This window comes from Garra rufa, chromosome 4 (genome assembly GCF_049309525.1).
Source record: "Garra rufa chromosome 4, GarRuf1.0, whole genome shotgun sequence".
Classification (NCBI taxonomy): Eukaryota; Metazoa; Chordata; class Actinopteri; order Cypriniformes; family Cyprinidae; genus Garra; species Garra rufa.
The window spans coordinates 49634385-49703838 of record NC_133364.1 but is presented as its reverse complement, the minus strand read 5'-3'; the positions used below and the strand labels follow the sequence as shown (position 1 = coordinate 49703838).

The 69454-nt window shown below is 38.5% G+C and overlaps 3 protein-coding genes across 3 annotated transcripts; all 3 read right to left on the bottom strand.

Annotated features, from left to right (window-relative positions):
* Positions 1-8069: 8069 nt before the first annotated feature.
* Positions 8070-11400, bottom strand: LOC141334118 (uncharacterized). The gene is made up of 3 exons (XM_073839262.1): positions 11316-11400; positions 8629-8971; positions 8070-8544 (listed from the first exon to the last, which is right to left on the bottom strand). The coding sequence occupies exons 1-3, from the start codon at positions 11398-11400 to the stop codon at positions 8070-8072; spliced, it is 903 nt and encodes a 300-aa protein (XP_073695363.1).
* Positions 11401-26466: 15066 nt separating this feature from the next.
* On the bottom strand, positions 26467-27589 carry LOC141332985 (uncharacterized). The gene has a single exon (XM_073837940.1). The coding sequence runs from the start codon at positions 27478-27480 to the stop codon at positions 26467-26469; it is 1014 nt and encodes a 337-aa protein (XP_073694041.1). The 5' UTR covers positions 27481-27589.
* A 13906-nt stretch (positions 27590-41495) lies between these two features.
* LOC141334109 (zona pellucida sperm-binding protein 4-like) lies at positions 41496-43247 on the bottom strand. The gene is made up of 8 exons (XM_073839253.1): positions 42938-43247; positions 42675-42862; positions 42504-42601; positions 42274-42431; positions 42013-42205; positions 41793-41940; positions 41644-41716; positions 41496-41569 (listed from the first exon to the last, which is right to left on the bottom strand). The coding sequence occupies exons 1-8, from the start codon at positions 43194-43196 to the stop codon at positions 41496-41498; spliced, it is 1191 nt and encodes a 396-aa protein (XP_073695354.1). The 5' UTR covers positions 43197-43247.
* Between the last annotated feature and the right edge of the window lie 26207 nt (positions 43248-69454).

Below are 69454 nucleotides of genomic sequence, written 5' to 3'. Positions count from 1 at the left end.
AGGCAAGGCTGTCCAAGCTCCCCCCTGCTCTTTGCACTCGCTATCGAACCATTAGCCATCGCCATACGCTCTAACACCTCCATAGCAGGAATTAAATTTGGCACAAATGAACATAAACTTTCTCTGTATGCAGATGATCTCTTATTATATATAACTGATCCACAAGCATCGGTCCTTCCTCTGTTGAAATGCCTCAAAGAATATAGTGCAGTCTCAGGATATACATTAAATTACGGTAAAAGTGAGATTTTACCACTGAATATACAGGACAATAATATTAGAGCACTCACTGGCCCATTAAAATGGTGCAGCATTGGTTTCAAATATTTGGGTATACAAATTGGTAAATCAAATGAGCATATATTTAAACATAATTATATAAAGCTATTGGAACAAACTAAACTTAACCTTCAAAGATGGATTGATCTTCCTCTGTCTCTCATAGGAAGAATTAATACTATTAAAATGAGCATTTTACCCAAGTTTACGTACTTATTTCAATGTCTTCCGATTAATGTTCCCAAAAGTTTTTTCAAAGAACTTAACAAGCTTTTAACTCCTTTTATATGGCAAAGAAAAAACCCCAGGGTCAAACTCATCTCTCTACAGGCTCCATATTCAAGGGGAGGACTCAACTTACCAAATTTTAGGAATTATTACCTTGCTTCTCAGTACAGATCGATTTGGATCTGGCTGCATGCAGAGAACAGTGAAGTTAGATGGGTCCCAATAGAACAACATGAGATGAAATCTATGGCTTTAAAGGATATTCCATTCATAGGCACAAAAAAATGTTTAACTGCACTCACAAATAACTTAATAATATTGAATACATTTGCTGCTTGGCAAGAATCTCATTCACTTCTCGACACAAATATTTCTTTTCTTAGAAGAGCACCTTTGTGGGGTAATCCCAACCTCTCACACCATCTAGCTGACTCAATGTTACGGGGTTGGAAGGAAAGAGAAATCCACACAGTGGCTGACTTATACATTGAGGATACTCTTGCTAACTTCCAACAACTAAATGAAAAATTCAACCTTCCCAAAGAAAGTTTCTTCAAATTCCTACAAATTAGAGACTGGGTTAAGGAGAAATCCAAAGAAACATTCCCATATATCCCGAAAGAAACTCCTCTTGAATTCCACCTATGTAGTAATTTACACAGATCAACAAAAGGAATAATATCTTCTATATATGGTATCATCAATGGAAAGTTACCGATTTATGATAAAACATATACAAAAGGGAAATGGGAGAAAGACCTAGACTGTACTTATGAGGAGGCAGATTGGTGTCATCTATTGGAACAAGCACAGACTGTACTAACCTCCACAAAACACAGGCAAATTCAATTTAATATATTCCATAGGACATACTACACTCCGTACAGGTTACATAAAATTGACAGCAACATTTCTTCCAAATGTCAGAGATGTAAAATGATTGATGGTGACCTTATACACATGCTATGGAGTTGCCCAATGATAGAAGAATTATGGAAACGTGTCATTGACTTAACATCAAGGGTAATAGGAAGTCAAATTGAAAAGGACCCAAAACTATGGATCCTGGGGGATACAAGCTCTATTAATGTGAACTACTACAAAAAATACTTTATTTTACTGGCGAGCACAGCAGTTAAAAAATGTATTCTGATCAATTGGAAATCTGAAAATTCACCGCTAGTAAAACATTGGATTAATGAGCTTGTATCTTACTGCACACCCGAAAAAATATTGTATAATGTGAGAGGGAAGCATGCAGCCTTTAGAGAAATCTGGGGCCCTTTCATGGACATTTTGCCTTCTCTAGACTTGACTGTCCATGCTGATATGAGCCCTCCTGGATCGGCTTCAAATTAGCCCTCTGCAGATCTATGTTGTATAACTTCCTCATTGATGCATTTATTGTGAATAATGTGTAGGTTTAAGTATGTGAGTATACAGATGGATATGTATAAACTGTATAGACTACTTAGATATATAAATGAAAAGAAACTGACAACCATACAAGGGAAGAGGGTGGGGGGTGGGACGGGAAATGTTTGTGTAATATTTGTTTTTGTTTAGTTTTGATTTTGTTTATTTTATTTATTTTCTGATGTTCAAAATTTGAAAATGTTCATTCTTTGTACTTAGGATGTAAGTAATGTAACAAACTGTAGATCCTTTGTACACTCTATTTACATCTTGTAATTAATTATGTTAATAAAAACAAATCTTTAAAAAAAAAAAAAAACATATCAATGTATTTCTTAAACTCTTGACCATTTGCAATTAGACTCCTCGCATTCCACTGTAGTATGGTCAATAACATTACAAAGATCCAACACATGCCTGAGAAGACTGTGTCTCTTCAGTAAGGGAGTCTCTTATTGTCTCCCATTGCAGCCCTTTAACATCTAGATATTTTTCTGCAGATTTAACAATTATTTTAATCCTTTCATTCCTGCTTTTTGTCTGTGCAGAACAATTTATTATTTCTGCCATAAACATTACAAAATCATTCTTTTTCACTATCAAAGTATCCTCCTTTAGTTTATTACATTCTTGACATTTCTTTCCTTGATTCATTTCTTTTCTGCTCATTTCTGGTTGCTTGGCCACTGTCCCATTCTCTGAAACCTTCTTTGCAGCTTCTGCATAACTGATTCCCTGAACAACCTTGATACGTTGCACTTCGGCCTGCCTCTTACTAACCTCACATCCTCTGTAAGCGGAGCTGTGTTCCCCTCCACAATTACAACACTTCAACTTTGTACCCTCCTTGCACTTTCCATACTCATGTTCTCCACTGCATTTTCCACATCTCTGCTTTCCCTTACACACCGCCGCTACATGTCCGTATCGCTGACATTTAAAGCATCTGATTGGAGGGGGAATATACAACCTTACATTATAGCACATAAAGCCAATGTACACTTTTTCTGGAAGTTTCTCCTGATCAAAATTGATCATGACCGAAAGGCTATCCTGTATATTACCATTTCTGTTCACTTTTAGATGTCTGACTTCATTTACTCTAGCATTTGTAATGTTTCTCTTCACGTCATCAACCGATATGTTTACCGGAATCCCTGTAATGACTCCTTTTGAAAATTTCTTGTAAAACTTGGAACATTCCACTTTCTTTCTATTGATTATGTTCATTTTGATTGCTTTCCCTTGCTGTTTCTCATCCTTACACACAATCATCAGGGCTCCATTTCTTAGTACTTTAGCACTCTTTATTTCTCCAATTTCCTTATTTAGCGATTTTGTTAGTTGTATTAGATTCATACCTCCAAACGAACCCCCTTCATCCACAAGTTTTGCAAAAATTACATACTCCTCCCTCCGTTTCTCCTCCGTAGTTGATCCTCTGTCTGAATCACTTTCATCAGTTTTATTTTTCCTTTTCTTTTTCCGTTTGTTATTCCTAACCGACTCCCAGCTTTCATATATCCCGCCACCTACTTCCATCTCTCCTGATTCATTTCCTGATCCGTCACTTCCTTCCACACGCTCCTGTCCATTCACAGTCCAGCTGTTGCCAACCACCCTGGGAATCGACATCCTCCTCCCTTTCTCGAGATCGCCATTTGGTCCATTCACTGATGCAGGAGCGCGGAGTAGCCCTATGACGTCACACCACCAGATCAAAATAAAAGTCCTGTTCACGCGCTTCTGTGTTTATAATCTAAAAAGTGCATTGATATTTACAGGGAAACACATTTAAATAATAATACGTATGTCAGTGGTATTCAGAGTTTTATTCTTGGTGAAAAAGATAATAAAATATATAAAGAAAAGAGAAAAAAAATATTTACAAATTGTGATATTTATAATTTAAATTATTTATTTATGTATTATTATATTTTTCTTTCATTTATTCCTTCATGTATTTATGACAACATTTATGTCTACAATTGTTTATTTCTATGTTCACTTAACATATACTTAATTTCGTATTTACAGTATTTATGCATCATGTCGACATTTATTTATTTCCAGATTTATTTACTATGACATTTATTTAGACCTTTTTTGTCAGCAAGGGAGAAGCTCTGAGGCCACAGTAGCACCTTGTGGTGTGACCAACCAAAAAACTTTTTCGGTATAAAAAGTGCCAAGATGGTGGCTGTGTAGTTGCAACTTTTCAGTCTCTCACAAACTTACATGCAAAGCCTCATCTTATTTGATCTTCCTTACTTTCCTGCATTACTAATACAAATATACATATGAATGATTCTGTAATGATTTTAAGTTTGAGTTGAGAATATTTACTCTATTTTAGCTTGTTAGAACAAAATGTGTCTCATGGCCAGCTGAGCGTAGACTGAAAACTAACCTTAACATGTTGCCGAAAGAAAACACAAGAAAAATTGAAGGAATGACTGAAAATGTAAAGCATGTGAATGATTGTGCTAAACTCACATTCGAAGAGGATTCGAGCATGGGTTATTTACCACTTCCAGAACAACCCCCTTTAAAAAGTTTGCTGGTGTCTACCCAATTGTCCGTTATATTGGAGGAACTCAAGAGGGTAAGAAACCTCTTTGCAAAGATGTCCTTTTACATTACCTAGAAAATGCATATTATATACTATATTTTGTCCTACAAATGTGTTTAAGTACAGAAAAAATCTGTATTTATCAAATGTGTGGTTGCGGTTCTTATGCAAACCAGTAAGTAATCATTGATAAATCCCACATGTTCTTAAGCATGCTTGTTCACGTTCATGGTCATTTGCTTTCAGAAATTTCTCCAATGAACAATATATGGTGACAACACCTCCCTTTATAAATCACATGAGTGTATACATCCTCATAATGAAGAAAGTGGTTACAACTAAGAAACCATTCTGTGCTCACATTAAACAGATCAGCGCACTCTTTGAAAATCTGTTCTCTGCACAGCGCATTTTTTGCGAATCTTCCAGCAAAGTGAGATCAGCCGTAACACTACAGCTACATTTCAAATGACTTCCCAGCAGTTGTTTATAGCTTTTCACACTAATTGTGCAAATATCTAGCTTGAAATATGAAATTATTTAAATTATTTTTGTTGTATCACCATTCTACCACTAGATTCTCTTCATAAGCATGCTCATTGTTGAGTGTTGATCTGATATTTACGCACATTCCCGCACAAGTGTGCAAACTTGGTGGCCAACTTGATGATTGGTGATTGACAGCAAGGGTTTTGCTACCAAGTACTATCATGTTTTCTAAAGGGGTCAAATAATTTCACTCATAAAAATGCAAATCAATTTATAACTTTTTTTAAATGCATTTTTGTTATTTTGTCTCTCGTTTGTTTAAATAAACCTACCATTAAAATTGTAGACTGATCAATTCTTTGTCAGTGGGAAAATGTACAAAATCAGCAGGGGATCATATATATGTATATGAATGGTACAGAAGAGAGGATGGATGAGGATTATTCTTGTGACAGAAACAGTAACGATGCAGATGAATATGTAAATGATAATGAGACGGCCACTGGAAACTAGAGGAAAACAAGGTCCAAAGAAATTTGCTGTGACCATAAAAATAAGAACCTGGAACATGCTGGCTCAACTCAGTTACAAAAGCCCATGGACTGATATCTTAGCAGATATCTTATAGCAGCCATATCACCCTGTAGCCCAAGATTGGTCACCCACTGAAGCTAAGCAGGGCTGAGCCTGGTCAGTACCTGGATGGGAGACCTCCTGGGAAAACTAGGTTGCTGCTGGAAGAGGTGCTAGTGAGGCCAGCAGGGGGTGCTCACCCTGTGGTCTGTGTGGGTCCTAGCACCCCAGTATAGTGACGGGGACACTATACTGCCAAAAAGCACCGTCTTTCGGATGAGACGTTAAACCGAGGTCCTGACTCTCTGTGGTCATTAAAAATCCCAGGATGTCTTTCGAAAAGAGTAGAGGTGTGACCTCGGCATCCTGGCCAAATTTACCCATTGGCCTCTGACCATCATGGCCCCCGAATCATCCCCATATTCCGATTGGCTTCATCACTCTGTCTCCTCTCCACCAGTAAGCTGGTGTGGGCGTTCTGGCGCACTATGGCTGCCGTCGCATCATCCAGGTGGATGCTGCACACTGGTGGTGGATGAGGAGATACCCCTGACACTGTAAGCGCTTTGAGTGTCTAGAAAAGCGCTATATAAATGTAATGAATTATTATTATTATTATCTTTTATAAAGCATTTGCTGTGTGCTTTCATTCAAGTATCAGCATGTGAAACGTAGGAAAGTCGTAAACAAAAGGCACCTTATTTCAGGGCACTTGCTGTACCTTCGATGACTGCTGAGAAAAACACACATTTACAATTTACACAAAGCCCAAACCATTCCAGAAGCATATTGATATCCATGTTGTGCGATTGGGTGATGTGACCCACAAGGATGAAGAATTTAAATTCAGAAATGCCACATGCAGGCTATATTCAACACTTACCCATTTGGTGTCCACTTGTACACAGATTTTAGTCTACAAATTCTGGCAGCACATCCTTCGTTCTCCCTGGAAAAGTAAAAGATAAGCCACCCCTTCCTGTGTCCGAGTTGATATCAACTTAGCACTCCATACCGACTCTCACATTCTGGCAGATGGAAACACTGAGATTTTGAAGATTTGAAGATTTTAATATGAAAAGGTTCGAGGACCTTCTGCGGGATTCAGAGGGCATTGATGGACAAGATTTTGCTCAACAGACAACACTGTCCAGTTGGTGTCAAAGACAAAAAGAGGCCTAACAATGTTGGCAAAAGGCGAGAACATCATCCAGATGACATGTAAACACTGTCACGTGAGAGAAGCTGTTATGCATTGTAGGGAATGTTTGCCCACTGAGTGGTTTTGTGCAGAGTGTGATCAGTTGGTACATAAACACCACACTCTACACAGTAGGCAAACCACCATATATGGCTTTTTAAAATACATTCCTCCAATAGAGTTTGTGAAACTCCATGATGACGAGCACATCATCTGTGAACAAGGTTGGTGTCTCTTTTCAGCTGATTGGCTTTTTTTGTGCCTAAAAAACAATATTATAGACTTATGCATTATGTTTTCCTAGTAATTGCTCATGATCCAAACATTTATTAAAGGTCCCATATTGTACACATTTCTGGAGGTTTATTTTAGTTGTTGATGTCCTTAAGAACCTTTGCTTTGACTATAAAAACCAAGCTGTGAGCCTGCCTCTCATCTCTTTGCTCACAAACTCAAGCTGTGTGTAAACCAGATCATTCTCTACAGAGAAATAAACACTAGACAAAGACAAAAAACTGTTTGGTTTTACGAGTTTATTTCTCATTTGGCTCACAAAAATCCAAGACACCAGCTTCAATAATCAGCTTTAGCTTTGTTATTAAATCAAATGAGAAAGAGCTCAGGTGAGAACACAATACTCTGTAGTCACCTGTAAGCATTTGGCTTCTATTACATTTCCTCCTATATTCCCATGTTCACACTTACTGAGACCCCAATTATTACTCCACATACCAATATTTTATTACCTATTTGATTGCAACTTATGCCGAGTTCAGACTGCACAATTTTCAAGGTAGTCACGTCACTGCTGTGTTCACACTGCTTGATGAATCGGTGACAGGGGGTTTCACACTGCATGACTTTACAATAGAAAGAATTGCTTCCGATTTGCCTGTGATTTCAGGCATTTGTCTGCAATTTCTCAAAACCTGTCAGTGAGTCAAAATCTGGGCTAAAATCGTGCAGAATGAACTTGGCATTAGTATCATTGCTTACATGCCATTTTAATTTTTGTCACTTTATTCCTCTGCTCTTTATTATTACATATTATCATCAATGCTCCATCTTCCATTACTTTTGCACACTTGATCTCATCTGTTGTTTCAACTGCTTGTTAATGCAATTACACTTTTGTCTTGTTTCTGTGAGTCTTTCCACAGTGATGGGACAGTAAATACTTCTCTCTGGTGTTATTACATGACTCATATCACACTGATAACATAAAAATACAGATCTCTCATGTGTGAAGCCTCATGTGGTATTTAAGTTTTGCTTATACCTGAAACTCTTTCCGCAGTGACCACATATAAATTACTTCTCTCCAGAGTGAACTCTCATGTGTCTGTTAAGGGTACCTTTTTGGTTAAAACAGTTTCCACATTGCTGGCAGGTGAAAGGCTTCTCTCCTGTGTGAACTCTTATGTGCTTTTCTAAGTGTTGTTTATGATTAAACCTCTTTCCGCACTGAGGGCATGTGTAGGGTTGCTCTCCAGAGTGAATTCTCATGTGGTCTTCAAATTGTTGTTTTCGACAAAAACTCTTTCCACACTCAGAGCATGAGTAGGGTTTCTCTCTGTGAGTTCTCATGTGGACTTTAAAGTTTTCATGTTGTTCAAAACTCATTCCGCACTGATCACACGTGAAAGACTGATCTCCATTGTGAATTCTTATGTGTCTTGTAAAGCTTCCTTTTTGAGTGAAACTTACTCCACACTGTTGGCAGGTGTAGGGCTTCTCTCCAGAGTGAACACTCATGTGTCTGTCAAGGTTTCCTTTTTGGTTGAAACTTCTTCCACATTGTTTGCAGGTGAAAGGCTTCTCTCCAGTGTGAATTCGTAAGTGGTCTTCAAAGCAGTGTTTATAGTTAAACCTCTTCCCGCACTGAGGGCAGGTGTATGGCTTCTCTCCAGTGTGAATTCTAACATGTCTTTTAAGACTTGCTCTAAGACTGAAACACTTTCCACATTGTTGGCAGCCATAAGGCTTCTCTCCTGTGTGAACTCTCATGTGTCTTTTAATGCTTTCTCTTCGATTGAAACACTTTCCACACTGGTGACAGGTGAAATAACTTCTTCCTGTCTTTCGAGTCATTGTTCTTGAGGGAGTCGTTTTAGTCTGTGAACAACTAACAGATTTTTCTCCTTTTGTGAAATCATGATCTTTCTCTTCTATTTCATTCAGTACTTGACTCTCCTCTTTCAGTGCCATCAGGTCTAAGATGAAAAAAGACAAGTAAAAGTTATATAACAAGTAATGACTTTACAATAGGTAGAATCACCGACAACTACACGCGAGAAGTGACATGGAAACAACGCGAGGTCAGGCGTGCAAATTCTCACTTGAAACTGGGATTATTATTTAAAAAATTGTAGCCCGCAAGAAGCTTGTAATACAAATTGCATGTGAACTCATCTGCAGCGAAAAGAAAAGAAGCCGAAGCTATGCTTGTTGATATTGTGGTCTATATATTCGTAACTCCTCCCCCAACTTCCCGTTGGCCTGGATGTTGCTGTCTCATTGGCTGTAGGTAATCGCCGATTTGATTTTCAGTCAGATCACCTTTCGCACGGCATGATTTTGAATCGGTGACAGGTCCAGATATTTAGCATGTCAAATATCTCACGGGTGTCGGCGACACGTCGGCGATTCTCTCAGATCGCGTCTTTGATAGTTCACACTATGTGATTGTCACTCGCGTGAACGAGCACCGATTTGCCTGTGATTTCGGGCATTTGTCGACAATTTCTCAAAAACTTGTCGGCGAGTCAAAATCAGGGCTAAAATCATGCAGTCTGAACTCGGCATTAGTTAACACACCTGATTCTGATAATCAGCTTGTTAGAATTGAGCTCAGTGCATGAACTGTGTTTGAATCGAAAACGAGGCTTTGAGGGATAGCAGTCCAGCAGCGCCCACTGATGTGTATCGGGATGTATATTGTTTGGTCATAAAAATAAAGAGAAAATATAATTTCACTAATTTCCACAGGACAAAGAACTTCAGAAAATGTGTTTTATTAAAGTTCGACGGGACATAGGACCTAACTTTCAGGTAACAATATTGCATTTATTTAAGAAAATGACTGTGGAAACTACACTAGCCAGTTGTCTAATTGCTAAATTATAACGTGAGCATGTTTATCTTGGTAAACGTTTACGCAGAGCTAAAATTTTATGTTTTACTACAATAACTAAACTAAATATCTCCATTTTGTATTGATTACAAAGAACAGAGTGTGCTCAACATTTTACTTAGGATCGTTTTTCAAAAACACTGACTGGAATTAGGAAGCTTAAGGAGGGTTCAGCTCCGTCTGTGTTTACCTGGAATCAAAGACCTCACGAAAAGAAAACCTTGCGATCGTAAATGAAAAAGATATTATTTTTAATGATGTTTTAAAGATTAACATGCTTAATAGCTTGTGTTAAGAGCCTGCAGTTAGATCGTAAGCCTCTTTCAGACATGTTAAGTCATACAAAAAACAGTGGGTAGAAAGTTTATTTTTATGCAAAGCGATCAAAAGATAGCATTTATTTATTAGTTTGCGTGTAGTGTTTGAGGTCAACCCCTTTTAAAATCGCAAAATGATATTCAGAACATTATTTTTTGTTTCGGTTTTGCTCTAGACAAGGAAAATGTCATGTTTATCGTAATTTCATAATAAAGGTCGGGAAGACGCTTATGACCTAGCTGCAGGCTCTTAACACAAACCATTAAGCATTTTAATCAATATAACATCATTTGAAAAAATCTGTGCAAGCGTTAAAAGGAAGATAAACATCCTCACGTTAGAAATCAGCAGTCTTTCCACAGTCGTTTTCTTAAATAATTGCAATATTGTTGCCTGAATGTAAGGTTATATGTCCTGTGGAACAATCCACGTTTTCTGGAGCTCTTTGTTTTGTGGAAAAATGTAAAATGACCTATTATTTTACGGTCATACGATCTACATCCCGATACAATTCGCCACAGTGGGCGCTGCTGGACTGCTATCCCTCACAGCCTCGTTTTCGATTCAAAATGGCGGTGGGCTGAATAAGGCGTATTGACATGTTCCCTACTCTCTGAGCACTAGAAATCTGTCAAAGTTTAGTTCATTTCAGAACATTCATTCACAAATTTGCACTATGCCACCGCTTGCAGGATCTTCACACACATTTAATGTTTAATGCTTTAATGACCTTTAAATAAAACATATACGCTTGCTTCAAACTGGAATAGAACAAATATCATACGTGATAAGAGATACACACAGAATATGCAGCGGTGTGGTCGAGGACTGCTGTACTAAGCAGCTGTAAGAGGTGTTGCATGTAATTTGTGAGGTTGATGAATGATGTATTTATATACCCTAATTAGGCCTTAACATTTAAATATTAAATGAGACACAATTCTTCAAATGCTGTTTTTGAAATAAGAGTAAAAAATGGGCTTTAGAAAAACTTTAAGAAAAAAAGGAAGCTGAAATCTGCAGGAAGGCAGACAGTGTAGAAAAACACCAGCCAAAGGCAAATTAATTGAGAATAGGATAGTTCAGCTTTGAGAATGAAAACCAACCTGTTTGTTCCTCAGTATCTTCATGTTTGACTCTGAAGGTTTCTTCAATCTTCATGTCTTCACTCTCCTCTTTAATAAACGCCATCTTGATAATAGTGTGTCACATGGATCTCAGTTGATTCAACAGGAGTTTTTATTATTTATTTTTTTTTTGTGGAAACTTTGTCCTGTTTTAGATGAGAACAACTGTGAAAACAGAAAAAAGTAATCCCTGGCTGTGTCTCAATCAGCTCTAGTTCAGTAGTCAGTGCACTAGTAAGGGAGACAGAGTCTTAATGGACTTAAATGATCTGATTAGACAAACACTCATAACTTTAACTTACTATTCAGTTTTGTTTAACATTTAATCGATTACACTCTTTAAAAATTGCTATTGTATTATAAGATTGTCATTACAACAAAAACATTTGCAGTAGTTTGTCAAAGTTGTCATTACTGCATGTTTGAGTTTGTTCTCGATGTATTGACGCTGTTTCGAGCAGCAGGTCTCTCAGCGAGCGGCGATTCGAAACACTGAATCATTTTGTGAATCAATCGATTCAATTGACTCAGAGTTTGTAATTCGTGTTTCTGATCTGAATCACTAACTGAGAGAAACCAGAAACTGTGTGGGTGCACTTTACTCACTCAAAATGACGTTATTAGATAAAATATTACAATGTTACATTCAAAAATGATTACGTTTACATTGTTTGTAAGCCATATAAAATAGACTGAACGATTTGTATGAATTTAAACATAGACTACAAACCTTTCTTCAGCTGAAACAGATGCAGGAGAGCGGCGCAGCCTTATGACGTCACACCACCAGAACAAAATAAAAGTCCTGTTCACGCGCTTCTGTGTCTATAATCCGAGAAGTTCATAGGTATTTACGAAAAGGAAACACATTCGAATAATAAATTATGTCAGTAGTATTCAAAATTTTATTCTTGGTGAAAAACATATTGAAATGTGTATAAAGAAATGAGAAAATATTATTTTACAATTATTTACAAATTGTAATATTTATAATTTTATTTACTTATTTATTTATTATAACTTTTCCAAATTTAATTCATTCATGTATTTATGACAACATCTATGTCCACAAGTGTTTCTTTTCAAATTTATTTAACATTTACTTAATTTCATATTTGTTTATGAATTATGTCGACATTTATTTATTTAGACCTTTCTTAGTCAGTAAGGGGGAAGCTCTGGAGAAGGTGTGGTCGACTAAAAAGCAATTTTTTTTTTCATCCAAAACACTAAAATTGTGGCTGTATAGTTGCAACTTTTCTGTCTCACAGATTTTCATCCAAAACTTAACCTTTTTGATCTTTCTTAATTTTATGCATTACACTCTAAAAAGTGCTGGGTTAAAAAATAACCCAACCATAACCCAGCCGCTGGTTAACTATGGGACAGAACATGTGTTGGGTTGTCTTGACCCAAGTGCTGGGTTAAACCATTTGACCCAAAATGCTGGGTTGTTTATTTGACCCAACCAGTGGGTCAAATTAACTGTGTTGCTGGGTTAAACACAACCTAAACATTGGGTTATTTGTTGTCTTATTGCCTTGCTACCTTTATATTTACCAATAATAATATATAAATCACAAAAGAATGTAAAATTATTATTGTTTTTCTGTAATACAGCTACACAACACAAAAAAATGCATCCGTAAATGTCATTTTAATGAGTTTTCATATTTATTTTTAATACAATTTTCAAATAGGTGCAGCTGTCACACATTTTGTCCAACCTTTACAGACACAAATAACGGTTTTAGTAGATCAGTTTCTTTTAAACATAAAACTGTAAACTAGGCACAATATATTCCTATTCTTTATGTCAACATTGCAGCAGCAGAACACTCAATAATGAATTATTACCACATTAGAATCATTCCAAACATTGTGCCATTAAACTAAGCCAAACAAAGAGTCCTCCAGACAATACTTACAATTTAAAACATGTTATAAGTGGCCAAAAAAAAAAAAAAAAAAACTGTTGCCCTCAAAAACTTCACACATGAAGACTTATGTCCATCAATATGATATACTGCAAGCTGGAGAAATTCCCAGGCAACAAGTCCGCTTCAATGGCATGGCCTGGAACAATGGCGAAGGTCTAGAAATGTCGTTGTCTCATCCCAAGGCTCAAATCCACCATGTTGGTCCCCACCTGTTAATTATACAGCATTTAGTCTTGCAACATAACTAACATTTTAAGTTAAGTGTATTTTATGAACATAAACACAGAGGCATGAAATAAATGCTCATTTTACTTCTCAACTTTTCATACAGTTGTGGCCAAAATTATTAGAACATTAGTATTTTCACCAGCTAAAAATGGTTTTAAGTCAGTGATTTCTCTTTTGCTGTAGTGTGTCAGTAGGAAATATCGGTTTACATTTCCAAACATTCATTTTGCCGTTAATTGTGATAATCCAGTGACATTTTTGTTTGCACAACAGCCAGTGCTCCACACAGGATCTGTTCTCATCATCATCCAGAAGAACTGTGACAGCGTCTCCAAGATGCTCCAAGAGACCTACCTGCAAAGCTACAGTACTGTTAAAAGTTTTAAGCACTTGTCTAAAAATGTCATAAAATGAGGATGCTGTCAAAAATAATGTCATAAATAAATGTTATTTATCAATTAACCTTGATTAACTAAATTAAATCAACATTTGGTTTGACCATCCTTTTGCGTTTAAAGCAGCTTTTGCCCTACACTAGGTGCACTTACACATAGTTTTTCAGGTAGCTTTGCAGGTAGGTCTCTTGAAGCATCTTGGAGACATTATCACAGTTCTTCTGGATTTAGTCTGTCTCAGTTTGTTTTGTTTCTTCATGTCATTCCAGACAGACTGGATGATGATGAGATCAGATCTCTGTGGAGGATTGGCTGTTGTCAAACAAAAACCTCACTGGATTATCACAATTAAAGGCAAAATGAATGTTTGGAAATGTAAGCTGATATTTCCTACTGACACACTACAGCAAAAGATAACAAACACTGACTTAAAATCATTTTTTAGCTGGTGAAAATGCTACTGTTATAATAATTTTGGCCACCACTGTGTTTATATATATATATATATATATATATATATATATATATATATATATACACACACCCTTATTAGAGCAGAAAACGTAAAACAAAACTTACAGGTTGTACGTCAATGAATGGCCTCCGGGATTCCGTGGTTGTGGGTCTGAAGACCTTTTCTCCAGAGTGGGCAGGACTTTGAAACCACTTTCCCCTTTAGCATCTAAACCATAGGAATAATATGCAAACTGTGAAACATATTTTATAATCAAAACAACAAACTGAAACACTTTCATATGAAGATTTCTTCATTCCTTTAAATAATGCAAATTAATTCCCAGCCTCATTCAACTACTGCCGGTTAAGTTTAGGTATGGGGTCAGATTCAGGGATTTAGAATATGCTCATGCAGAATAAGGCATCAGTATGATCTTCATAAGTACTAATTAACAGCCAATATACAAGCTAATAAGCAACTAGTTAAGTGTTACTGTACCATTGTATTTACCAGTTGATGTGTGTCAAATACAGTTGCATATTGTTTTTATAGATTGACATATTATAAGAAAAAGCTTACCTTAAGTCATGTCACCCAGGAATGTCCCTTGCTGAGCACTCGCAAGAATTAGGTCTGCAACTGTAGCCCAGTCTTCAAAAAGTCTGCCTCTGGATAAAGCTTCCTAAAGTCTTTTGAAATCCGATCAAATCTGAAAAACAAATGTGGTTCAATAAGTTAAAGGTTTATACTGGTCTCCTAGTTTGTAATGCAACACAGGCATTCACTAAAATAGAGGAAGAGTAAGGGGCCGTTCACATGCCGCGCCTAAAAACGCGTGAAAACGCAAGACGCGTCGCTTTCTCATTCTTTCCAAAACGCAGCTTGCTCTCCCATGGCGTCTGCCGTTGCTAAGCAACCATGCCCCGCGCCTGGAAAAAACGAGCTTCCAATATGAGCGTATATTGGCTACATCTACATTTGAAATAACGAACTTCAGTGCGCAAAAAACGCGACATGTGAACGGCCACATACACCACGAGAGATTAAGTCTAACTTTACATACTGTAGCTAGGACAACATTACATTTAAGTAATAAACAATAGTACATACCAGTCATATTGTGGTTTAACATTATTAAAGTAAGGGACATAGCGTTTTAGCTAATGCAGATACCTCAAGGAAAAAATCGCGAAAATGCTCAACATAAAACATATGGATCTTTCGTTGGATTCGGCACGTCGCAGACATTTACTTGAAAAAATATGCCCTTAAAAGATCAATTTTTGTATGAAATTATCTAATTTTGACAAAACATTACAAAGCCATACAGTATGCAGACAGTAACGGAACTTACCCCCGTATTTCTGACCTACTCTTTCCATAAGGCGTTAAAATAAAGGCCATATGTATACTGTAATTTATACAAACACCACACACACACACACACACACACACACACACACACACACACACTTTATATAACAATAAAGCGATTGTTGAGGCAAAAAAGTACATCGCTGCTTAAGTTACAACGTTCGTCATTCACGGAATAAAATGCCAACCCCGCACAGCGACATATCAAATATTGCATTAAACAGTGAAATCAGTGTGCTCTAAAACAGTGGTTCTCAATCCTGATCCTGGGGGACCCCTGCTCTGCACATTTTGCATGTCTCCCGTATTTAACACACCTGATTGAGATCAGCTCATTAGAAGAGAGATCCATGAACTGAACTAACAAGCTGAAGATCTCAATCAGGTGTGTTAAATAAGAGAGACATGCAAAATGTGCAGAGCAGGGGTCCCCCAGGACCAGGATTGAGAACCACTGCTCTAAAACACAACTTATTAAAAATAAAGGTAAATAATTATATAATCATATTATTAATTTACCTTATAATCCTGCTTGCTGCGAGGTGCGTGACGCCTGGCGAGGAGACGAGTGAAGAATCCAGAATGTTCGATGAAGTGAAAAAAATAAACAAACCGGTTGGGTCAAAATAACCCAACCCAGGTGTTCATAGTGAAAGAACCCCTTATAGTCCATTTGACCCAGCATGATCAACCCAACTGTGTGTTTACAGTGCCTCAAACAACCCAGAATTTTGACCCAGCACAATTAACCCAGCAATGTGTTTACAAAAATAACCCAGCACTTTTTAGAGTGTACATTCCCCACAAATGTAATTTACTAGCAACAGGACAGGTCACCACTTCCCTGGAGTTCAGGACAAAACCTGATGAAAGAGCTGCTGGAGGAGTATGGCACAACCCAGAGCCATACAGAGAGAGAGTTGCGACAACTCCGTTGACGCCACTGGACCATTTTTTTACAGCAGTGGCGGATAGTGGAGATGCTCAATAGTACCCGGAAGTTCGCGCTAATAATATCAGCGCTGTAGAGATGCAGCAGAAGAGATCGCTGTGATCAACTTTTAAACGGTAAGACATTTACAAAACAAAACTGTACACCACTGATCATCAACTGGCGGCCCGCTAAGCCGTTCAATCCGGCCCGCGACTGGATTCCAAAATTGTGAGGATCAAAAAGAAAATAGTGGTCCACACTATTAAAGCAACTAAAAATAACAACAGACTCAGACAGACTATGCGGTGTTAAGTATTTATTGTTTCAAACTGGTTTAAAAAAAAAAAACGAACGCATAACTTTTCCTCATGCCCTTACTTAACATTTGTTTTTTTTTGTTTTTTTTCTAAGTCTCAACAACATGCTTGAAACTAGCAGACTCCTCGGGACTAAAAAAAAAAGGAGGAAAAACAATCTGGCACAACTTAAAATAGCATGGTACATAAATAACCTGGTACCAGAACAAAACAGGCAACAAATAATGTTCGCACATCAAATGAAATGTTAAGTGGGCTTGAATTCAAATCACAATGCTGAAACGGGCTACTCACAGTGCTTAATCAATGGCTAAAGTTACATTTCCTCTCTGACACCATCTTTTTCACATCAGGCTTGGCCGCTGTCAGACTTATGCGCAAACAGTCCTCCAAAGACTGGGTTGACAGTCGGTCCAGTTGAAAGTGGAACCGAACATGGTGAGCACATACATAGCCAGCGTTTTCAATGTGTCATATGTCTCGGGACAAGATAGCCAAAATGCGCCCAGGCTTTCAGCACCACGGAGAGCCGCCTTCATGTCACCTGCAGCCTGAATTTCAGCCAGCTGGCTCTGAATGGCCGCCTAGTCTAATGGCAGCATTTTCACTGCGTTTGTGGAGAATTCTGCGCTTGGGCTGATGGTGAATGGGTCACCCACAAATCCAATGACATCCCTGGAAATGAAAAAGTCATTGAATCTAGCAGAAAAGTTGTCTTTTAATTGTGTGATGAATGTCTTCATCTTGTCTGTTACGTTGCCTTCTCCCACCGTCTTCAGTGTGTTGAAGTGCAGCAGCCTCCCTGACAACAAATCTGCGTGGAACAGATCGAGTTTGTTCCCAAAGGCATCAAGTTTTTCCACCAAATCCACCACAGATTTTCCTTTTCCTTGCATCTGGAGATTAAGTGTATTCAAATGGGAGAAGATGTCTGTTAAAAATGAAACGTTGCACACGTAATATGTGTCTTGCATGATGCGGAGATGGTCAGCTGCCGCTTTGGATTTACTTTGTTTTAAAAAATTTCAACAGTTCAACAAAGCACTCCAGTGCTTTGCCCTTACTAAGCCAGCGCACGTCATTGTGGAGTAACAGGTCATCATGAGAAGCCTGGGATTCAAGCACAAATTCGCGGAACAGGCGGTGCTGCGTGCTTGAAGTTCCTCTGATGTGGTTGATAATTTTCATCGTTTTCTCCATCACCTCTTTGAGCTCTCCACTTAGCTTTGCGTACAGCACGCTCTGATGAATGATACAGTGGAGTGCGTTAGTTTTAGGAGCAACAGTCTTTATTCTGCTCACCAGACCTTTGTTTTTTCCAATCATGGCAGGTGCACCATCTGTCACTGTCAGGTTGATTTTATCCAGGGGCAATCCATGGCTTTTAAAAAAATCCTCCAGTTTTCCAAAGATGATGGCAGCAGTGGTGTTGTCCTCCAGCGGAAGCAATGCCAGCAGCTCTTCTCGGAAATCTTTGCCATCAAAGTATCTGACAAAAACGCACAACTGTGAGATATCGGTGTTGTCAGTGGACTCATCAATAGCTAGCGAAAAGTATTTGGCTTCCTTAACCCCGTCAATGACAGCTTTCTGCACTTGCTCTGCCAAAACGTGCACACGACGTGCATTAGTTGAGGCAGATAGAGGTACTTGTTTGACAGATGCAATAATTCTGTCCATTGATTTGTCGGGGGCAAGTTCCTCCAGAACGGTGATCATGCACTCCTTTAAAACCTCACTTTCCATGAAAGGCCGGTTATGTCTGCAAAGCACCCAAGCAGCTTGCAGGGATGCACACGTCACTCTCTCTTGATCAGTTAAAGTTCAATTAATAATGCCACTTGCACGGGAGTAGGCAGATTTCAATGTGGCGATTTTTCTCTGACGGGCCTCTGACTGCTCAGGATATGAAACCTTGAAATTAGAATGTTTTGTGTTGTGGTGACGGCACAGATTGTACTCTTTTGCAACAGTTTCGCTGCAATTTAGGCATACTGGTGACGCATTTCGGAAGGTCGGCATGATAAATGCGTACTTTTCAGTCCAGTCATCATTGAAGGACCTGTTTTCTACATCAACTTTGCGTTTCATGGTCTTTGAGAGTGCCATTTTACCTCTGTTAAGAGACCCTTTCTTGTCACTTCCTCCGTGTTTGTTTTTCAAGTGCTCTATAAATAAAGTTGACTTAGCCTAATTGAGTTGAGGCAAAATATCTATCACTCCTAGTGGTTGACTGTGGTATAGGTGATGGGAGCCTGAATCAAATGCCTTTAGTTTTGTAATGAAATGGAAAAAGTACAAACATTAAACATAATGTTAAGCCAAAATTAGATTTTTATTTGATTTTCTTCTTGGGGGTCCGGCCCCAAAACTATATTTGCCCTCTGACAAATATAGTTGATGACCCCTGCTGTATACTATCAGCACAGCTAATCAATTTAACTTGTGCATTAAAACAGATTTTTATTACATTATTTCTCATTTAATTAGTAGATTTACGGGATTGTTATGCATTCTGTTCGTGCAGTTTCATCCATCATACTTAATAGTTCTGGATTTATTGCATTGAATGCTGATTGACCTAAGTGAGAATGAAAATTTTAAAACCGGCGAGCTATTTTGGTTTCAGAATCATGCTAGGCTATATATATATATATATATATATATATATATATATATATATATATATATATATATATATATACTACAGTGTGAAGGATCAGTGATGCCACAGGACTGAATTGTGATGAAGCATCACTAAACCATTTCTCCTGTTATTCTCCTTCTCTATCCTGCTTTCAGAACAAGAACCACCTGAAGTAAAACGGTGCCAGCTCTAAATCTAAATCGATTTCTGTAAATATATGCATAACAAAACTCAACATACATAAAATATATGATTTAATGTGTCAAAATGTTTTAAGTTTTTTCAATTTGAATATACTACAAATATATTTTTACATATTAAAAATTGAGGGGTGCACAAGAATCAAAAACATTAACCAAGATTCATTTTCACTTAATCTTTATTTGGAATTAATTTTAAAAAGACGACAAACTTAACACTTACAATAAGATTACTAAAACGACAATAAACATTAAGATGTGATTGCACTTGATTAACATACAAACTGTAAGAACACACGCACATATAGAAATAATTATATTTATATACAGAGGCTGAATTACTTGGCAAAAGACCACGATGTCGTTTATCAAGCAAACACGGACTTTTACCATGGTAACTTTAGCCTTAAATATGTTAACAAGGCAGGTACGGATCGCTAACCACATTAATCCTCAAATATAAGCGTTTTTTATCTTTTAAAACCAACACTATTACAACTACACATATATATACTACGTATACATGTATACATTATTTAATAAATAATGTCAATAAATTATTTTTTGTCAACTAAATACCAAAAATCGCTGTTCTGTCCCTCTAACTCAATGTATTCCAATTGCCCGCTATTAACTTCCTGGAACTATTTGAGGGCTGCGTGAATCACAGTGACCACCCAAAGTGTGCCGGTCTTCTTTGGACACTCCTCTGAGGTTATCAGCGAGGCATTTTCCTGCTGAAGTCCCACAGACCACCGCCCAAGGCAACAGGACCAGGCGGCACTGCAAGGTCTGCCTCTCCAGCTCTCGGAAGGTAAAAGAGAGGAGGCTCACAAAGTACATGTGTGTGCCATGCAACACTCCGTTATGTGCCACTCCATGTTTTGAGGAGTACCACACTCTAAAAAATTACTGAAAAACAAAAACAACAGCAAAACAGAAAAACAAATTAATATCAGTTTTAATAATACATGTAAATGATTATAATTCTTAATTTTTTAACAATTGAATGTATTTATATTAGTCATTCTTGTACAAATATATGCACTGATATTGTTTTTACTACATTTGTAAATAATGTTTAATTTATCAATCATTCTAACTACACTTACATTTAGTTTACAACAAATTGAATACTTATGTCAATTAGTTTTTTTAAATACAAACTGTTTTCTTCTTATGTTTATAGTTTACACATGAATAAAAATGGTCACAATTTCATGCATTGTGCGTTTCTCTTTTCAGTATTTGTAATACATATTAATAAAATATATTATGCTTATTATTAACAAAGCAAAGCAACCCCATAGCGTATATTTGTCATCGTACACTCTTTCCCTTTATGTGGACGCGTTTGAGAAGCTAATGGTGAATAGCTAAAATAACTTGTATTATGCTTCATGCTTCAGGTTGGGGGGGGGGGGGGGAGCACCACTTTACATGTGGAATGAGAATAAATTCAATATATCCATAAGTCTTTAGGGATATACGAGGAAAACAGTGGACTTCTGACACCAGCCGTACTCCCGCTCACCTGAAGCCTTTATGTTAAGACACGTGAGGAAACAGCCTCTACGTGAAGGTTATAAAACCTGGCGAAGGTATTCGATGTCGCCCAGCCCGCAGCTCTACAGATATCTGCTAGTGACGCGCCATGAGCCAACGCATAGGATGAGGCAACACTCCGTGTGGAGTGGGCACGAACACCTAAGGGGCATGACAGTCCCTGATACAAGTATGACAGGGAGATGGCATCTACCACCCAGTGAGCCAACCTCTGTTTGGAGACAGCATTTCCTGTCTGCTGACCTCCGAAGCAAATAAAGAGCTACTTGGTGCGTCTGAAGTGCCCAGTGCGGTCTACATATATGCATAAAGCACGGACTGGAAACAACATCGCAGAAGCTGGGTCTGCCTCCTCCAGGGGCAGAGCTTGCAGGTTCACCATCTGATCACGGAAAGGTGTGGTGGGAACCTTGAGCACATAGCCGGGCCAGGGTCTCAGGATCACGTGTGAATCACCGGGCCCGAATTCTAGGCATGTTTCGCTGACAGAGAAAGCTTGTAGGTCCCCTATCCTCTTGATGGAAGCCAGGGCCGTCAGGAGTGCTGTCTTAATTTACAGAAATTTCAGCTCAACTGAGGCGAGTGGCTCGAATGGGGCGTCCCGCAGGCCCTGAAGGGCGACGGAGAGGTCCCAAGAGGGTATGAGGTGCGGTCTGGGAGGATTAATCCTCCTGGCACCTCTGAGGAACCTCACGACCAGTGGGTGCTTACCTAGGGATGTTCCATCTACTGCATCGTGGTACGCTGCGACAGCAGCGACATACACTTTGAGAGTCGAAGGGGACATCCTGCGCTCCAACTTCTCCTGTAGAAAGGAAAGCAGTACTGAAATCGTGCATCTCTGTGGCTCTGCGAGAGGAGCACCAGTCAGCAAACAGGCCCCATCTCAGTGCGTAAGCCTGCCTGGTAGAGGGAGCTCGGGACTTAGTGATAGTTTTATCACGGCCTGAGGAAGTTACTAAGACGTAAGTCCGGGTGGGCCACTTCCGTGGCGCAACCAACAAGACTTACTCCTCATCCTCCCTGGGCTTTCACAGTGTCTGTGCAAGGAGGCTCGCTGGGGGAAAGGCGTACTTGAGCCCCGGAGGTCAGCTGTGTGTCAGTGCCACTTTGAGAAGAGGCAGCTGGCAATGGGAGGAATCGGGAAGGGCGAGCAGATGTGGTTGGGCCTTCCCGATATAGCGCCAAACTAGCTGCAACGTCATGGGGTGGAGTCGCCATTCTGCAGGGTGGGTGGACTGCCGTGAGAGCCGATAGGCTGCACGGTTGAGTTTCCCTGGCTTCATGTGAATGGCAAGTAGCAAAATCTGCCACGTTAGACTCCGTGGGAGCAGATGGTCGACGAGCTGTAAGCGCCCGTTGCACACGGCATCTCAACCCGTGGTAGTCCACGGGCTGACTAGTCGGCAACACTGCGGGAAAACGCCAGTCCGGAGTGAGCCGAGATGCCATGCCTATCATGGGACTCGATCGTGCTGAAGCGGTCTCACATGAAACAAGCTTAGCGGCAGTGCGGCTAGAGCTGTCATGTACCCCAGGAGCCTCTGAGTTTTGAGAGGGACCGCTGTGTTGTGCCTGAATAAACTCAGGCACTACAGCAATGACTGCGCGCTCTTGGTAGTAAGGCGGGCTGTCTTGTGGACCGAGTCGGGCTCCTGACCAAGAAAAGAGATCCTCTGGACTAGGCAGAGTTTGCTCTTCCCTCAGTTGGCCTGAAGGACCAGATGGCAGGGGTGCCGAAGCACCAGGTCCCCGGATTCGCACAACGGAACTCGCGAGTGGGCTGGAAAGCACCAGTCGATGAGACGGTTGGAGACGCGAATCCCTGTCTGCCGAAGGGGGGGACGGGGAGCCCCCGTGGCCTAAAGAAGACGGGGAGGAGGGGACTGGCCAAATGGAAGCACCTTGCACTGAAGCGCTCGACCCCAGGGAACAGACAGCAGAAGCGGTGTGTGCCCGGGAAAAATCGAGACGCGGCAGTGGGTGCCCTTCAGGCAGATGGCTGCAACCCAGCCCTGGAGATGGAAGCATACTCGTATGTGTCTGTGCCGACAGCCTGAGAAGGGACCGGGACAGAACTCCATCCAGGAAGGGTGTTAACCCACCACTGTTTCTGGGCACGTTGAAGTAGGGACTGTAAGACCCTGACCTCATCCCGACTGGAGGGACAGGCTGGATCGCGTCCTTCGCCAGTAGGATCGCGACCTCTGCAGGCAGGACAGAGGCACACATGCCTGAATGAACAAAAGTGTAAAGGGTACCTCTGAACCTGGGCGGATGCCTGGTGAGCTGAAACGCAAAGCCGGGCCGTACCATCCATATCAACCACCGTAGTGGTATCAAGAGAACGTTGACCGACGTGACCATGGTGGGGCAGCCTAGGGGGAGACAGAGAAGGAGACTGAACCCAGAAGGATGTACGTCTTGGAGAAGAGTCTAACTGCACTAAGCAACGCTTACCTTTTTCCCTGGTTCCCGCACTGGCGACAGAGGGCTCCGAGTGTGGTTCCGAGGAGTGTAAGTGCTGCTCAGGAAGGAAACTCGGGGCCGAGGCCCCAGAGGTGAGAAAACTAGCTCTTTTTGAGAAAATGTTGGTACCGTCGACCGAAGTACACAGTGGCTCCTGGCCCTCCACCAGGAGCGGGAACGTTGATGTCATCGTTCCCTGAAGAGCAGTCTCTATCACCTCCAGGTTGCCCGCGTCAGAGACGTTTCGCAGCTTTCTTGCGGGTGTTTCGGGCCGGTCCCTGTGCCTCGGGCGGCGCCACTCGGCGACGGGCAGGTGGAGGCTGAGCCACCGGCGGTGGGATGGAAGCTTTGCGGCGGGGCAAGATGAGTTTGATCGCCTCCGTCTGCCTTTGTACTGCCGAGAACTGCTGGGCAAAGTCCTCGACAGTGTCGCCGAATAGGCCACTCTGGGAGATAGGATTGTCGAGAAAGCGTGCCTTGTCGCTGTCTGCCATCTGGGCCAGAGTGAGCCATGGGTGTCGCTCCTGGACCACAGCCGTGGACATCACCTGACCAAGGGCCCACGCCGTGACCTTCGTCGGTGGCAGCGCGGAGTTCCTGCATAACACCTTGATCAGGACCACCCTTGTGCAGCTGTTTTAATGCCTGGGCTTGATAGACCTGAAGGGTCGCCATAGCGTGCACGGCCGAGGCAGCCTGGCCAGCGGCGTGAAAAACGCGGCCCGCAAGGGCGGACGAGTGCTCACACGCCCTGGACAGGAGATGCGGCCGATCCTGCCAGGTGGCAGCGCCCCGTGGGCAGAGATGCACCACCACTGCGCGATCGACTCGTATCCCCTGGCCGCCCCGCCATCAAGGGTGGCAAGGGAGAGGAGCTGGGCAGCGGGCGAGATGAAAAGGGTGCCCGCCACATTTTAACCAGCTCCTTGTGCACCTCCGGGAAGAATGGCACCGGGGGAGGGCGTGGCGGTGCCGCCCCCAGGAACCAGTCGTCCAGCCTCGAGGGATCGACCAGAGGCTCAGTAGGAACCTCAAGGCCGATCCCCCAGAAAGAAATTGCTCTTTTAGTCCCGGTCTGCCCAGGGAGGAAACCGCGGCACCACTGTGCATTCAATGGGGCTTGCTCGCTGGAGAGCAGGAGGCTTTGTTGAGGCCGTGAAAACGGCCGCCCGCAGGATCCCGCTGCCGGCTGCCAAGAAATTCGCTCTCTTAGATTGCCCTTTCAGTTGGCAGCGCACCAGCAGGGAAGAGCAGCAGGAACTCAGGATTCTTTGAAAAATTTTAACCCGTTGAGAAGGTCAGTAGGCTCTAGGAGAAAGGCTCCGAAAAGCGAAAGTCTGAATGAGTGTGTGCGCCGCCATCTTATATACCCGTATGTACGGGGGAGTGGCTTGGCACGCAAATACCACTTGCCAATGTTCCTTGGCCTTTTTGATAAGGCTCGGAGATGATTGGTCTCAAGCGAGATCCTAATGTATTAATGTTAACTTTACAAATGCATCATCATATGGGTACGAATTTATATTCTATATACATCATTTCTTTGATGGACATGCATTTGTGATTCTAGAGAGCAGTGCACAAATTAGGGATGGGCGATACCACAATTTTTGAATGCGATATGATCCCGATGCTTTTTGTTAAAAAATTTTACGATACCACTTATTATTTTAAATGTTAATTTGATTTTTCAAAATAATGTTAATAAAAAAAGATCATTACATGTAAAGACACATTACATACACATACTGGCCATTATTAGAAAATTTGACAAATAAGTCAAACGTTTAAACCACCTTCTTACAAAAATATTGTTTAAACAGACATCTTAATAAAATAAACAAACTAGATGTCGCATATTTTTGCAGAATTCTTCCGCTGGTAAAGCCAAGGTTCATTATACAATGGTGCAGGTGTAAAACAGGCTTTAGTCGTCTTAGTCCGAGGTACGTTCCTCTCATGAACGAAGATCCCCGGTGTAGATGTTGGCCTCAACCCGAGAGGTATAGTGTCCTCAACCCGAGAGGTTTCCAACAAAGTTTTCTGTTTGCATAACTATGAGTGTTTCTCAAGTAGCCCCTGTTTCTGTGTCTCAAGATATGAAAGTTCATCCTCAATTGAGCGTACCTCAAGGTCTCTCTTTTCGATTGAGCAAAACTCTGTCCCGCAGTATTTCCACGTGTCCGCCACCATATTGAGATGGTGGTTTAGAAGAGAGCGCAAAATACTTGGCTGAACTCAGAACAGCAGACAAACATACTACTGCTACTATCTCTGCCATAAAGACACTGGTTTGTTAGGATGTTACTGTGAATTCAGCCTTTGGTCAGAATGTGGTTGACAACAGTTACTAGTGTAGGACTGATCTTGACTAAACCAACGTCATTCATCGCGAGCCTCAAGCCGGAGTGGTTGAATATTTCAGTGAGTGTGAATGAGAGTTGAAGGGAAGATCACTGGTGAAAATCCACTTCACTTTCAGTCAGTCAGATCTATCGTATAAATTCAGAACCAGCCTTGATTTTACATTACATAGCATGTATGACATACATGTGTGTATCTACAAATGTGATGGTTGAAATGACTCCTTTTTCTAAACTTTGTCAATCTGAGGCAACTGGCAATTTCTTCCTAGAATGAGTTTCCAAATGATGTTTCATGCTGTTTTGATGTGTGAAACTTTTCTCACACTGAAGACACTTGAAAAGCTTCTCTCCAGTGTGAACTCTCAGGTGACCCTTTAGGTTTGCTTTATGTGTGAAACCCTTACCACACTGAGAGCAAGTGAAGGGCTTTTCTCCAGTGTGACTATTCATGTGGACATTTAGGTGACTTTTCCATGTAAAACACTTTCCACACTGAGGACATATGAACGGCTTCTTTTCAATGTGAATTTTCATGTGAGCATTACATTGTTTTTTCTGTGTAAAACACTTTCCACATTTAGAGCAAGTGAAGGGCTTCTCTCCAGTGTGAATTCTCATGTGAACGTTAAAGTGACTTTTCCACTTAAAAGACTTTCCACACTGAGGACATATGAATGGCTTCTTTTCAGTGTGAATTTTCATGTGGGCATTAAAGCTATCTTGTCGACTGAACGTTCGTCCACACTGTTGGCAGGTGTATGATCTCTCTCCAGTGTGAATTCTCAAGTGAGTTCTTAGGTTTGCTTCAATCGTGAAACTCCTCCCACACAGTTCGCAGGTGAAAGGCTTCTCTCCAGTGTGAACACTCATGTGGGCATTAAGTTGTTTTATCTGTGTAAAACACCTTCCACACTGAGAACAGGTGAAAGGCTTCTCTCCAGTGTGAATTCTCATGTGGGAATTAAATTGTTTTATCCGTGTAAAACACTTTCCACACTGAGAGCAAGTGAAGGGGTTTTCTCCAGTGTGAATTGTCATGTGGACATTAAGGTGACTTTTCCATGTGAAACACTTTCCACACTGTTGGCAGGTGTAAGGTCTCTCTCCAGTGTGAATTCTCATGTGAGTTTTTAAATTTGCTTTAATCGTGAAACTCTTTCCACACAGTTGACAGGTGAAAGGCTTCTCTCCAGTGTGAACACTCATGTGGGAATGAAGGTTTGTGCTTTGATCTTTCTTTGGTGTGGACATATTTTCGGTCTGTAAGCAACTAATTGATTTTTCGTGTATTTTGAAATCAGGATGTTCCTCATTTTGATCTTTCTCTTTAGTTGCATTTAGTTCTTGATGCTCCTCTTTCAGTGTCATCAGGTCTGAGGTAAAAAAAAAGAAGATAAAAACAAGTTAACACCAGTTTAAAGGAACACTTCACTTTTTTTGGAAATAGGCTCATTCTCCAACTACGAGTTAATAAGTTGAGTTTTACCATGTTGAAATCCATTCAGCTATTCTCCTTTTCTGGCGATATCACTTTTAGCATACCTTAGCATAGATCATTGAATCCTATGAGACCAATATAGCATTGCGTTCACAGGCGCAGTAATATCATGCAGCGCCTGAAGTTCGGTCACAATTTCATAAAGGCGGTCACATTGGAAGTTACCTAGCTGGGAACTAATTTCAGGCGCTGTGTGATATTACTGCGTCTGCTGTGTCCATATTACGACAGCAAACTTCCTTGACTATTACACCGGAATGGGAGTGTAGTTGTAAGTGCACTGTAAAAAAGTAGGTATTTGAAAACGATGGCGCATGTTTAGTCATGTAATCCATATTGTACCAATAGAAATCTGTGTTTATGCCGGTATTGCGCCTATTATGTGCTATTCACTTTTTGCATTGTTGCCAAAGAGGTGTAAATTTTATACACTCTTCATATCACAATCCTGCAAAGGTGACAGAAAATTTACTCGTGACTGCCATTTGTGACAAAACATGAGGGAAGCTGCATCTGATATCAGACATATAATGGTGATTGAGAGTGAGGTGAATATTTTGGTAAATGTATCGGACTCTGAGTAATGCGAGATCAAACAGAGAGCGCAAGATTCATCATGGCAGCACACAGTCACTGAGAGAGCTGTACTCACTTTATTAACTCTACAAACTGTAGCAATACTGTGGATTATTATTACATACTGAGAACTATAAGAACAAACTAACTGTACACTGGAAAAAAAATTATTTACAGAAGCATACATCGATCAACACTAAAACCGCTGCAAAATGGATAGTAACACTCCAACTAAGAGAAGAACTCCTAAACTAAACAAACAGATAAAAGACTTGCATCCATAAATAACAAACTAGAGTTACAGATTATGCTACAAGATGAAATAAAAGAACTTTGGTCAAGATTGGAATTTGCATACAACCATATTGAAAAACTAGAACAATCCAATAACTGTCTTATTGGACTACTGTCAAAGCACTCAGTGAACAGATGGATGCGGTCATAAAAGAAAACCACATAATGAAAGAAACCATCCTGGATATTCAAACCAGAAGTATGTGTGATAACCTGATTTTCTCCAGATTCCCTGAACACCCTTGGAGTTAAACATGGAGGTGGAAACTTTATGCTTTGGGGGTGTTTTTCTGCTAAGAGAAGAGGACAGGACAACTACACCGCATCAAAGGGATGATGGACGGGGACATGTACCATTAAATCTTGGGTGAGAACAATTGAAAATGGGTCATGGATGGGTATTCCAGCATGTCAATCACCCAAAACACATGACCAAGGCAACAAAGGAGTGGCTCAAGAAGAAGCAGGTTAAGGTTAGGGCTGCATGATATCCCACATGCGATATCCAATGTGCATTTTGTCAGTAAAGCCGTTCTGTTATGCAGCTCATTAAAATGCAAATCAATGTATAACTTTTTGAAATGCGTATTTCTGGATTTTTTTGTTATTCTGTTCAAATAAACCTACCACTGAAATTTCAACATGAAGATACTGAGGATACATTTCTTTGTCAGTGGGCAAACATACAAAATCAGCAGGGGATCAAATAATTATTTTCCCCACTGTCCTAATTTTAACATTTAGGCCATTTAGAAAGCATAGTTTGCTAAACTTTAAAGTCATGTGAGAGACAGAGAGAGATTAGGGCAAAAATAAAGAGACGGTGAAGTTGCAGAAGGTGCAGTTCAGGAGAGGACTTTTAATTATTTTGTGGTAGCGGTAAGTCACTGTCTTAATGAGCAAGGCATCGCGTCACTCATTCATTTATTTAGTCATGAAGCAAATGGCTGTAGTTATGAATGGGTTAATGATCACTGTCTCTGAATCATTTAAAGCTGCAGATTCATTCAGTAACGAAACACTGCTGTTTCTTGTAGACGCACACCAGTTCTGTTGTGGATTACGTTGGAACTATTATTTTTTTGTTATAAAATATAACAATATTGTGTTTAAAATGTAGGCTGCATTTAAAAAGGTGAAAATGTTCACTTATTACCTTTTTGTTTAAAGGGATAGTTCACCCAAAAATGATAATTTGATGTTTATTTGCTGACCCCCAGGGCATCCAAGATGTAGGTGACTTTGTTTCCTCAGCAGAACACAAACGAAGATTTTTAACAAAAACCAGTGCAGTTGTCAATAATGTCAGTCAATGGTTACCAAATCTTTAGAGGAAAGAAAAACATACACAGACAAATCCAAAATACACCCGATGGCTCGTGATGTTACACTGATGTCCTAAGACACGAAACGATCGGTTTTTGTGAGACACTGAATAGTATTTATATCATTTTTTACCTTTGATACACAGCTACGTCCATCTCTCCTGAGCACGAGCTTAGCTTTCGGCTCGTGACATGTGAACGCGCTCTAACGTAGTATACGCAAGCGGCGGAAGTGATCTGTCGCGTGTATACTACACTTATTGTTTACACAGTGCACACAGACTGTGGATATAGCGGCTATTCAAAATGGTAATTACTTGCGCTTATGCTGATTGTTCAAACCGATTTAAAGCTAAAATATTACATTTGCTTGCGTAAACTCATCCGGGACTTTCAACCGATTTCCCCTTCCGGCGTTTGCGTATACTACGCCAGAGCGCATATCTACAGTCTATGGCGCATATACACGGGTAACAAGCCGGATGCAAAGCTGGTGCTCATGACAGATGGACGTGGCTGTGTATCAAACGTAAAAAATTATATAAATACTGTTCAATTTCTCACAAAAACCGATTGTTTCGTGTCTTAGGACATCAGTGTATCGTCACGAGCCGCAGGGTGTAATTTGGATTTGTCTGTGCATGTTTTTGTTTACTTTTAAAGGTTTGGTGCCCATCCACCTCTATTATTTGACTGACAGACTGCACTGGTTTTTGTTAAAAATCTTCGTTTGTGTTCAGCTGAGGAAACAAAGTCATCTACATCTCGGATGCCCTGGGGGTAAGCAAATAAACATCAAATTATCATTTTTGGGTGAACTATATATACTATACTATAACTATATTATATGAAATCAACATTTGCGATCATTTGGATGTTCAAGGAAAATTGCATTCTTGCTCATATTTTGAAACATTAATAATAACTCACAATGCATGTTTCTGTATCAAAGAGTTTCTTAAATCGATCTCTATGTACAGTCTGTCAACATTTGTTCCTCATGCTATTAAGTGCTACAAATCTCCTTTAAAGACACAGTGAACAGCAGCATGATTTGCTAAAGCAGCACTCTGTGGGCATTCAATCATACGTACGCTGCTGGTGTGGATCCAGTCAGTTTTCAAGACAAAATTGAGGTAACAATGTCATTTGACTATTTACTACCATTTTAGTTTTATAGTAAAAGTAGAATTTGGCTTGTCAGAAATACTTGCTTAGTTTTGATGTTACTTACAAAACTTGGGGTTCAGTAAACAAATGCCAAAGCACAGTATTTGTTTGCGAATCCTCCATCACCTCACTTTCAAATGTTTGGAAACGCTCATGTGGATGGAGCATATTGTTTAGGTTATTAATGTTACAATCTTAATTCATGATGTCATAACAAATGCACAGTGTGAAAGCAAGATATAGCGTTAGTGTTTGTCATGTGATCTTAACACTTCTGTTGAATGTCTCCACATTTCTGCACTCCTGTGACATCATTCATGAATACAATTAATTTCAGTTTTGAGAATAAAAACAAACCTGTTTGTTCCTCAGTATCTTCATATTTGACTCTAAATGCCTCTTCAATGTCTTCATTCTCCTCTTTAATGAGCACCATATTTGTTTGTTCCTCAATATCTTCATGTTTCAATGTGAATGTTTCTTCAATCTTCATGTCTTCGCTCTCCTCTTTAATAAACGCCATCTTTATAACAGTGTGTATCTGCTGTTTCTCCAGGAGTTTTTCTGTGTGGTTGAACACTTTGTCCTGTTTAAGATGAGAATAATTAATAGAAAGAAAAATGCATGCAAACTAAATCTCTGTGCGTCTCAATCATCTCCTAGTTCAGTAGTCAGTGCACTAGTTAGACAGAGGTTATAGACTTGATATACAGTATATACAAATTACACAGAACGTTCATATTTAGGCAGGCTATTTTTTTTATTTATATTTGGTATTCAATTATTTATCTTATCTAATATATTACACTTTAATGAAATCATTCTCGGTTGTCATTCACTCATTTGTGTTTGTTGTTGTCGTTTGTAGTCCACGTGCCGCTGAATCGAGTCACTGAATCATTTCACAAATGATTTGATTCAAATGATTCGGATTCTCAGTTTCTCTCATCTCATCTTATCATCACACGATTGATTCATGATATAGAGAGCGAAATGAGACGCACCTTCTCTGTTACTAAAGGCTAACGTTTTATTTAACTAACACTAAATAAAGCATTACAACGTTATATTTAACAATGACAGATTTATTTATTTTACATAGCTTGTAAATGTTTTAATTGATATAACAGTGTGCTTTAGTTTAAAAACTTTAAAACCACAAACCTTTCTTCAGGTGAATCACAACAGATGAGGAGCTCAGCGCATCTTTATGACGTCACATCACCAGACCAAAATAAAAGTCCCTTTTGTTCACTTCTCTCTAGAATCACAAACATATCATAGAAATGTTGTATATCATAGAATTCTGTACCCATATGATGATGCATTGCTAAAGTTATTAACATCGTAAATCTTGGAATACTTTTCTCTAGCTTCTTTTCTCTACTTTTTCCTTCAATGTACATTTTTAACACTATACTTCCTGTTTTTATACCTTGCCATTAAATTCACATAAAACTAGTTAATGCTGCTGTGTAACTGTTACAAAGGGGTTGTGATGGCAAATTTGATCTATCCCTCTTATGATTATTGTAATCAATCTCTGGCAAGTTTGTTTGTTTGTGTATTTATTTATTCCTCTTTTGGAAAGTAATTGAAAAACTAGGGATTTTTTATTTTGCTATTAATGTGGACATAAAGACATATTTGTGGCAGTTTCCATTTACCACGGTAGAAGTTTACAAAACTATGACTACTTCAATTTCTGAGACCCCCATAAATGTGAAAAGGGTCATTTCAGTGTTGAATTTCTGTCATTGATGGCCCATGTTAATGTAGGCAGCTGACCCTATAACAATTGACCTTATTTCAACCAAATTTCAACGATAAAGGACATGTGCTAGCTGGAAATGTATTAACGCTGCTTTATGAGCTCACACTCCAGTTATTTTTTAACATATTTCTATTTGTCTTTTTGTATTTTAATATGTGGTTGGCATTAAAGCTTTCTGCACCTAAACATGACAACTGTGACTTTTAGACAGAATCCTACACTCTCGTGATTTCTTACTATGTTCAGGGGCTCGTTCTTCTTACCTCGCTAACTCAGTTAGCTGGATTTGATTGTTGACGATTTTGCATGATCTTGGATCGTTCAGTTCTTCGAACTTGCTGTCATAGCAACAGGTGCGCAAGCTTAAACCTGCTCGGGACAGTGTTGCCAGATCAGGTTGACGATTTCCAGCCCAAAAGCTCACCAAAACCTGCCCACTTCAACAAAAACCAGCCCAAAATTTAACTGCCAAAATAATGAGAATTTTATTGCCGTGTCAAGGTTGATAAGGACCATTTTTTTTCTCTTTAAAAAATTAATAATGACAAAATAAAATAAAGATAAATCAATTTCACAGGAATGTGGATCAAAACAGTCTGAAAATATGCGTAAAATGTCCAGAAATCTTTTCAAAGTGGAAATTAACCGATGACTTCCCTTGTAAAAACGCATGCATCATTTTCAATGTCCACAGTAAAAAATATGCTAATTTCTGTGCAAAAAGTGCACAATAAAGTGATGAAAAACAAATGTAATGTAAAACCCCGTCACTCACAAGTCATCACATCTCACTAACGTAAAAGACGTAAATTGATGGACAGGTCTCTGTTAAACTAAACCAGTAAGGGTTACGTTAAGCAAAAATGAGTTGATGACTGCACTACACATTATATTACTGTGATACTTTGAGCTCGAACGTACTAATATAACATGACTAATGATAAAAGCGAAGAAAAAAACAGCTGACTGGGCGGCTTTTAATTTTTTAAAGCAGCCCAAATTTTGTCTATCCGCCCAATGCCTTATTCTCCGGTCCAAGCCAATCAAAAGAAGCCCAATTGGTTTATGTCATGTAAACAGGATTTAGGCTGCGCTCCTAGCAGGTTATGATTGGTTAAAGAGCACGACTGACACGGACTGACTCACGTGGGAAAAGAAAAGTATTTTGCAAAAAAAGTGTAGAAAATAATTACGACGATTCACACACGAATGATGACCACAGCTACACACACATATAGCCTATATATACAGTTGCAATCAAAATTATTTAACCCCCCAGAGACTGCAGTACTTTACAAATGATGTTTGCTCTTTCTGAAGATCCAGGACTAAATTGCATCTACAACATTTTTCTGGCATATTAAAAGTGATAATGTCAATATATAATGTAATGTTTTTGAGTTATAGGATTTTTTAATAACACAGCTATGTCAGAATTATTCAACCCCTATTCAACATTGCTAAGACAGTTATTTTTATGGTCAGGAACAAAATTGTCTTTTTAAGCCTTTACAAACTTATTAAAAATGGAATTCTCTTGGGGTGTTACACATAGTATACTCTTAGCCCATACAAGTGCTGAAGATGAGTAGCAAATATGGAAAAGTCAACAGAGAGCTCACACTAAATCAATAGAGAAGAAATAGTTTGTTATCTTAAAACTACATGAAGATTTCTAAGACATTACAAGTTCCTAGAGACACAGCTGGCAGTCGTATTCCTTAGATTAAAGTGTGTTGAACCAGAAAACCTTTGAGTCTGTTGAACAAAAAAGCACAATATCATAAAATGTTTGATCAGATTAACTGAGAAAAACTTGCAATGTACAGCCAAAGACTTTCAAGACGACCAGACGGAAGGAGGCAAAATATGATATTCTGTGAATAAGAAGGACACTAGACAAGTATGGACTTCATGTTGAGGAATCTTGCTGAATGCCATTCTTGACCAAGAAGAACAAAAAGCTGACTTGAACATGCTAAAATTCATTTAGTTAGACCTGTGGAGTTCTGGAAGAATGTTTTATGGAGTGATGTGACCAAACTGGAACTTTTTTGGATGTTTGGATCAGAGATATGTCTGGTGCCAAAAAGACAAAGCTTATAAGCAGAAGAACACAATCTCCATCATCAAACACGGAGGTGGGCCAGTCCTTTTATGGGGTTGTTCTACTGTAGCAGGAAGTGGAAAACATGACCATACAAAGGATATCATGTTAAAGTATCACACCATTTTGGCAAACATTGTGATGCCTTTTGTGCAATGTCTGAAGCTAATAATCAATGGACTTTCCTGCAGGACAATCATCCCAAAGTATACATTCAAATCTACTTACGCTTGGTTCAGGGATCAGTCATAGAATGTTTTTAAGTGGCCTGTTCAGTTTCCAGATGTAATTCTCATTGAAAATACATGGTTGGATTTGAAGCAAGCAGTGGCAAAGTAAAAACCAAAGATTATCAGTGATCTGAAAGCTTTTTCAGGGGAGGAATAATTTTGAACATGAATGTTTAGAGCCAATTCGATTTTTTTTAATTATTATTCATCAACTTACGTTCTCAGAATTACTCAAATATGTCTTGATAAACTTTCTTTAATAGTATACTGATGCCTTTGTTTAATTTGTTTCACAATATGTTGTTTTCGGTAGCAAAATGTCTTGCAGGTCAAGGGGGTTGAATAATTTTGATTGCAACTGTATATATATACCGTTCAAAAGTTTGGGGTCGGTAATTTTTTTTTTTTTTAAGTAATTAACACTTTTATTCACCAAGGATGTATTGAGTTAATAATTAAAAATTTATTCAAAGTTAATAATAAATAATTTACATTGTTATTAAAAATATATATATTTTTAATATATATACTTTTTAAACTTGTTATTCATGAAAGAATCCTGGGGAACAAATAACAGGTTCCAAAAAATATTTGCAGCACAACTGTTGATATTATCCAGCACTGATCAGTCTAATAATAAATCAGCATATTAGAATGATTTCTGAAAGATCATGTGACACTTAAGACTGGAGTAACAGCTGATAAAAATTCAGCTTTTCATCACAGGAATCAATTCTATTTTAAAGTATGTTTAAATAAAAACCATTATTTTATATTGTAAAAACATTTTGCAATATTACTGTTTTTTTTCTGTATTTTTAATCAAATAAATGCAGCCTTGATGAGCATAAGAGACTTCTTTAAAGACTATTACAAGTCTTACTGACCCCAAACTTTTAAACGGTAGTGTATATAAAAATAAAAATATAAATAAAATAACATATCAAGGAAAAAATATGTAACATGGGCAGCACTAACGCATTTAATTTGTCTGCTTCTTTTTGCCAGCCGTCTCTCCTGGCTTTTGCATGCTTTGAGATGTTTCCTGTCATTTTAATTAAAGACTCAAATTCGGCATAACCTTCCAATAAAAGCTCTTGTTCTGCTTGGGAGAAAAACTGGGCACGTTCTTTGGCCATGCTGAACGGGACTCACTAAATTCCAGGGGTTTCATTACCACGACGTAAAATGGGCGTCCCTGGGGGAGTTGGGAAAACGCCCCTTTCTAAAAAAAAATTATTAAGAGAGGTCACCGATCATGCGCAGTAAGTCAGTTTTTTTGCGCGGGTATTTCAAAACCTAGGATCAGCACTGATGGATAATGAAGGACAACACAGTCATACAGGTTATTTTTATGTTTTAAAATCTTAAATTAAAACGATTTTCGAAAACAAATAAACAGCCGTTATAGAAATGTAAAACGTGTAGCGTCTATTTATGAAAATAAATCATGGTTTACAATGGTATCGTGGCCAGGTAACGTTATTTCAAGACACTATAACGTTATATGAATATAATTATGAAGGGCACGAAACCCCTGTGATTGTGGACAGGTATTTCAAAATACTGTATATGAATATAATTATGAAGTGCACGAATCCCCTGCGATTGTGGCCAGGTATTTCAAGATATTGTATATGAATATGATTATGAAGTGCACGAAACCCCTGCGATCGTGGCCAGGTATTTCAATATTGTATATGAATATGATTAACAAGTGCACGAAAACCCTGCGATCTTGGACAGGTATTTCAAGACACTGTATGCATATAATTATGAAGTGCACGAAACCCCTGCGATCGTGGACAGGTATTTCAAGATATTGTATATGAATTATGATTAACAAGTGCACGAAAACCCTGCGATCTTGGACAGGTATTTCAAAATACTGTATATGAATATAATTATGAAGTGCACGAAACCCCTGCGATCGTGGACAGGTATTTCAAGACACTGTATGAATATAATTATGAAGTGCACGAAACCCCTGCGATCGTGGACAGGTATTTCAAGACACTGTATGAATATAATTATGAAGTGCACGAAACCCCTTTGATCGTGGACAGGTATTTCAAGACACTGTATGAATATAATTATGAAGTGCACGAAACCCCTGTGATCGTGGACAGGTATTTCAAGACACTGTATGAATATAATTATGAAGTGCACGAAACCCCTGCGATCGTGGACAGGTATTTCAAGACACTGTATGAATATAATTATGAAGTGCACGAAACCCCTGCGATCGTGGACAGGTATTTCAAGACACTGTATGAATATAATTATGAAGTGCACGAAACCCCTGCGATCGTGGCCAGGTATTTCAAGACACTGTATGAATATAATTATGAAGTGCACGAAACCCCTGCGATCGTGGACAGGTATTTCAAGACACTGTATGAATATAATTATGAAGGGCACGAAACCCCTGCGATCGTGGACAGGTATTTCAAGACACTGTATGAATATAATTATGAAGTGCACGAAACCCCTGCGATCGTGGACAGGTATTTCAAGACACTGTATGAATATAATTATGAAGTGCACGAAACCCCTGCGATCGTGGACAGGTATTTCAAGACACTGTATGAATATAATTATGAAGTGCACGAAACCCCTGCGATCGTGGACAGGTATTTCAAGACACTGTATGAATATAATTATGAAGTGCACGAAACCCCTGCGATCGTGGACAGGTATTTCAAGACACTGTATGAATATAATTATGAAGTGCACGAAACCCCTGCGATCGTGGACAGGTATTTCAAGACACTGTATGAATATAATTATGAAGTGCACGAAACCCCTGCGATCGTGGACAGGTATTTCAAGACACTGTATGAATATAATTATGAAGTGCACGAAACCCCTGCGATCGTGGACAGGTATTTCAAAATACTGTATATGAATATAATTATGAAGTGCACGAAACCCCTGCGATCGTGGACAGGTATTTCAAGACACTGTATGAATATAATTATGAAGTGCACGAAACCCCTGCGATCGTGGACAGGTATTTCAAAATACTGTATATGAATATAATTATGAAGTGCACGAAACCCCTGCGATCGTGGACAGGTATTTCAAAATACTGTATATGAATATAATTATGAAGTGCACGAAACCCCTGCGATCGTGGACAGGTATTTCAAGACACTGTATGAATATAATTATGAAGTGCACGAAACCCCTGCGATCGTGGACAGGTATTTCAAGACACTGTATGAATATAATTATGAAGTGCACGAAACCCCTGCGATCGTGGACAGGTATTTCAAGACACTGTATGAATATAATTATGAAGTGCACGAAACCCCTGCGATCGTGGACAGGTATTTCAAAATACTGTATATGAATATAATTATGAAGTGCACGAAACCCCTGCGATCGTGGACAGGTATTTCAAGACACTGTATGAATATAATTATGAAGTGCACGAAACCCCTGCGATCGTGGACAGGTATTTCAAAATACTGTATATGAATATAATTATGAAGTGCACGAAACCCCTGCGATCGTGGACAGGTATTTCAAAATACTGTATATGAATATAATTATGAAGTGCACGAAACCCCTGCGATCGTGGACAGGTATTTCAAGACACCGTATGAATATAATTATGAAGTGCACGAAACCCCTGCGATCGTGGACAGGTATTTCAAAATACTGTATATGAATATAATTATGAAGTGCACAAAACCCTTGCGATCGTGGACAGGTATTTCAAGACACTGTATGAATATAATTATGAAGTGCACGAAACCCCTGCAATAGTGGAGGTATTTGAAGCAAATTGCTTTACCCTAACTGCGCATGATCGGTGACCTATGCAAATTCTCAAATAGGCCACGCCTGCCTGGTGACGCAGTATCGATTACGCTGTACTGAAACCCCTGGAAAAAAGTGCATCCCCATGCTGAACAGCCAATAACAGCGTTGCTAATCATTGTTTCTACTATCGATACATGTCCCCTTTTAAACCAACGCATGAACGCGCACTTATCTCAGATAACTCAATCCAGCGATACTAATCATAAACAACAGGTGTGTTCGAAGAACCCAGTTAGCCGGATCATGATTAGCCCGATGATATCATCTTGGATGTCTCATTTGATCTCGGATGTTTTAAGCAACGTACGAAGAACGAGCCCCAGGTCTCTCAGCGAGCGGCGATTCGAAACAGTGAATCATTTTGTGAATCAACCGATTCAATTGACTCGGTGTTTGTAATTCGTGTTTCTGATCTGAATCACTAACAGAGAGAGAAATCAGACTGATCTGTGGATGTGCTTTACTCTCTCAAAATAACGTTCATTATTAGATCAAATATTACAACGTTACACGCAGAAGTTATACAGTTTAAATCGCCTGTAAACCATATAAGCCTGAACGCGTATGAATTTAAGCACTTTAAATCATTAAGACTACAAACCTTTCTTCCGCTGAAACCATACACCGCAGCCTCATGACGTCACACAACCAGATCAAAAATAAAAGTCCTGTTCACGCGTTTCTGTGTCTACAATCCAAAGAGTGCAAAGATATTTACAGGGAAACACATATGAACTATAAAATGTATGTCAATGATATTAAGAATTTTTTTTCTTGGTGAAATACATATTAAAGTATATATAAAGATTAAAATGATAAAACTATTATTTTACAATAATTTACAAATGGTGATTTATAATTTTAATTTCTTATTCATTTTTTTTATTTTTCCAAAATGCATTCATTCATTCTTTCATTTATTCATTTATGAATGAATGAAGCATTTATATAGCGCTTTGTGTATTGCCGTACACCCAAAGCGCTTTACAATCATATGGGGGGGATCTCTCCTCAATCACCAGTTTATTTATTCATTTCTGACAATGTTTATGTCCACAATGGTTTCTTTCCATGTTCATTTAATATTTACTTAATTTTGTATTTATTTCTGCATTATGTCTACATTTACTTATTTACAGGGTTTCCACGGGGTCTTAAAAAGTCTAAAATTTAAAAATCTAAATTTTAGGCCTTAAAAAGTCTTAAATTCGCTGTTCTAGGTCTTAAATAATTTCACACAGGTCTTATTTTTCCGATGTCCATGTAACGCTACCTCTGAAGCTCTTTTAAATTCTCTTTTTTTTTGTTTCCGTGGTGTTGTAGTTCTTTATTTCACTATTCCAAATATAATTTGCTGTATTTAAACTACAAATGAGACCAACATGCAATAGACCTTTTTCACAGAAACCGGAAATACGCAATCGCAGGGTATGCAGACTTAGAGTAATGTCTACACAGCAGAAAGCCAGGTAATATAAAATGGAGAGTCTACACAACTTACCTCACTGGTTTGCCAAAGATAACTTTTGCCGACCTGATAAGAGTCATGGAGGAAAACTCCATCACAAAGAGGAACAAATTGGATAAAGGATATAAATAGGGTGACCAGACATCCCGAAATCTAAGCTGCTGTCTCGAATCCCGCTCTAATTGTCCCGAAAATTAAACTGGTCTGCAGCGAAATCAAAGTAAAAATGAATTTAAATGACTTGTGCAGAGTTCCATAAATACATCCTGGGAAAGACGGGAGTGCTGGCAGCAGTGAAAAGCTCTGCAAAATATGCTGATGTCGAGCCTCCACAACCTCGGTAGGCTATATTGCTCAAGTGTGAATTTAAAAAGTTATATTGTTTCTATTAATTTATCTAGGCTATATGCACAAAGACAATACAACCTTTTTGTCCCCTTTTTGCTTTAAAGAGATGAAGTTGCAGCAGCCGTTAGGACAGTTGAAAGTGCAGGCAGAAGTCGCGTGAAGTCAGACCGGTCGAGGGCGAGGCATCGTGTTCAAAATAATACTTCTATAGCCTACATCAATTTATATGCATATGTACTTGTTTTAAAAAAAAAAAAAAAAAAAAAAAGTTCATTAACTTCAGTTTGAAGTATAAAAATGCCTAACGTTACTTCTATATTATATGTAGGCTACATATGTTAATAAAAACATGAAATTCATTATCTTTATTCTTCATTACACCCCCCCTTCCCAAATTTCAACCAATCTCATCTGGTCACCCTAACTGAACCAGATCTTAAGGGAAGGGTGTCTAGAAGACCTTTTGGGAACACAAATTGTGTGAACCAAAACAGGTCCAATGGTTGATGCACCAAATGACTGAAGGTAGATTTGGAGTCACAATTGATCTTAACATAGCAAATAAACGAGCAACTTTAGGTAGCTTGGCATGAAACACTGAGACAGTGTAAGATTCTACATGGTTTATTAAAAGACAAAAATCAATCATACAACCAATCTCACTTCTCCACTGGAAACAGTTTGTCCAATAGTGGAGGTCCTCACAGCAACATCTCTTCCTAAAAGGAGAAAAAGTAGTGAGAAAGGCCACGAAGTCACAAATCAAGTGGAAATAGTTACTGCGTGCACTTACTCTTCCTGCCACAGCTTTGCTCACAGGAGCCAGAAGAGGGATGGCACACAGCTGTACTGCAATGGATGAAGATCTGAAAGAGAAAAGGGTTAAGCCATAGAATCCATTAAAGAGTAATATTAGGGGTTCAGGAAGAGCTGAGAGCATACGGTTTCCTGCAGAGGAGCCAGTGATGCTGGATCAACAAACGTGAACATCTTGACAACGAAGCGCTTGTAGTGGGTTGGGAACTGAAGACCAGACGCTCTAGTCACTGGAACCAGTGCGGTCAGGTAACGGTCATCATAGTAAGGGCATCTGAAGAGGAAAGAGGCAGTTAGAGAGTTCCTCACAGCAGACTAGCTGGATAAAGACTGTCGGTAGACTCACCCATCAATCAGAAGATCCCACTGGGGTAGACTGAGTGGACTGGGGGTTGATGTCGCCCAACAACGTCCCAGCATCAGGACAAGGTTGGGGTCAGTCCTCTCCAGAATGCGCACCTCAACATACACAGGCTCTCGCAGGACTTTTGTGACGGGATAATCAGCAGCACCGTAGTAGGACGTGTAGGCCTCATCCCCTGAGGAACACTGGGGTTTAACCACAGTCCACCGCAACCTGGACTTTAAGACTGAAGACAAGTCTTACCTTCTGCGCAACCTTTGGTGACACATTGGCCATTGGCCAGTCTAAGCTCCACTCTGAGGGGTCCAGGAGCAGCTACTGGTGGAGGTGCAGGAACACTGTTGACCTCCACAACCAGAGCTTCCACAGCAGTACCAGAGTACCTACACTGGAAGAGAAGCCTGGACAACAAACGGTCAACTTGTAGAGTTTGTCAGAGATGGTACTTAAGATAAAGGGTATGAGTCACCTACTCAAAATGGCTGTCTCTCGTGATGGAACCAAACGGACCAACGCCTACTTCATACGAGGAGGTCATTCTGTTTTCATACACCACATATCCACTGTCCTCCTGCAAATATGAACACTGTTGGCATCCAGCCCATCATAAGCCATGCAGAATAAAGCCAGAAGCATCTCCTCACCATCATGCTCGTGCCACATGCGGTGACAGGGAACTGGTATATAGCAAAGAAAGGTGTAGAGTCCACAGGAGCGCAAGGTGGTTCACTTCCACCCACTAGACGGACCGAATCCAGACTCAGTCGAGGGAGCGTAACATCTCTAGCCACCACTACCACAAACTGACCATCTCTAATACACTGGACAGTCACTGGAATGACATACAAGAGTAGATTAATGTGGGTAACAAACATTAACCAAATTTCATCAGATTCTAAACTCTTACCTGCTTTCCCATAGTAACACTGTTGTCCATTAAAGCAGCAGTTGATAGCCTCACACTCAGCACCACTGATACCAGGTTGTCCACATTGGATCTGCTCATAATCAGCTACAGCACATTTGTCAACAGGCTCGGCCTTCACCGGCTGCTGAAGCTGAAACTGAGGAACCTGCTGAGCAGATTGTTGTTGAGCTGACTGTTTAAACCGATGGTCAGACGGCTGGAACATCAGAGCTTGAGGATTCTGAGCTGGAAAACCCATTTGAGGAAGAGCACTGCAAAAAGAACAAGCCAAAACACATAGTGTTTGGAAATAACATAAATGCCACTTTCCTGCCATTACTAAACAACTGAGCATTGTTTCAGGAGGCCTTGGACTGCTATTTATACTCTGCAAATGAATAGTCGTTATCAACCACACCCCCTTTAATCAAGAACCATTACAGCTGCTCTGACTAATTAACTTTAACTTCACATTTGATTGGATGTTCTTGAACAACAGTGGCTGCATCTTACTTAGTATTTTTGTCTTGATTCTAGTGAAAATTTCTACAAATTCCTAAGTTAAGATGCATTTAAAATGCATCTTGATTTAAAAATATTTTACTTACCCCATTGCCAGATAATTTTAACTGTTTCCAGGGAGAAAAAACTAAATTAAGTGCATTTTGCAAAAAACAAGATTAAATATCTTAAATACATTTTACGGGCAAAAACGCTGTTTTTTCATGCAGCTGTGAAGTTTGAGATTTAGGCCTTTGTGTTTTTTCAGAAAACAGCCAAACATCACTGATAAGTGTTTCTTTTATAGCACTTTATCTATTTGTATCAATAGATTTCAATTACAATACATATTTTTAAGGCCAAGAGTTTTTTTCTCCAACACTGAGCCATAAATCTCCACTTCAGCAGCACTTACACACACCACACTTTACATTTGTATTCTGTCTATATCCTGAAGGTTTTTACAGAGGGATTTGTTCATATTAGCTTGATTTTATACAACATTTTCTCCCCAAAATGGTAAGAAATACATGTTTTTTGTCTGTTCAAAGTTTTTTCCTGAATTATGGAGTGATGAAATGATATACCCCAAATTCCCTCTGTAAAAGCATTTGACACTATGTCAAAAAATTAAACAAGAATTTTGAAACTGACTTCATCCAGTGTTTAGATTTCTGGACTAGAAATGTATGCAAATAAACACATATTTCATATTATCAATGTAATCGATCAACTGGGTCAGTAAGGCGATAACTATTAGTTGTCTTTTTTACCCTATTCACTGGCAGTGTCTCGCCTTAATTTAAAAATGTTTAGAAATTTTGACTAGAAACAAGATAAAAATACTAAGATAAGCCTTTTTTTTTTCTTTTTTAAAAGATAGCCATCTCATGGGGGTGGTGCAGATGTACATGATTATTGTCAAATGCTCATTAATATTCTTAAGGGATAACTATGAATATGTAGGAGTTCAGAAAGACTGGATTCAATAAAACAAAGAATTTTAAATAAGAGTACTGTTTGTTTTTTTACGTACTTCAATTTAACATGTCGAGCCGGAGGAGAGCGAACCGGAGCCGCTGCGCACGCACCCGCACCCCGCGATCGTTATGTCCATCCACTGCACACATGCACGCGCTCCAGAGCACACTGCATTTTACTTCATCACCACTGAACAGCCATGAAGTTACAATAGCGCACGAATGATCCAACTCCTTAAAACAAGCTACAGGTGTCAAGAATCACAGAGGAACTTTTCCTTTTCAGCAATGGGATCAAAGTTACTGGCCTTAGTTCAGTGAATCGGCCCACCCTCTGTGTTCATCCCCTCTAGTGGCCCTCCATATGGGCAATGCTGCATAATTGGGTCAACAGTGTGTGCCTGCATTGGCTGTTTCTCTAATATGACTGACAGGTGCTTTATGATCCATTTGCCTCACTTTTAAACCTCTGAAAAGTGGAGTATTGCCATATTGTGGTGCAAGTTTGGCTCTTAAAACACAATCAGTCTGACAAGATAAAATAAAGCCATTACAGCACAGACTATTAATCCGAACTCAGAATAAATTACACTAGTGAACACCATGCACACTTGTGCAGTTTGTAATTTTACCATTAAGCACATTCATTTACATTACTGGACCTGGACCTTAAGTTGTTCAGAGTAATTGTTAGTCTTGAGAATTTTTGGAAGTACTGAACATATAAATTTTTCTACTAAGAGTTTATCCGGGACGTTCTAAAACGCTTAACGTGGCTTAATGTACGTAAAAAACTACCAGGAAACCCCAAATTTCTGTCATACCTTACTTGGAACAAACACTAACTACTATAAAAAAAACGAGTCCTTATTCCACAGATAAAGTGAATAATATCACGTTAAGCGTTTTCTCCCCCATAGAAGCCCGTTGTAAGGAAACTGCTTAACGTGGTTTAACTTACCTCAACAGCGACCAGGGAAGACCAAACTTCTGTTAAATTTCACTTATAATAAACACTTTCTGCTGTCAAAAGAATGAGCTCTTATTCAGCATATAAAGTGAATAATATCACGCTTTTCTCCCTATAGAACTCCATACAGGAAAAAGCTTAACATGGTTTGTTATAATGGACTTCTATGGGGGGCGATCACTTTATATGCTGAATAAGAGCTCGTTCTTTTGACAGCAGCAAGTATTTATTATAAGTAAAAATTTAACAGAAGTTTGGTTTTCCCTGGTCGCTGTTGAGATACGTAAACCGCGTTAAACTGTTTCCTTATAATGGGCTTATTTGGGGGAGAAAACGCTTAACGTGATATAATTCACATTATCTGTGGAATAAGGGCTCGTTCTTTTGATAGTAGTTAGTAGAGATGCGCGGATGGGCTCAATCGTCACCCGAATCCGCAGCTTCAAATAAATGATCCGCCCGCCACCCACCCGCACCTATATTTTTCTCTGATTTAGATAACCGCACCCGACCCGCACCCGATCTTCATATTACACTTATTGTAATTCTTAGTTTTGCATGATGAAATGATAAATTGATGGTTCATGTTAACAGCAGATTGATTCAGCTGATCTGCAAATCGCTGCACACTTATACGTTTATCACTCATGATTTTAAGCCAAATCCATGCAGAAAAGAATAACATTAACTGACATCTGGATGCGACTCTCTGCAATCTCTGACGAAATCGGTCGGGTTTTCTCTCTATTAGAGCCGCTCTGAACTTAGTATTTGAACGCATGCTTGGACTGAAGTTTACAGGGGTTCACCAGTTTAAGAAAGGTCTGAGCGTAAAAATCTGCTTCTTTTCATTTTTAAGGTATTGTTTTCATTATAATCTACTGATTCAAATAAGTAATCAATAATAATTATAGCCTACCACTGCGCGCCTAGCCTGACATGCTTTCGCGTAAGAATGAACAGGCAGCATGGACGCATCAGGCAAAATCGTCAAATATATTTCAAAAGAAGCCGGCGCCACGGTCCTGACCACATCACTGTCTTTACTAGGCGTTTTTAGGGAATATTTCAATTTATTAACATGCGACTGAATTAGCTATTCATGTGTTGGACTGTCATGATTTTGGCTAATGCAGGACACTTCTGATGCGCATCAGAGAAGTGGGTAAACGCAAAGCGACCAATGCACTACACCGCTGCATTACCGTGCTCAATAGCATTAGCACAGGCATAACTCCCTTCAAACTTTATATGGAATGTCAACGTTTCTGTCACCAAAAACTTAGAACAGGCAAACACACACACGCGCACAAATGAAATCGTCTCTGCCTGATGAAAAACATATTTAAAACACGTTCAAGTTTTAGAAAATGTAGTTAATATTTGCATCATTATTGATTTATCTCATCCACCCGCGACCCACCCGCAAATAATCAGAATGCATTTTTTTATTACCCGACCCACCCGACCCGCGGATTATCCGCAGCGCCCGCGGATATAACCGCCATCCGCGCATCACCAGTAGTTAGTGTTTGTTCCAAGTAAGGTTTGACAGAAACTTTAAGCGTTCTAGAACGTCCCGTTTATCCATAACTTTCAAGGTAAGTAACGTAGCTAACGTTAGAGAGCAATCAGGCTAACAAATTACTAGTGTGTCCACTTAGACCGAGGACTAGGGTTATAAGGTTATGTATGGATAGTATAGAGGACATGTACAACTTTATTAAAGCAATATAACAGTCGTGGTCTTGATGTTACAAACAATATTGCTCGATGTTTTCGCCATCTTTGTTGTTTAACTGGTTACCGGCATACTGGGGCGGAAATAGGTTTACACAGCAATTGCGTATTTCCGGTGCAAAATACAGAAGTTGTGAGAAAGGTCTATAGCCCAATCAGCTTTCTGTTATTGGCGCGAGTCTCTCTCGGATTGTACCGCAGAAGTAAAATGGATTTAACTTTTTAGCTATGGGGAAGTGCAAGTTTAGCGATACTTAGCTTGAAAAAACTGAATATAGGGCTTGGCTAAGGCCAGTTGCTAATAACTGCCCAGCTAACACAATTACGTCGTGACGACGTTACTGGACCGGACCATATTCGTCGCAGCGACGTACCAAATAACGTGCCAGCGACGTAACTTTGTGATTCCCATATTCGTCGTAGCGACGTTATTTGGTACGTTGCTGGAACGTGATGAGTACGTCTCCACGACCAAACTGGCACGTCGTGAGCACGTTACTATAAAGGACCACATTGGTCGCGGCGACGTTCCAAATAACGTACCAACGACGTAACTTTGTGATTCCCATATTCGTCGTAGCGACGTTATTGCGTTACGTTGCTAGGACGTGGCAAGTACGTCCTAACGACCAAACTAGCACCTTCCCAGTATTTTTAATATTTGCTTCTCACCTTTAGTCCTGTCCGAGGATGTGTTCCTACCACCTTGAAATCAGTATATAATGACAAACTCAAACATTTTCTGCTGTAAAAAACAAACACTAAATCCTTATGTTTTCAAATTGTTGTAGTTTTTGTAAATATATTCACTGCATACATGCAAACCAATACAAAATCATTAAATTCCAACAGAAAATCAGCAAAAACACAGTGCATTCATTTATTAAATCACCATTTATTCAGTTATTTTCTACATATACTAAGCCATTGCATTTTAAACATGACACCTATTATTTAACCATGTAAAGTGCTGCCAAGTCATTAGCACAAATAATTGAACACATCACATAAAGTACATAGTAATCAAAGAATAATACAACCACTGATTAAAATGTTTTACTTTTATTTAAAAATAATAAATATTTAATTAATGATGGGTATAGTATAATAATAGTTATCAGTAGCCTACTCTTATTAACAGAACTCCCCTAGTTTGGTACAAAAATACTGATACAAAGATAGAAACAATTCAGTAGTGAGTTCTGTATTACTTTAAGTTAATTTGTTTTCTGAGTGTCCTGTGTATGAAACACCTGCTACAAATATCTGGTGGTGAAGTGCTGTAATACTGCTTCACTCTCAGAAGCAAAACCTAAACAATTACCAAAGGACCGTAATTCTTCTCAGAAGATAACAAAAATAAAGAAAATAGCAACATTAATAAACAGTAAGAACATGTTAATATAACAATGTAGAGATTACATCTCCCCTGTATTAGGCCCACCCAAAAAACATACAGTAAATGAGCCTGTTGACTTTTTCAGAAAAATCTTAGATCTGTCCCCAGCTGTGGAGAAGACTCTTTGCTGAGAATTTAGGTTGTGGACAGTTGTGAGAGAAAAAGAAGAATGTCTTTCTTACCACAGCAGCAGAAGGTACTCTCTTCTGAAGAAAGGATAGGAGGGTGACACTTCACTCTTGATCTACTCTTGGAGATTTGATGAGGAGTTTTGCTAAAGAATAAGGTTCCTGCTAAGCACTTGGTCTTATTCAGCAACGAGTACCTCTAATGCAGTGCCACATACTCCAGATTCTTTGCAAACTTGAAACTTTTAATAAAATTGACCATATTATTGTAGTCAGGTTTATTGTTTTTTATTATAACACATGGCAAATGTATGAGAAAATTATGTCAAAGGTGTTTTTCTTCCTCTTCGCTATCCTGAGGCTGTACTGCCAATATCCTTCTCTGGCAGCTGAAAGGGAGAATCACCTTGTTAATGTTGCTACTGTATGTACACACAACCAGTCAAAATCTGCAGTCTTTCAGTTTTTTTTAATGTTTTTCGACACACCAAAGCTATATTTATATTTAACTTACAATACAATAATAGTGTGAAATATTTTAATTTAAAATACGTTTTCTGTTGTTTTTCAAATAGACTTTAAAATGCATTTCTTTCCTGTGAGGCAAAGGTAAATTCTTCAGCCTTTACTCCAGTCTTCAGTTTCACATGATCATTCTCATATGATTTGATGCTCAAAAAACATTTTTGATTATTATCAATGTTGAAAACAGTTGTGCTACTTAATATTTCTGTGTAAACTGTGATTTCTTTTTAGGATAATTTTATAAATACATAGTTAAGGTTTACCTTTTTTTTTTTTACTTTTGTAACATTATAAATGTTTTTACTACCACTTCAGATCAGTTTAATGCATCCTTGCTATTAAGGTCTTCATAAAGAAAAAAAAAAAACTTAAGTGACTCCAACCTAGTGTACACCACTAAATTGGGCAACACAGCATATTAGAATGATTTTGAACACTTACAACTGGAGTATTGATGCTGAAAATTCAGCTTTGAATTTAAATGAAAACACACCTTGTAATAAACAATGCACAGATTGCAAAGAACTTACATTCTGATGATTACTTCATTTTCCTCACGGCTGCCTTCCTCAGTCATTCCTAGGCCTTCTCATTTTTCACCTTTCCCTTGAATCCACATAAAATATAAATAAAACTAATTAACCAATTAATTTTATAGACAGTTTGTATAAAACTGCAAATCTTCCTTTTGAAATCTTAAGTTATTCTCCAGCTTCTAAAGGAAAGGCACAATCTGTGGCCATGTTCACAGAGAATTTGATCTTACTATTAGGTGACCTGGCAAGGAGATTTAGCTTAAAACTTATTCATGAAACTCTTAAGAGTCCACAATAACCAAAAAGAGGGATACGTCATTTGCATTGACTTTTTCTTTGTTAAATTTCCACACTAAGCATGGGTCGGAGCTCTTAATACAAAGTGCACCAGATAGAAAAAATTAAGTTTAAAATGTACAGTACATACTTTTGTACACTAGGCCATGCCCCAGACAGACGAAGGTCCAGCCCCCAAAGTCTCAAACAAATCCTGTGGGAAACACAGTAAAGTGATGTGGTTGTGTATGATTTAGAAATAGGGGAGTCTTACATTAGTCAAATTCAGGCCAACTCAAATATTTTTTAAACATGTTTAAAAATGATCAGGAGCACAGGAGGTGCTCATGAAGGCAGTGGTTTACAATTGTGGTCCAGGTGACCCACAGCACTGCACATTTTGTATGTCTCTCTTGTTAAACCCACCTTCTTCAGATCATCAGCTCCTTAGGAAAGAGCTTCATGAACAAATCTGTCAGTAAAGAGAGATGTGTAAAATGTATAGTGCTGTGTGTCCCCAGGTCCAGGTTTGAAAACCACTGTTGTAAGGTACCATGACATATGACAATCATACGAGCATCAACAATTTCACTAAAATGTCTCCTGACTGAGGAAAAAACAAAATCATTCACAGGCTCTGGAATTAGACTATCAATTGATATCTATCTAGCTATGAGTAATTGAAATGATAAATCCAACCCTGTGGATTACCTGTCTCTCCTCCTGAGCATTTTGTTGTGTGGGTCCAGGAAGGATACTGCAGCACAACTCCTTTAACCATGAGAAAATGCAGTTCCAGCATGTCTTCACATCCAGGACAACAGAAGGGTCAGGGAGGCCTGAAATATAAATATTTAAGCCACTGAAATCAATTTAAATCTATATTTGTGCCTGAGTGACACTGAAACAATGAGGTTTAGTTTTTTACCGAGGACTTGCTGGGTTCTTTTGAACACAGTCTTCATGATGGATGATCTCTTGATCCTGGATCCTTTCTGCCATACACTTAGAGATGGTTTGGATGATATGTGGTTGTGTCTAAAATACAAATAGCAGCACCATTAGTCCTGCTGCTTTATATATATTTTTTGGTACTGAACAAGTCAGGAACCAAATCAGTAAGTTACCTGTACTTGATACCCATCCCTAATCATAATCATGGTTGTCGTGTTGCTGCTGCCCAGACTCTCTCTCCACCTGTTATTAAAAAAAGTATGTTAGTTTTGAATAAAACATTGATAAAACAATGAACAATGAATAAAGCATTCAAACTACTACTTAAAAAAAATAGGCTCAATACATTTAGTGCAACAATATGAAAAATTATCCAGAGACCAGCTTTGAGGACGTGCCCACGACGTTTCTGGGACCTTAGCCAAAATCCTTAAACTACTACATAGTAACAATGAACATCATTTCTAATAAGCAACTCACTGAATGAACTGGTTCACTGGCAGTAAGGACATAAAATAGTGAACTATTTGTTGGATACATATTTGTTAAAACTAAACTATCAGATCTGTTTGTCAATGAAAAGTCACTAGCATAAAAATGATGCAAGTTATGTATGTAAAAATGTTGTATGTAAAAACCAATAACATGTAACGAGCAAATTACACCATTTACAGGCCTGTTAATCGACAGGAAAGCAGGACATTATTAATCCCACATACACTGAATGGGATTTCGGCAGCCTCGGTCTAATTAAAAGTTTATATAACATCAGTGGTTTATATTTAAATTTACAATACGGCTAGGCTAGCATGAGCATAGTCAGATGCGAACGAGAAGCAGTCAACGTTACTATGGTAGAAGTAAAAAAAAAAAATGAATACTGTCGTGGGTAAATTTCAAACTAGACTAAAAATAAGGTATAACATTTTAATTTAGGATTTTAAAAGTTAACTTAACGTTACCACAGACCGCCTCCAGAACTAAGCTAATTAACTTTAACATTAACCAAACAGGGCATTTATTTATTAAATTAATATAGAAAACCTCCAAAAACACAAAACACTACTTATCTTACGTGTCATCTAACGTTATATCAGCAAAAAAATATGAATAAGAGAAGATTTTAAGCGCTTACCTTTTCCTTCTCGTCCGTCTTCTGGAAGTTGACCGTTAATGACGGGTACGCGCACGGGGCACTTACGCAGCACTCAGAAAGTGCGCTGGTTTTAACCATGGTTTTAACCTTAACATTTGTCCCGTTCCCCCTTTCAATAAACCATTCACAACCATAAATTATCACCATTTGCTAAGCAAACTATTTGGTTTTTGTTTTGCCATTAATTTGATGACAAACATTTCTATATTTTAAATGACGGGTTATACAATAATTCATTCCATCATGCAAAATGCTTGACGAATTCAGTATATTCCCCATATTATTGGCTATTAAAACGGTTTACACCTTTAAAAATAAGCTTAATACATGTAGTGCAATAATATGAAAAGTTAGTTGGAGACCTGCTGACCACGTCGCTATAACGTTTCCCACGCGACCAACCAGCAACGTCTTTTAAGGACGTGCCTACGACGTTTCTGGGACGTTAGCCAAAATTCAAAAATATGGAACGTTACCACAACGTCCTCACGACGTTGTCATAAAGTAATGTCACGCTGACCAAATGACGACCAACTGGCGACGTCCTCACAACTTACTGTGTTTGCTGGGTGTAGATTTTTTTCTCCCCCTGCGGAAGTTATTGCGTCTTCAGACAGAATCGCAGTAGCAGAATACAGGTCAAAATACCTTTTTCTATATATAATGTTCTCAATAATAATAATAAATATAGGTCGAGCTAGCTGACCGCCAGCCTTTGAGATACTTTTAAATTTTTATTTTTTTTTTACTTGCCCGACCGAACAAACTGCCTGATTAAAACTGAAGTGACAAAAACAACTAGCGAAGCATCGAAAGGCAAGAAATATTCATATTTTAATACATTCAACGTAAACAGAAATTGATAATGGATAGTGCATTTCTGGTCTATTTGTGACATACTTTAAAACAAATGAATGTAACAGCACTCTAAAGAAACAAACTGAGGTAAAAATTTAAAATGTATAGTTTATTTATAGCATGATATAGTTCAGTAATAAACCAAGTGAGCTTTTTGCTGAATATTCTCACAATTACAAATGTTACATTAATTGTAGCTCAATAAACAAGTAGTTAGTCAAGTAGTTACTTACATATTAGACAAAATATTTACTGTTTTGTTCTGTTTCACCAACGAAAATAGTTCCAAGCAAGGATCGCAGCAGAAGCATTCTCCTAGCAACGTTTTGCTATGATTCAGCATTTTGCTGGAATCAGTTGAAATAACTCGCTCATGAAGTGACTTACCGCCACCTGCTGGTAGTTTAGTGTGCTTAAAAGTATGCCTCCACACCCAACATTTCTGATTAATATATTTATAAATCAATAAATGTATTTAAAACATTAATCTCACTTTTAATTTTGCAGTGTAAATTGTGTAATCTCACTGCTAACAGCCATTTAGGATTTATTGATAAATTCATAAAATAAATTTCAAAGTTAATGTATACATTTCAAAAGTAAAAAAAGGCCTTTATAAAGGTAAATCAAATATGCAGATTTAAGATGTAAAAGCTAATAGAGCACTGATGAAAATATTGCTTCAGAATTTTTTTTTACATCAGCTATTTCTAGTGGTACTTTTATGGGGATATTTTGTGTGGAATAGTATCTGCTGATATGAAAAGTTCACTGTATATCGTAGTAATAAATTTAATTTATGACAGCCATGAAATTGTGTTTACTTTTTACATTAAACACATTAAATATTAAATGTATGCATGTAATATAATGTCTATTTCCATTACAGGTTTCGGTCTTAAATTTCATATAAGGTGGTATTAAAAAGGTCTTAAAAAGTCTTAAATTTCACTCAGGGCCGGTCCTACACATTTTGGTGCCCCAGCAGGATTGGCATTTGGGTGCCCCCCCTCCACAAATTACAGAACAAAAAGATGTTTTTTGTTTTTGTTTTTTATGGCTCGCATATTTTAACAAAATTAACAACAAAGTCAGCCAGTCCGAGTCAGTTTTACTCCTTTAAACAAGGATGATAAAATAAAATGTATAATGATAAAATAATAAAATAAACATTTGCTTGAACATGCTATAAACCACATCATCACTGATATAATGGTGCAGCCTGCTACTCATTTTGAGACTCAAGGCAGTTAGGTGTATAGTAGTAACCTAGTTTTTGGTAATAAAACTACTAAGCCCAAACGTGAGGGTTGAGCATTCATCTCAATCTGTATGAATCTAGCAATAGCTCATCATAACATTGCATTATCTAGCTAGCTTTGCCTTTATTTTTATTACTTAGCTAACGCTAGCGTTAGCGCCAATCAGCTTAAAATAACACAGAAACGCAAAACAGCGCTTTGTTGACATAGCTTACCTCTTAATTGGGCTTTCCTTTCCTCCTCCTCTTTCCTCCGTTTTCTGCCCTGCGCACCTGAGGGCTTGTGTCTTTTCATTTTTACACCTGTCTGCCTGGTGTGATGTGCGCCCATACACAACCATGTATTTGTGTTTACATTACATCGACGGCGCACGTCTTGATTGGGCTGCGGGCCTGGGGCTGCCAGTTGTGCAGAGACATATCCCCCCACTGAAGTAAGCAGCAGCATCGTGTCTCTGTTCAAGTGCATCAGCCAGGCCAGATGAAATATTGTAAATAAAAAGTGTATTTATTCTTGCTTATTTGTTCATTGTGTAGAAAAGGAGGGGGGCACCTGAGCGCCCACATGTTTTTTTTTTTTTGTTTTGTTTTTTTTTGTAAGGGCCACTGGCGGCGCCCTACGCACACCTGGCGCCCCAGGCAGAAAACTGCTTCGCCTGTAGGACGGACCGGCCCTGATTTCACTTGTTCATATCTGCAGAAACCCTGGGCCTAGTTTTTCAAAAAAGGAGGGAAAAATTTTGAAAAGGGGAAGGAACATAGAGCTCTCTCTCTCTCTCTCTCTCTCTCTCTCTCTCTCTCTCTCTTTCAGCTCGCTCCCTTTTTTATCAGGGGTCGCCACAGCAGAGTGATCCGCACAGCCGATTTGGCACGTTTTACGCCGGATGGCCTTCCTGCCTCAACCCAGCCCTGAGAGTGCATTAACTCATGCAACCCCAGTGCTGGGACATACTCATTCAGTCAGGAATGAAGACAGAAGTAAATGATCGCTGCTGCAGGCTAAACAGACGGAGAACAATATAACAATAGCTCATTAATTCTGAGGAAAGCATACATTTTGCTAAAATATTTGTTGTTGGACATTAATTGTGTCACCTGTAGAATTATAAATCTTAATATAAATGTATTTTTATAATAGCAGTAAATGAAAATAAATGGCTAATACAGCCATAATTACTAGCTCAAATGAGTAAATGTCTGTTCCATAGAAGGTACAGCTGTCTTAAAACCAGAGAGAAAGGCTGCATAGCTAGAAACTCCTGATCAACTAATTGCACAAGTAGTATCGATGTTAAAATGTTTTCATATATTTTAAAACAACATCAATAAATCTTGGGCATTGGGTGTTTTCCATTTAAAAGGTCAGTGTAACAGCCCACTTTTATGACTGGCTAACAGCATTGCCCCTTTAATAAAACCTCAGAAGAATTATTTAGTGATACAATTTTCATCTGACAGTTGAGTAGGGAATTTATACTCTTTTCTTTTTTCCTTGTCTGTGACCACTCTATATCTAGATTTCCTAAACTCTGTCATTAGATTATCTAGATTTTTAAAAAATTAATTAGTGTTATATCTAAGTGGTATAACGGCCAGTTTACACTCTAGGATACTGGCACACCAGGATCAGGTTTGAACACCCTGGTATAGGATCTAGCATACATGCATTACATATTTACGCATATTTAGTTATGTTTTGATGCTAATTGTTTTGTGCCTTTAAACTGGGGTTAACTTTTTTCATTTGTTTTTCCACCTTAGACCTAACAGCGCTGAAAATGGAGAGGGAAGTACCGAATGAATTTGAAGAGAAAGCTCAGAATGAGAGACTTTATAATTTCATATCTGGAGAAAAATCTTTTTGTTCCTTACAATCTGAAAAGACTACACCAAAAAGAGCTCAGAAGACAGGAACTGTGAGTTATTTCACTTGCTTTCATTGTGGAAAGACTTTCAATCACCAAGCGAACTTTAAAGCCCATGTTAAAATTCACACTGGAGAGAAGCCTTTCCTCTGCCAACAGTGTGGAAAGAGTTTTGCTCAAAAAGGACAACTAACAAAACACATGACAATTCACACTGGAGAGAAGCCTTTCATTTGCCAACAGTGCAGAAAGAGTTTCGCTCGAAAAGGACACCTTAAAGATCACATGAATATTCACACAGAAAAGAAGTCTTTCACATGCTGTCAGTGTGGAAACAGTTTCAGAAATCCTGGAATCTTACAGTCCACATGAGAATTCACACTGGAGAGAAGTCTTTCATCTGCAAATAGTGTGGAAGAAGTTTCAGTAATTCTGGAAACCTTAAGGCCCAGTTTCACAGACAGGACTTAGACTAAGCCAGGATTAGGCCACAGATCAATAAAGACATTTAAGTAATTTTTTATAAACATGCTTAGAAAAAACATTACTGGTCTGCATCTTAAAACAAAAAAGGCATTGATATATTTTTAAGATCAGTCAGTGCAAGTTTATTTTAGTTGAAACAGCTCAGACTTACATTTTAGTCTAGGACTAGGCTTAAGTCATGTCTGTGAAACCAGGGTAACAGTCCACATGAGATTTCATCTCTAACTTGGAGTCTGAGTAAAGTCTGAAGTCTTTGGTCATGAGTCTGAGTTGAGTCTCAAGTCATTTATTGGCTCTGCCTTTAAAAAAAAAAAAAAACTCTCAAGTTGCTTTTAAAATATTCACTAGTTCTTTTCCTCAAGTGGAGTCTGGAGTCATTTCAGGTTGAGTCTGAAGTGTATAAATGTGAGACTTGAGTCCAAATCACTAACTTGAGTGTCCATCTCCACACACTGGAAAGAGACCCTTCATCTGTCATCTGTGTGGGAAAAGTTTTAATCGAAAACTCACCCTTTATGTCCACAGGCAAATTCACACTTTAGAGAGCCTTTGTATGGAAACCCTGCAACAGTATGGAAAGAGTTTCCCTCGTAAGGGACGCCTTAACAAGCATGAGCTCACACCGGAGAGAAGCCTAACATGCAAACATTGTGGAAAGAGTTTCAATCGATGAGGAAACCTTGACAGGCACATGAAAACATGAAAAGCCTAACAGATCCCCTCAGTCTGGAAAGAGTTTCAATCAAAGTGGAAGCCTTGATGTCCACCAGAATATTTGCACTATGGAGAGCCTTTTAATCTGCCAAAAGTGTGGAAAGAGTTTCACTCAGTAAGGAAGCCTTAAGAGGCACATGAATGTTCACACTGGAGAGAAACCTTACACATGCTCTCTGTGTGGAAAGAGTTTTAATCGACGAGAAAACCTTGACAGGCACATGAGAATTCACAATAGAGAAAATTCGCAACAGATCCACTCAGTGTGGAAAGAGTTTCAAACTTAATGTATAAAACGGGGAGGGAGGTCACGTGACCCATACACGCGATGGTTGAGAGATACTGATGCTCCGTCCAAACCCCCTTTCTTTTGCTATTTAAATAGTTTTATTATACTCGACAGTCAGTAATTTCTACTTGCAATAGTGTCAGTATTATGTACGGAAACAGAAAACAGGACTCTTCACCGTCCACAACCCCCTCGGGAAAGAAAAAGATGAAGCTAGCGAGCACCGAAGCTAATCTGACCGACGCCATTGCGGAGGCGCTATCGAAACAGCAAATATCGCTTGAAACTACGGTTCAGAAAGCTATACGAGTGGCCATGGAAGATGTTAAATCATCTCTGATAGAGCTCCGCCAAGACGTACAATCTCAAACGAACACGGTACGAGACTTGATATCAAAGGTTGACAAGATCCAGGGTGAGACGCGGCAGATGAAGAAAGATTTAAATATGTGCACAACAGAGCAGCAAAGCCTCACTTTAAAAATTGCGGAATTGGAGGACAGATCTCGCCGTAATAATGTGCGGCTGGTGGGGCTCCCGCAGAGCCGTGAAGGAGATGACCCAATAGGTTTTCTTCAAAAGATGCTCCCTACCTGGATACCAGCGCTGAAGAAGAAGGGACCGATCGAGATCGACAGAGCGCACAGAGTTTACGGCTCTGGTAAATCCCGCACTTTAATCTTTCGCGTGTTACGGTATCAGGACCGGCAAGCGATTCTGCAAGGAGCCAGAGAAGTGATGAAAACCGAACCGATTCGTGACCAAGAGCACCACCTGCGTTTCTTCGCCGACTATAGCGGGTTCACCTCCCGTAGACGACAGGCCTTCGGAAGTATTCAAAAGGAGTTGCATGCGCTGGGAATTCCAAACTTCCTTATATACCCTGCGATTCTTCGCGTTAGTTATGGTGGGAATCAACACTCATTCGATTCAGTTAAAAAAGCGGAGGAATTCTTAGTGGAAGCCCGCAATGGACACGCATCCGGTGCCAGACGTAAACTGGCTTTTTATGGTCCATCGCCGCCTGCAGAGTCTATGGAAGGGTAAAGAGTCCTTGAACGGGTTAGGAATAAGTGCCTCTGTTAGTAAAGTGAAGTGCAAACAATGTAACGATCTGTTTTAGAAGATTTGAGTCCTGAGATTTTTGTTCGTTTATTAATATTTATATACTTTTTATATATACATACATATATACTTTTTTTTTTCATTTGATTGTATTTTTTATATTTACTTTATTATAAGTATAATTGTTTAAACACATTGATTTAGTTATTAATTTGATGAGGCACTTGCCCTCTGTTAATTTATCTTGTAGCCTACATATATCTTGACTGTCATTATTGTTTACATTATGCATGCTGTTTTACTTCATATTTCATGTTCAGTAGAAGAGGGGGGTTGACGTTGACTTTCTGGTGAACGAAGGTGGATGTTGCCACGGGCCCTTATAATGTTAGGGGATTTTGCGGTCTCAGATAGGGGGTATTTGTTCATGTTATTTCTATGTATATTTTCTATTATTTTGGTCTTGTCACAGGTCAGGCAGATATATTTTGGTTGTGCAATACTTATTAAAATACGCACCATTTTTCCAATAGATTATGGATAAATTAAAAGTTATATCGCTTAATATCAGAGGACTTAATAGTCCTAACAAAAGAGCCAAACTTTTGATTTACTTGCGCAGGAAAATGGTTGATATCGCTTTAATTCAGGAAACCCATCTAAAGAGAGCAGATGTTCAGAGATTACAGAATAAATTTTTCAGAGTGGCGGCTTTCTCTACTGATAATACTAAAACTAAAGGTACTATTATTTTGATCTCTCGTAGATGTAACCTCAAGATTGATAGAGAGAGCCAAGATCAATCTGGTAGACTAGCTTATATTTGCACAAACATTAAAGGGAAGAAAATAGCATTTGTATCGATCTATGCCCCTACAATATTTGAGGCAAAATTTTTTCCACAAATTACTAACCACTTGATCTCGCTGATAGACTATTCTCTGATTATTGGGGGAGATATGAATGCGGTTATGGATCCTGTATTGGATAGATCTTCCTTGTGTAATCAAGTTCAGCTCAATTCTTCTGCTGCTCTTAATAATTTTGTAAAAGCGCTAAATTTGATCGATGTTTGGAGATCTGGAAACCCCCTGAGTAGAGATTATACATTTTTCTCGACACGGCATCTCTCATTTTCCAGAATAGATTACCTACTGTGCTCCAAGGAACTTTTGATTTCTTTTGATCAGACGATGATACTTCCAGCTATTCTTGCAGATCATAATCCTATAATGGCAGATTTCAATTGTAATTTGTTTGCCGAAAGATCCCAGCGGTGGCGTTTTAACATTTCTCTTTTACTGAATAACCAGTTCGATGCAGATTTTAAGGCCGGTCTGTCTGAATTTCTTTCATTTAATATTGGTTCTGTTAAAGACCCTATATTTGTGTGGGAAGCCACGAAAGGTTTTATCAAAGATTTTTCGATATCCTTTGCTACTAATTTAAAAAAGATGCAAAGTCAAAGAATCGACTATTTAGAAACAGAATGTCAATCTCTGGAATGTTCGTTAAAATCTTCATTTTCCAATTCGTTATTTAAGACGCTTCAAATCCTTAAGGCAGAAATGAATGATCTCTTGAGAAGGAAAGCAGAATTTGTACTTCACAGAACCAGACAGAACTATTATTTTAGCGGTGCTAGACCTAGCAAACTTTTAGCCCTTAGACTGAAGCAAAGTCAAGCGAAAGCGTACATTGATATAATTAATCACCCATCTAAAGGATTGGTTAGGAATGGCAAAGAAATTAACTCTGCATTTTCTGATTTCTTTTCTAAACTTTATATATCCGAACTTAATCCCTCAAGTCCAAGCTGTACAACTTTCTTGCAGTCACTTACTTTACCTCGTCTTAGTTATGAAGAAGCGGATCAATTAGGACAGCCCGTTACCTTGGAGGAGCTTAAAGAGGCGTTACAGGGGGCTAAAAAAGGCAAGGCGCCAGGTTTAGACGGGATCCCTATTGAGTTATTTCTTAAATACTTCGATCTACTCGGTCCTGTCTTCCTGACGGCCATTCATGCGGCAGTAGAAGCTGGGGCCTTTCACCCACAGTTAAATACAGCACTTATATCGTTGATACCCAAAAAAGGGAAGGATCACTCAGAGTGTGCAAATTACAGACCCATTAGTTTGTTAAATACAGATATTAAAATGTATGCCAGAATTTTGGCCTTGCGATTGCAACGTTATATAAGCAAATTAGTTCATCCAGATCAGACCGGCTTTATGCCAGGTAGATTGGCAGCTGATAACATTCGTAGATTACTGCATGTCATACACGAATCCCGAGCTTGTCCCACTCCAGCAGCAGTTCTTTCCTTGGATGCGGAGAAGGCATTCGACAGGCTGGAGTGGGACTTCCTCTGGTCTGTTTTAGATGCCTTTGGCCTTGGAACAAATTTTGTGAACATGATAAAGGTATTATATAAAAACCCAACGGCTTCTGTTATAACCAATGGGGTACACTCTCTACCTTTTCATTTAAAACGTGGCACCAGACAAGGGTGTCCGTTATCCCCCATGTTATTTGCACTGTCGCTCGAGCCACTAGCCCAGCTGATTAGACAGGAAAACATTTGTTCAATTTCAGTTAAGTCCTACAAACAACATATATCTCTCTATGCGGATGACATATTACTGTTTATCTCTGATCTACAAGCTTCATTTCCTCAGATACTGAAGGTATTTGGAAAGTTCAGCATGCTTTCTGGGTACAAAATCAATTGGGATAAATCCGCTTTGCTTCCACTTAATGGCATGGCTAAAAAAGTCAGATTACCATGTAATGTTCCCATACAAACTTCCATGAGCTACTTAGGCATTGTTGTTCAATCATCCCTGCAGGCTATTCCAGATGCCAACTATCTTCAAACTCTAACCAGGGTGGAGCAAGACCTCCAAAGATGGACCTCGATGCCCCTATCACTACATGCCAGAATAGCGAGTGTTAAAATGAATGTTTTGCCGCGAATCAATTTCCTTAGTTCTATGATTCCATTACCTGCTCCTAAAAAGTTTTGGCTCAAACTTGACTCTATGATTCGTAAATTTATCTGGAATGGGAAACAGCCTAGATTAAAATTTGAAACTCTGCAGCGGACAAAAGATAATGGGGGATTAGCTCTTCCGAACTTTGAATTATATCATAGGGCTTTTCAAATAAGATGTATCAATGTTTGGCTCGACCCGCACTCTAGGGTTTCTTGGAGAGAGATTGAAATGAGCTTAGCACATAAATATAGGTTACAAGATATACTGTTCTCTGGGCTAAACAACAAACAATGTATGCAAGCGTTTGGTCCTATCATTTCCAATACAATACTCAATTTTAAACTGATGGAAAAATGCATTCAACATTCCCATAATTGGCACACCTATACTCCTATTTGGTATAATAATGATATTCGTTCCGGTGGTGCACCTTTTTTTTCAAGAGATTGGATGCAGAAAGGTATTTATACATTGAAAGATATTTCTGGTTCTAACGGCATGTTAAGTTTTCAAGAATTATGTGAGCGGTATGGATCTGAACCCTCCTCTCTGTTCTTATATTTGCGCCTAAGGTCGGCCATGAAGGCCTATGGGGTGCCCTGGGGGGAAAATCTACCCGTGCATCCAATCGTTGCCTGGTTTGATCTGTCTTCTTCTAGCCATTTCACCTCATGGATGTACAGAAAGGCCTTAGTGGCTACAGCAAAACGCTTAGCTATACAGCGCATTTGGGAAAGAGACTGTCAACAAGAGGAAGGTGTTACGGACTGGGAAAGAGTATGGTTGAACATTTTTTCTTCATCTAAAAATCCCAATCACCAACTGATTCATTACAATTTTTGTCACAGAACTTATTGGACCCCTCTTAAAAGACATCGTATCGATTCCTCCTTTAGTCCCCTCTGTGATAAATGTTCAGACCAGCAACTTGGATCCTTTTTTCATGTGATGTGGGAATGTGAAAAAGTTAAAAAATTTTGGAACGAGGTGTGTACCATCTTATCAGAAATGATTGATTATCCTATACCGGTGAACCCGTTTATATTATTACTGTGTGACGATTCTCTTTTGAATTTCTCTAAGCTACAAAAAACTGTTTGGCTGGCCGGCTTAACTTCTGCAAAAAAACTGTTAGCGCAACACTGGCTTCCACCACATAGCCTGGATATGTATAAATGGTTGATACAACTTCAGGACATTATAATGCTTGAAATATCCACAGCTCGGGTGAACCTGGCACAAATGTCTACATTAAAGATCTGGACTATAGCGGCTGAGAAGATCTCCAAGTACATTGCAAAAAACATTGATCAGGGCTCAGTATGAATGTTTTTTATTTGTATTTTTTGCATTTGTAATGCTGGATTTTGTTTCATGATTCCTGTGGCTTTGATTTGCTGTTAACTTTTCTATTCATTAAATACCCCATTTACAGAGACCGCAAGGGAAGGGTGGGTGGGGGGAAAGTTGAATTGATGTTTGATCCTGCTTTGTAAATTGTAAGTAAAATTATAATAATAATAAAAAAAAAAAAATAAATAAAAAAAAAAATAAAAAAAAAAAACTTAATGTATAAAACGGACAATTCTGGTCCTTGATTCTGATTGGTTGAGCCACATTTGATGCTGTTTATGCAACTACTTCTGAGGAACTGCAGTTGATGTCAAATGTTTACATCCCCTTTTCCAGAATCTGCTAAATATTACCTTGTCAAAAAATCCTAATGGATTCCAATTAGAATTGTTTTATAGGATTATTATAGGACATTCTGTTGGATCATTTCTACATGATTCTAATGGGATTAAATATCTTGAATCTTTCAAATTTTCCATTGTATGTATGACTAACTAATAGTTTTTGCAGTTTACTTAAACTCACCTTGATGTACATTGGTTATTTTTTATTTTAACTCTTTCCCCGCCAGCATTTTTTTTCATTTCCAGAAACCGCCAGAATTTATGATGATTTTCACCTAAATTTGACAGCCCTCAGAATATTTTATTTTTTGAATATATGAACATATCACATATCAAAATAAACAACCAAGACTGCTTTTACATTAAAAACTAATTATATATCTCCATGTGTTCATGTTTTTCACCACTTGAATGCAAATACAAAAAAGAAAAATGCATTTTTATAGAAGTATTTTTCAAGCAAAATACATTCAGATGTCATATTCTTTCAGAAATAAAATCTTCACCTTTTTTTAATAAAAATAAAAACTAAATAAAATTGTAACTTGGTAAAAAAAAAAAAAAAAAAAAATTAAGCACTGTATTTTATCTTTGAGTGGTAAACTGTAACAATTACCAGAATGTAAAGGGGCTTTCACAGGAGAGTGAGGTCTCACTTCTCAAACCATTACGTGCACAAAACCTGCATCTTCTTGTTGGGATTTGATTTTTGGAACTAGATGCAATCGGACCAAGTGCATGAACTGCAAAAAGGTAATTCACCCTATTTTTTATGTTCAGTGTTGTATGGTGCTCTAGGAGTGTTTTCAGTTGGAGGATCATCTCTTGCTTTCCCACCACCAGCCTGTTTGTGGCTGGACCATGATTTTTTTGTTTTGTTTTTTGCTTTGAAAATGACAAAAGCATTGAACAAACGGATCTGCAACATATATGACACATTTCTTTGTCCATTTGTGTGACTCCTTGACAAAAGGGTAGTTCCCAATGTTTTTATCTAATTTGTTATCTCCATTCATTGCATTATTGTTTTACACAATGCATGTTGGATTTTACTTTGCATTTCTTTTCTTGGTGGCCTCTTTGCCATACATCAACTTCTTCCATGTTGTTCTAATAGCATGTTGTGACCATTTCACTGTTTGTCTTGCTGTGCCAAGACCATCCTATTTTCAGTGTGCCGCATGACTGTTTCTTCAAAAAATAAAGTCAATAAAGTCTTTAGGTTCTATTGAATCAAGAGCAGCAATACCACCGACAGGCCCAGGATTCCCAGTGAAGGGAAGGCTTTTTTGGCTGCCAGACAGTTCAATTCATGCCATGCCACTCATGAATATGATCAGAATCTTCAGCTGGATATTTCACAGTAGCCCCTGTCTGGCCAGCAGCAGGACCAAGTAGATGTGCTTCACATTGGGAAAATAACCACAAAGTGTTTGCTACCAAATTCTAGTTCCACTTCACTGGATCAAGGACTATATAGTGTATCGGACATTCATGAAAAATGTAAGAGACCACAATGTTTCTGGATTTATTTTTATTTGGTGAGAAAAAATAACAATGATTACACATTGTGTTACAGTCATGGTTACAGTGTCAACTGAAATCACTTAGTTCTCTTTCTAGTTTCTGGATTTCCAAGTCCAGTTTCCTCAGTGTCTTGTTTAATTTCCATCTCAGGGTCCATGTCCTGCAGCTTTCACTTGTTCACTTTGATCTCGATTTCTGGCAGCTCTATTTGTCTCTTAAGATGCGTGGTGTAGAGAGGTCTGACAGTTGGTGAATTCTGTAAAACACCCATCAATTAGCACAACAGGATTTGTATAATGTACACATTTTTGTCCCCGCGCTGAACTAGTGAACTTTACTGACCTCGTTTGATGAATTGACCAGGTGCGACGTCAACGGATGACAGGTTTATGGGCTGTTGTGAGGATTTATGAAGGGGTATACCGGGTGTTGCGTCAACGGATGACGGGTTTACGTTTGTACCGACAAATTTATGAGATGCTTACCCCGGTGTTGAACCATCCAATGACGGGTTTACGGTTGTTCCGCCAAATTTACAACATGCTTACCCCGGTGTTGAGCCTATCATGACGGGTTTACGGTTGTTGCAACAAATTTATGATGGGGAGTTACCCGGTATCGCGTCAAGCTATATCCCCCGGGATAGTGAAATATGTTGTTTGCGCCGGGTAGTCCGATGTTGCGCCATCAGGGTAGAGAACTATATCCTGTTTGCGTGTCCATCCGTTGTTGGGTGAGGAATGAAGCTTTGAAGAATGTTTTACGGTCTAGTCCTACATCAGTTGTAGGGCGGGGCGTTTATGTTTGCTTATTACAAAAGATGAACAACAACAACAATTTTAAAATGAGTACCAATTATAAAGTACAAATATATATATATATATTTTTAAATAATAATAATAATAATAATAATAATAATAATAATAATAATAATAATAACAATAATATAATAAGCAATATTCATATCATTGAAAGTGAATCATTAAAAAATTCCCTTACCTTTTTACAGTCTAGGGAAAAAAATTGTCTCCGTCTGCGTGCGTGTGTCTGTGGCCCTCTTGCTCACATACTCTCTCCCCAGCCTGCATGTGGGATGTTTGCGCTCGCATTGCACAACAGATCATTTGAACATCTTATATGTAAAAGTGCTCATACATGTAATGTGATGGCTGTATATAAAATGCTTTTTCAACAATATATTAGTTGATATAAAAAATATTTATTATTGAAAAGTCTCTACACACATGATATAAAACAAAGCAAAACATTTACACTAGATTTTAGGTAACGGTAAGTATTGTAATGGGGTGCCAGCAATGTCAAAATAAGTAAAGGGAAAAATGTATTTAAACAGACCAAACCATATGGATTATGGGGGACCTGGACATGCCTGGGCATGTCAGTTTGATACTTTGAAACCCCTTAACCTACCCAATCACAGTAAACTTTCTCTATTTCTATATTTTTTAATAAACATTATTTACTATATTTTTATAAAGTTTTTGTACTCTACAAAGTGAACACCTACCCGTCACACAAAAAGTTCAACACACTTCCATTTGTAGTAAGATATTGTAAGTCATTTAAATTATTATAGTAGGACTCAAGACATTTCATCATAAATCACATTTATGTTGTTATATCAATGTAATATCCAAATTATTAGAAAAATGTGTGATCTGATAAGTCCTTTAAACATTTCAACCTAAAACGTGACTCAAGTACAAACACTCACACAAACAAACATGAAAAATAAAACACAAAAAGCAAACACAAAACACAAACAAACATGCAAACTAAAAACTAAAAAAACACGACGCAAACTCAAACACAAAACACAAACAAACATGCAAACTAAAAACTAAAAAACAAACACGACACAAACACAACACACAAACAAACATGCAAACTAAAAAGCAAACACATGATGCAAACTCAAACACAAAACACAGTCATGCTGACTAAAACACAAACATACATGCAAAATAAAACACAAAAAGCAAACTCAAGCACAAAACATAAGCAAAAGATGAATTAAAAACATGTAAAACAATATTGTCACAAAAATTTTAAACAAGTATTTTTGTTTTCTCAAAACACATACATATACGATCACGCTGCTCATGTATTATTGTAGTCCGATTTGTGCTGAATACATTATAATCATAACCATAAATATGTTTTAAGGTACTGGAAATGCACAAATGTCAGTGAAGGACAAAACATCAGCAACGTTCCCAAACCCCCTCAGACCCCAGAGGGTTAAAAAAGATGGGAATACATATATAATTATACAAGGCATCAAAGTAACAAACATGTTACAACAGCTAAACAAATCATTCATTGTACATTGTACTTAAACATGTATTCAACATTTAATTTTATTGAACACATAGTCCACTTATTTTAAAGATGATACTAAACATCACCGTGTTTATAAAAATAAACATTTATATTTTAAAGATGATACTAAACATCACCATGTTTATATAAATGAACATTTTCAATACTTTTAGGTGATCATAAATTTAAAACATAGTAACAAATGTTACTACAGCAAAACAAATCAATATACAAAGCTTATTTTATATTTTTAAGTTTATTGAAGTTTTAAAACATAGTAACAAACAAGTTACTGCAACTAAACAAATCATTCATTGTACATCTTAAACATGTATTCAACATTTAAGTTTATTGTACACATAATTCACTTTTTTAAAGATGGTACTAAACATCTCCATGTTTATTAAAATTAACATTTACAATACTTTCAGGTGATCAAAAATATAAAACATAGTAACAAACATGTTACTACAGCTAAACAAATCATTCATCATACATTTTTAATAGTGGTGGGCCGTTATCGGCGTTAACGTGCTGCGTTAACGTGAGACTCTTATCGGGCGATAAAAAAAATATCGCCGTTAATCTATTCTCAAAGTTGGGTTGGGAGCTGGGTCTAAACTACGCAAGAAATGATGACTTTCACCTTGATATTTGAGCACGAATGACGTATACCTAGTCGAATTGCACTGTAGGGGGCGAGAACGAGTCTTCAACTTCTGTGAAATTACCACATCAAACGAGACGTGCTGACAATGATGCAGTTATGAAGCCGCTTCAGGGCAGGTGTGTTGCTAGACCCTTTTTACTGGGGCACGTGAGTTATAATTTACTTTGATAATCCCGAAATAAAGACATTAAACTATATGCAATAACTGAATTGACGCTTCTAAAAGCAACGCAGTTTAACCCAAGACTATGCACGCAGATATTCATGCCGGTGCGCGTCTGTGCAGCACGCGCACGTCGTGCAGCCTTTTGCGCAGAAGTACTTGGTTACACAAATTTGTATAGGTAATTATGTTGTAAATACAATTGTCAAGCAGTTTGTGATGCATTTTGGAAACAGGAGATGAGCGCCTGATCTAATGCGCCACCTGGCCCGATCTCGAAGACTTACTTTTAGTCATTATTTGGGTAGCACACATATTCTGAATGCTTTCAGCAGAATTCAAATTAGCCATTTTAATCTAGATTAATCTAGATTAATTCCAAGATTTAATCTAGATTAATCTAGATTAAAAAAATTAATCTATGCCCACCCCTAATTTTTAAACATGTGTTCAACATTTAAGCAATAAGGTACGAGAGGCCGTGCTGTATCGTGATATAATATATATTTTATATTTTATAACCGTTTATATATATATTTTATAATATATATTTTATATTTTATAACCGTTTTATAAAAGCAATAAGGTACTTGAGGCCGTGCTGTATCGTGAATAAATCACGGCTGAAGGGGTTGCAGGCACTCCGCTTCGCGTCGTGCCTAACAACGCCCTTCAGCCGTGATTTATTCACGATACAGCACGGCCTCAAGTACCTTATTGCTTTTATAAAACGGTTACCACACAATAAAAATATTAATATCAAAAATATATATTAATTTATATGTAAATTAGGTTGTACGTTTTCATAAAGTAAAATCATTAACTGCCTTCCGCTGTAAAAAGTAGTCCCTAACTGCTGCTGCTGTGTTTACGTTGCTAAGGGTGGTTGCTAAGGAGGTTCAATGATACACAAAACCGTTGAGTGAAGCGGTCATAGCCGTGCCGTATCATGAATACGACACAGCTGCTGACCAATCAGAATTGAGGAATGGAACTAACCGTTTTATAATTAACTCATAAAACATTTGATTCACTTATTTTAAAGATGATACTAAACATCTCCAATAATCTTAAATAAAAATAATCTTTTACAATACTTTTAGGTGATCATGTATATCAAACATAGTAACAAATATGTCACTACAGCAAAACAAATCATTATACAACGTTCATTTTACATTTTTAAGTTTATTGAAGTTATAAAACATAGTAACAAACAGATTACTACATATGAGAAAAGACACCCCCAAATGCATCTCATGGCATTCTTCGAATACTCGCTGACTTTAAGCATGAATCACACAACACGTGTGAGGGGTGTTTTCAGGGGGTCAGGGGTTCTCCTGAGAATATATAGTTGCACTGAAAAAGCTAAATGAAAAACATTCGGTTGCATACGAAACTCCCAATGTAAGGCG

Excerpts from the sequence above, each read along its gene's own strand:
- LOC141334118 (XM_073839262.1), bottom strand. The coding sequence starts at position 11,400 with ATGGCGTTTATTAAAGAGGAGAGTGAAGACATGAAGATTGAAGAAACC. Across the intron at positions 8,972-11,315 it reads AGATACTGAGGAACAAACAG|ACCTGATGGCACTGAAAGAG; the intron begins GTTGGTTTTCAT and ends TTTTCATCTTAG. Across the intron at positions 8,545-8,628 it reads TGCCCTCAGTGCGGGAAGAG|TTTCAACCAAAAAGGAAACC; the intron begins GTTTAACTATAA and ends ATGTGGAAGAAG.
- LOC141332985 (XM_073837940.1), bottom strand. The coding sequence starts at position 27,480 with ATGTCCACACCAAAGAAAGATCAAAGCACAAACCTTCATTCCCACATG.
- LOC141334109 (XM_073839253.1), bottom strand. The coding sequence starts at position 43,196 with ATGGGTTTTCCAGCTCAGAATCCTCAAGCTCTGATGTTCCAGCCGTCT. Across the intron at positions 42,863-42,937 it reads GTGTTACTATGGGAAAGCAG|TGACTGTCCAGTGTATTAGA; the intron begins GTAAGAGTTTAG and ends ATGTCATTCCAG. Across the intron at positions 41,717-41,792 it reads TGGCTCCTCTGCAGGAAACC|ATCTTCATCCATTGCAGTAC; the intron begins GTATGCTCTCAG and ends TTTCTCTTTCAG.